At 39.1% G+C, this 72,089-nt stretch overlaps 2 protein-coding genes and 1 pseudogene across 2 annotated transcripts; 2 read left to right on the top strand and 1 right to left on the bottom strand.

The window, feature by feature from the left end:
- Positions 1-7,808: 7,808 nt before the first annotated feature.
- LOC127558688 (protein ABHD11-like) lies at positions 7,809-11,768 on the top strand. The gene is made up of 6 exons (XM_051991929.1): positions 7,809-7,938; positions 8,556-8,691; positions 9,526-9,699; positions 10,151-10,321; positions 10,704-10,885; positions 11,383-11,768. The coding sequence occupies exons 1-6, from the start codon at positions 7,829-7,831 to the stop codon at positions 11,513-11,515; spliced, it is 906 nt and encodes a 301-aa protein (XP_051847889.1). The 5' UTR covers positions 7,809-7,828; the 3' UTR covers positions 11,516-11,768.
- A 43,452-nt stretch (positions 11,769-55,220) lies between these two features.
- On the bottom strand, positions 55,221-55,763 carry LOC127562461 (ADP-ribosylation factor-like protein 6-interacting protein 1; annotated as a pseudogene).
- A 1,801-nt stretch (positions 55,764-57,564) lies between these two features.
- Positions 57,565-61,269, top strand: LOC127561199 (protein ABHD11-like). The gene is made up of 6 exons (XM_051996483.1): positions 57,565-57,574; positions 57,764-57,960; positions 59,449-59,622; positions 60,110-60,280; positions 60,641-60,822; positions 61,074-61,269. The coding sequence occupies exons 1-6, from the start codon at positions 57,565-57,567 to the stop codon at positions 61,267-61,269; spliced, it is 930 nt and encodes a 309-aa protein (XP_051852443.1).
- The last annotated feature ends 10,820 nt before the right edge of the window (positions 61,270-72,089 follow it).

Below are 72,089 nucleotides of genomic sequence, written 5' to 3'. Positions count from 1 at the left end.
GCCCGAGAAACTGAGGCAGGAGAGAGATTAGAGAGTTTTTAATATTTTATTAATGGGAAAGTAAGATTGACTGGACAGGACTCTCGTCTCAAATTATCCAGTGCTGAATGGGAGAATCTCTGACCTTTATGTACTTTTTGGAGACAAAGAAGAGGGAAAGCGCGGGAAAGCCCCTGTCAAGCTAGAAGAGGCCATAAACCCCAAAAAAACCCAGAAACAGGATGTCTGAATACACAGAGATAAAGATGTCAGTGAAATATCTTGGAATATTTTAGAGGGATATAGTAAATTCTTTCTTGTCCCTTGTCTTTAAGTCAAAGAAAAACTTTTTTTTAAACTTCAAGATTCTCAAATAACTGAACCAAATTTCATAAAACTTATAATTGCCCAACAGAGATGACAAATTTTAAGGCATAACTCAGTTACAAATTACCCAATACCTCTAGAAAACACACACCATCTAAGTAGGGAGATACAACCCCAACCTCCCCTAAGGTAAACTACCAGCATTTTGTTTTAATAACTTATATTTTAACTTAAAATCCCGAACACAGCTTTAAATTCCCAATAATATAAAACCACTTTCGGCATCATATTTAAAATAATGAATTTCACCAGATAGCAGTTTCTTTCCCTTAGTCCCACGTGGCCTTACTGCAGGTCAGGACACGTGGGAGGGAAAGGAAAGAAGTCACCGTCTTCACTCTCTCGATCCCATATACTTCCCCGATGTATAGAGTGATTGGGCTCCCAATTGGGATCTGCTAATGGTATTTCTGGTCAGCTGAAACTACTCCTACAGCTGGAGGGTTTCTCCTGTCCCACTCCTTCATAGCTGCACCCCTAATTAGTCCCTCTCCTCTTTTGAGAAGAGAGAATTCAAAATAGACCTAAGTTCTCCTCCCGGCCCGAGGGCCCTTAGAGGGCTAAAGGAATTAAAGCCGTTCTTTCTCTTTCAGGTACAAATTCAGGCTTTGGCACCCCAGTCTTCAATAGTGCCTTCCCCAATATCTTTGTCACCCCAGACAAAAGAACAATTCCTTATCATCTTTTTCTTTTTCCTTGCTTTTTCCTTATATATTTTGGCAGTTTGTTCCAATTACTTAATTTATCTCCCAAGGGACTATCTACTGGTATTTTCTGATCATTTTTCTCATTTCTCTCCGCGAGGGCTGGCTGGGACTGGGCCACACCCATTGAATTTGGATGAAATCTAAATTCCAAAACACCCAAATACGCCAATTGTCACCAATTGACTCCAGTCACCCTAGAAGGCCTAGCCAAGCCTATCCTGTCCAGAGATGCAGAGTTTAAGACTCCAGGCCTCACAGGCTCCTGTCCAAAGACCCCTCCAGAGTTTAAGACTCCAGGCCTCACAGGCTCCTGTCTAGAGACCCCTCCAGAGTTTATGACTCCAGGGCCTCACAGGGGGCTTACCTCTCTGGGGTTGCTGCGCAGCAAATTGCTTGACTGATACCTGTCCTCCACTGACCGGTCGGGATTTCTACCTTTTACTGCAGAGTCTCTCTCCCTTTGCTTTGCTCTTGAGTTTCTCCACTTCGGGCCGACTTTACCTTGGGGAGTAAGGAGAAGCCCTGGACGCTGGCAGGCTGCCTAAATCAGGGCAGGGCGCCACCCCACCAGCATCCCAAGGGTTCACCTACTCACCACAAGTAGTGTAATCCCAGAGCCCCCAAGACTGTGTGGGTCAGAAACCATTAATAAAACAGCTGGATAGATCTCTAGAAGCAAAGCAAAGTTTATACGTTCTCGTGAGAATCAGGCGTCCCACCCACCGAGCAGTCTATCGAAGGGAGGAAGCACTGTAGGGGGCAGGGGCGACGCTTTTAATCCCTAATGCAAATTCCCCTCCCACCACTGACCCTCATCCTTATTGGCTGAGGATCTTACATTCTAAACGCGGGAACTACCCAAGAAATTAAACTTGACCAAGAAGTACATAGTTGCCCATATTTGGCTGAACTTGATCAATAAGTACATAGTTGCCCATATTTGGCTGAGATAGGGAGGATAACAAGAAGGGGGCTTAAGTATGCCCTTAGGAAGATAGCAGGAAGGAGACTTTAAGTATGTCCTTAAGATAGCAGGGAGGAGACTTTAAGTATGCCCTTAGGAGAATAGCAGGGAGGAGACACTTTAAGTATGCCCTTTACTTAATGCTTAAAGTCCTTCAGGCCTACTCAAATTTTGAAATAGATGAAGCCTTACTCGATTTTCACAACTATCTTGAAAGATCTCACCTTATCTCATTCAGTTATTTGGAAAATGGTGATTCAAGGATTTGAATTCCCCTAAAAAGAAGTAAGAAATGTTAAAACCTGGATTATAGACCATAGCCCCAACTCCCCACAAAAACTGGATTTGGGAAAGTGGATTTGAAAAAATCATAAACTTAAGATGACCCAGCAATCCCAACCGCTTTTACAGACCCATGTCTCTTTCTCTGTCAAAAGCCTCCTTGGCATAAGAATAGCAATGGAAACTTCATGCAAGACCCCTGTCTCCCTGCCCTTGTCTTTGAAGTATTTCCTTAAAGATAACAACAGATGCAAAAAATTAGATAAGGAAGCAGACCAACTGCTTGTTTGGATTCTGTCCACCCTGAAGCTCATAAAAGGCCCAATGTCTCTTTTGTTCAGCATCACGCACTCTGGATAAGAATCCGTGCGGTCAGTTTCAATAACTTCTCCATTTAAATGAATAATTCTCTACCCGCCTCCATATCATGACATAAGGCTAGAATGTTCAGTAGGAACTGCCCACCGTATGGCAGCAAGTTCTCTCAGTCATAACTAACTCCTACCGGGTTAGCCCACTTACTAAGCATCACAATGGTCAATGCTTTTAGAAACTAGCCCACTTATTAAGCATCACAGTGACTATTTCATTGGGAACTTAGCCTGCTTTAATGGCAGCTTCCCCCTTGTTAATAGTGAGTTCCACTAGGGAACTTAATCTGTGTCTTTCCCTTTGTTAATCATTAACTCCTTTAAGAACTTAAGTGATAGGTGATGGCGAAGTAGATAGAGCACTGGTCCTGAAGTCAGGAAGACTTGAGTTCAAATCCATCCTCAGATACCTAACACTTCCTGGCTGTGGGACCCTAGACAAGTCACTTAAGCCCAATTGCTTCAGAATAAAAAAGAAAAGCATGTCACCAGAAAATTGGTGTAATAATAAAAATCTTTGATTCTTGATTTGGAGATAATCTAACCCTACAAATTCTTTTGAGATACCTTATGACACTAGCCCACAATCCCATTATATTTTTGGACTTCAATCCACATACCCCAATAACTATGCTTCCATTTATACATGTCCACCTACTTAGGAGAAATAAATCCACAAATATAACCTGTTTCTCTGTTAGATTGAATTCTAGGGGACAAAATCTACTTAGGATGATCATGTAAAAGACAGCAGAAGAATACTTATATTGCTCTCCTACTTATATTGCAGCAGTGATTTTAAAATGGCACCAGATGGAATGATTGAGAAAATGATTGAGAAATAGTTGCAATGTTATCCTTCTTGGTTAAGTCTGTATGAAATGTGGCTGGAACATTAGACAAAGAAGTTGACCAAGGGAACCAACATGACCTTCTGGGTCAGTGACTGGGTACAGTCAGCCTGTACATGTCCTTTGTGAAGACATACCAGAGGAAGATTAGGCCATTTTGGGACCTTTAGTAATTGGAGGCCTGAAGCAAGCAGTACATCGGCCTTACATATCAGAACAGACATCTATTATTGTACAGAAAAAGTGACTTGTTGTGTATACCTCAAAACACTGGAAGCCACAACCAGAGATAAGGATAACTCAGATAAGTACATGGAAAGGAATTTCACTTATTAACAAGAAATGGAAAAAATAATTGAAGTGGGAGATTCCCAGGAAAACAATGGAGGAAAGTTTAATCAGTACATGAGATGGCAAGATATGCTAAAACAAAGTCCACAGATAGTGGGGAAATGAATATGAAATAACTTACCTGAAAAATAGGTCAAAACGAGAGAATTTAAGAATCGTCCAGTTTTCTGAAGACCATGACTAAAGCTCCTGGAAATTATATTTTAAGAAATCATAAAAGAAAGCTGTCCAAATCTGTATAACAGAGGCAAGTATGGCAAGAAACTAAACTACCATTAAATATTGAACTATGACATTCCAAAAGGTAAAAAATTACATTTACAGATGACTTATTCCAAAAAACAACATTATTCTACAAGGGAAGACATCAATTGTTAATAGAATAGAAGGTGTCGGGAATTGAGACAAACCTAGAAAGGTAAATACCCTTGAACAATTGAAGTAACTAAATAGAAATGAAAAGCCTACATTCCCATTGAAGAAAAAGAGAAAATGACCTTTCAGGATCCTAACACCTTCAAGGGTCACAGAGAAGAAAGACAAAAGCAGAGGCCAAGAGGAATTGGCACTGAGAGTTTACCTTGTTGTTTGATGTTTGTTTTTGTTTTGTTGGCTATTAAGAAAGGAGAGGAAATGAAATATAATAGGGGGAAATAATCAAGAGAAGAATATACAAGCATGAAGACAGGGATAGGGTGGGGTGAGAGTCAGACATGTTATGATCAATTTTCATCTGAATTGCAAAGGGTTGAACCAAAAAAAAAGCAATTTTTTTGATAGAAAATTTTGTAGAAATTAAAGAAAATTATAGAATTTTAAATTATAAATTATAGAAATTTCTAGAAATAGATATAGAATATAAAAATTTATAGAATTTTATAGAAATAACAAACTTAGTGTGGAAACATAGGAATGTAAACCTGATTCTTCAAAAAATTCTTTATTAGAAAGGGTTATGGGAAAGCGGAAAGATACAGATGGAAACACAGGTTTTTGTCAACCTTTTTTTTTTCCCCAGAGTTCAGTCTAAGAACTGTTATCCATGGATTTATTTTTCCTAAGTAGACAGACATGTAGACATGGAAGTACAGTTAATGATGAGGTACAGGAATAAGAGGGAGAGATCCCCTCTGGTCAGAGACGCAGGTCCTATGTGAAAGAATTCACAAACCTGAAATCTGTGTGGCAAAAAGGGATTTTTATTGTTCACTAAGAAGAAAACTTTCTTAGCCTGCAAAACTCCTGATTAGGAATTTGGCAGAAATGGATTAACAAAATCTTGATTATATGGGATAAATCTTGGCCTGGAGCTGGGAGCTGTCTGGGCTACTCAACAGAAGACCATCACATAGAGATCTCCAATTGAATAAAATCACTTAACTGAGCCTTTGAACTTTAATTGGGAGTTTGCATGCTTTTGGGGGTCTCCTAAAAGATCTCAGTTTATATCATTAGAAATGAGCTCAAGGTGGCCACAGGCAGCAGAGTCGACAAAAATGGGTGGGAGAAAGGAAGCAATCCAATAGTGGTCTTATCAAGTCACCTCTGGGCTGGGCTGTTTTTTAAAACTGGGGGTTGACATGAATTTCTTGGGGTTCAGGAGTTAAACCCCCAAAATATATTGAGGTTTTGAGCTGGTGTCAAGAGGTGTCTCAAAAGGCTTTGACCATCTCCAAAACAAGTGGCAAAGATCTTATTATGGTGCAGGCAGCAGACTGATTTCCAAAAGGGAGTTTAGCCATTAACAAGGGGGAAACTGCAAGCCATAAAGTGGGGCAAGTTCCTCTTGAACTAGGAACTAGGAACAAGTCTTCTTGAACAAGGGAAATGATGCCAGAAAGAAGGCAAAGATCCTGGAGAACTTGCTGTCATAAGGCAGGCAGTTCCTAATGAACCCAGCAAAATTCCTAAAGAAGTTAGCAAGGAAATGGGGTACAAGCAGATTCTTTTATAGGACCAAAATAACCTTGGGGTTTGATATCATAAATTGGCCTTCAGATTGGACACAGTAACAGTAGGGTCATGATAATTTTGTCCAGGCAAGGAATTCATAAGGAATTAAACCAGTGCTCACTCCAACAAAGGTCCACTTAAGGACAACAAAAAGCCTACTGAAGAACAAGACTCACTTGAGGATTATCAGTGCTTACCTCAGGGAGTGGCTGGGCTACCTGACAGTTTACAGCAATTCAGACTCTCTCCCTATAATTTGGGACCCTTCAATTCTTCTAGTTGGTTATGTGGCTTCGCTGGAAGAGTTCTTAAGTCAATATGTCAATACCACAAAACTACCCATCGGAAAGTACTGCCAGGAGTTCTGATACCCCCAGCTAGAGGAATGCTCAGTTTTATCTCTTGCTGGGTTGGTCTGTCTGGCGTCTTCTGGATCGAAAGGGAGCTTGGGCAAATTAAGGGGATCAGTAAAGTCATTAGTCATTCAATTTTCACATGATGTAAAAAGAAAACATTTAAACAAAAATAAAGAACAATTTAAATAGCTAGAGCATCTAAGGGAAATTTTAGGAAAATCTTGGTCATAGCAACGATCAAGAACTGGGATTCTTAACTAAACAAGGAATCAAATCTCTTTTTTGCATTAAAAAAGAAAAACTTATAGATCTGTCCAAGGTAGAATGAGCTGCCTGCTGCCTGCTGAAAACATAAACTGGATAACCACTTGTCAGGGATGTACAGTAAAGGTTTCTTCCCTGAACAGCATGAATTAGATGGCCCTGCAGACCTCTTTCACTTTTCCACCTCTATGGTTCTGATTCTGTCACTGACCTTGATAGCTGCCCTGTGGAAAGGAGAGAGACAGAGCCATTGAGAGCTCCTGGGAACAAGCAGCCGGTTTGCCTCCTGGCTTCTCACTCACAGCCTATGCCATCTTGGGGTAGTCAGAAAATCGGACCTGGAGGAAACTGCTTAGACAGTTCAGAGCCAAAGTTAAAGAGAAAGGGATGTTCTGAACCCTCACAAAAAGTTTCATGTTTTTGACATTTTAAGTATCAACCTCCTGCTGGGAGCCTCTGGTTTCTGGTTGATGATTTAAGTCTTAGTCAAAGCACTTTTGTTTTAATATTCCTTTTGTGACAAAAGACATAAATAGCTGTCCTATACCTGATTAACTTTGTAGAGTGAATGCCTTTCTGAAAGGAACTTTCACAGTATATGACTCACACCCATGTTTCCTTGAGATTTGGAGTGGAGGCAGAAAAGCCAAAGACAATAAATGGGGGAAAAAAGCCTGTCTCTTCTCTTGAGAGGCTAGGTTTCTTAGGACTGAACCAGGGCCAGGAAATCCCAGAGTTGGGGGTCCCTTAATGGAAAAGAGCATCTCAGACTCCTTGAGACAGCCAGGGCATCCTGGGACTTTTGCATCACTTGCAAACGTTTTCATTTCCAAATTTATTCTCCCTTTCTTCTTCAAAGAATTACTCCAAGAACAACAAAGAAGGGAGAAGGGGGGTGGGGTGCATTCTGTAACACTAGCCAAAACGTCAAACAAATCTGAAAGGAAAGGGATGTTCCACATCCATAATCCCTCACTTCTCCTGTGAAGGTAAAGAGATCTTCTCTTATTTTCCAGGAAAAGGAAAGTGACTACTTGTCCAAAGTCCCACAGCTCATGCTAGAACAGAGTACCCCAGATGATTTCCAAGGGTCCCCCCCATTTCTACCACCCTCTGATCCCACAGAAGGCAGAAGGGCAAAGTCTGGAGTAAGGTGTCAGCTAAACCCACTCTCAGGCTCCAGCACCTGGGACAATGTGGTTCAGTGGAAAGAATAGTGGATTAGCTGATTGGAAGGAGGGAGAGATTTTAAGGCGGCCCCACAGCCAAGGGGTGGGACAAAACAGGGGCAGGGCTCGGGCCACGAGCAGAGCTGAGGTGGAGTACAAGGTGTGGGAGCAGAGGGCAGCTGTGCTCATTCAGCATGTGGGCTCGAAACTGGAGGTACATCTCCTGGGGATCCTCACGCCTCTGGATCTCGCCCATCCGAGGCGTGAGGCGCTCCCTGGCCACCCTGGGGAGCAGTGGACCCAGGTCAGTCCAGAGTCCCCGGGGCCAGCTCTTCTCTCTCCTGCTCCCCTATCCTCCCATCCTCCAATTCCTTCTCCCTTCCCTCTACCTGCACTAATACCTTTTCTTCCCTGACTGCCCCCCTCTTTCTCCAAACTTCTCCCTGGGGTCCTCTCTTAGCCCTTCATCTTTACACTCTCCTCCTTATTGGGCTTTTCTTCCCCCACCTTCTCTCCTTCCCTCCCTCCACTTCTCCCTACATCCCTTTATTTCATCTCTCTCCTCTTTACCCTTCCTTGCCTTTCTTCTTTCCCTTCCCCTCTACAGGTACTGTCCCAGCTCTCCTTTTTCTGTCCCTTCTCCTGTTTTTGCTCCTTCCAAACCTCCGCTCCCTCCTGTCCCCCTTCTTGTGGCTAGCTCCCTCCTCCCTAGCTTCCCCCGACCTCCACTTACCCCTGGGCTGCTTCTCTCCAGACGGTTTACCCCACATCCCAACTGTTCCTCCCGTGGATGGACATACCCATTTCTCCATCAAAGTCCCCTGCGTAGGGGACAGGAGACCCTGCACTCCCTTAGCATCCCATGTTCCTCCATGCCTCCTAATGTGCTCCATCCCTCCTCGTCTCTCCCTCCCTGGCCAGGCCAGTGCCCCTCTCCTACAAGCTGCTGGATGGTCAGGACGCCCTCCCTCCTGTCGTCTTCTTGCACGGGATGTTTAGCAACAAAAACATCTTCCAGGCTGAAGCCAAAACCCTGGCACAGCAGACAGGCAGGAAGGTAATTCTCCGGAATGGGAGAGGGAACGGTCTGTCCGGAGGGAGCAAGGGGGAAAGAGAGGATAGAGGGGGGTGGGCGCCTGAGATGAGAGGGGGCTGGCAAGATGGCCTCGGTCTCCAGCCAGAAGGTATGGTGTGAGGGCACCAGAAAGTCCACACACAAACCCCCAGAAGCAGCGTGGTCCTTCCTCCTGGGGACTTTGGTGCCAGGGCCAGATGATCCCTCGCTGGGCATTTTTGTTCAGCAGTGGGTTGGACCAGATGGTTTCTTCCAACTTGGAGATTCATCGAATCCCTAAATATCTCCGGTACCGACACCTGGGATTCTAGAACGCTGAAACTGTATCGTTTTAGAGGTTTACTGTAGCCCAATAGAAATTTATTTTATAAATAAAATTTCTATTTTATTTATAATGATAAATTTTATAAATAAAATGTATAAAATAAATGGCAGAAATCCCTACTAATGAATAAAGGGAATACTTTCTTTCCTAACATCAGAAAGTAAAAGGAATGGGAAGAAAGCAGAAGTCAAGAAAAGAGGGAATCGTGGACCCAAGAACCAGGCTGCTGAAGGGCCAGCTCTGGCCGGGGAGGGGGGGACAAAGATGGGAGGGGGGAGGATACTTTTCGTTCTGATGCTCTTGTCCTACTGTGGTCCCATCTTTCCCCCTCCTTCCTCTTGTCAAGGACTACTCAGTACCCCTTGCTTCCTGGACACTAGTAATCCTCAGAGGGGCTCCTGGTCCTGCTGGCAATAAGTCAGCCCCCCCAGGGCGGAGAGGGGAGGGAGAAGAATCTGGGAAATTGATAACTCCCGGTGTCTGCCCCCCAGGTATTGATAATGGACGCTCGGAACCACGGAGAGAGTCCCCATAGTCCTGACTGCAGTTACGAGGCCATGAGCGCCGACCTGCAGGCTCTCCTACAAAAGCTAGGACTCGGGCCCTGCGTCCTCATCGGGCACAGCATGGGAGGCAAGACAGCCATGATGGTAGCCCTACAGAAGGTGGGGTGCCCCAGGGCTGAAGGGGGAGAATGCCCAACTTGGCCATAGCCTGTAACCCCATAAGCAACCCCAAGATTCCCCCCAAGTTACCTGTGGAGTTGTGGGTAGAGTGAGGCTGTGAGTGAACACTGGGACTAGAAGCAGAGAATTCCCCGAGGAACTCCAGGAGGTTTATCCTTCTAAATTCTAATGGACTGAAGGGAAGCTGAGGGGGCCTCCCCCCAGCACTGGGGGGTTTCAGGGTTCAGAGTCAAGTTCTTAGAACCTTTCCTCATAAATGTCACCCCTTCTCCAGGGTTAACCCAGAATATGCAGACGGGAAGGATGGTACCAGCCTATGAAATGGGCATCCTTCCCCTCTGGGGATCCGCGCTCCCACTCGTGTCACTGCCGGAACGTGGGAGAGGAGGGCCGGGCTGGAGTTTGTTGTGTGACGGGCTTTCTCCTTCAGCCAGAGCTGGTGGAACGCTTGGTCTCAGTGGACATCAGCCCCTTGGTGACCCCGAACATGCCGGATGTCTTTAAAATCATACGTTTCATGAAGTATCTAAACATCCCTGGAGATCTTTCCCACTCCCAAGCCTTTAAATTCCTCGATGAGTATTTGGAGCCATTTGTCACGGTGACTTTCAGGACTGCCAGGGTTGGGGGTGTGGAGATGGACTCCAGAAGCCACAGAGCAAACAGTGGAGTTTGGAGTCCTCAGGAGAGTGGGGAGGGGGAGGGCAGGGGCTGGAGGGGGCAGCCCAGAAGGTCTCTAAGGAGGGAAGCAGGTGAAAAACAGAAATCCAGCATAAATTCTCTGAAGGCCGCCTTATCTTTCCTTTCCTTTGTATTCCCAGCATCTTATCTTCCTCCCAAGAGGCATTTCCTAAATGTTTGTTGACATGAAGGAGAAAGGGCACAGTAATGAGTTGGACTCTGGTCTGGGATTGGGCTGAGAAGGGTCCCCGGGGAAGGTGGGAGCCCCCGAGGTGGGTCAGCTAGATCCTTGTACCCTCTAGGATTCGAGTATTCGGCAGTATCTATTCAACAGCCTGGTCCGGATCGATGGGCAGTATGTATGGAAAGTCAATGGTGAAAACCTGCAGCAGCAAAAACACCAGCTTCTGGACACTCTCCAGATCCAGGGAGTTTATCCCGGCCACGCACTCTTCCTAAGGGACACCCATTCGCTCTTCCTCCCGTAAGGCGGGCTCCAACTCCGAGTCCTCCATCTTTGCTGAGCCCCAGTTGGACTCCCCAGTCTCAAGGAAGAGGGCAACTGGGGGCTTAGCTATGCTTGGGCTCAGGAGGAGAGGGTTCTTCCAGTCTCTCACCTAGATTTCTTCATGATTCTTATGTCTTTCTAGCTATCTAACCTGCTTTTCATCCTATTCCTTCCCATACCCACTGCTCAACCTCCTTCCTTGTGACTGCCTGTTTCTGACTCTTCCACTCATTTTTTCCTTCTCTCTATTCCCTCTGCCTTCTCAGTGTCTTCATCTCTGTCTCTTTCTCTCTATTTTTGTCTCTGTATGTGTGTCTCTGTCTCTCCTCTCCTTCTCCCTTTGTCCCTTTCCTTTTCCTTCCGATCCTCTCCCACTCTCCCTCTCCCTCTCCCACTTCCCCCCTCTCTACTACCCCCTGCTTTCCTCTTTCCCTCTCTTCAACTCTTTCATTTTTTTCCCCTCTCTTTGACAGGTCAAGTCATTACCCCAAGATCAAGCTCCTGTTCCCTGAAGTCCAGTTCCAGAACATCCCTGATTCTGGCCACATCACCCATATCAAGAAGCCCCAAGAGTTCATGGACAGTATCCTAAGTTTCCTATCCTAGAAGATGTCCCCTCTCCTCACACTCCATTTACAACTTCCAGACACTCAAGAGAGCCACAGACACTTCCTTCACTTGAAATCTTTCTTTAAAAAAAAAAAAAAAACCTTTTTCTAATTCAGAACTGAACACACACCAAACATCTCAGTGGGCAAAGAATAAGAGAAAAAAAGAGAACTGTGAAAATTGTGAACCTCTGTTTTGAAGAGCTTAGGTTGTTTTTAATCACATGATAAAATCACATGTTAATTTCAAATTTATCTTGCTTGTCTTCACTCCCTTCCTTCTGTTCTCTGTCCCGTATTTTTAAAACACTTTCTACTTTTTTTCTTTTTCAGAAAACAATATTTTTATTATGAACTTGACAGATAAAGATGTCTCCGTTTTATTTGAGGTTCTTCCCCTTCCCAGGATTTTCTCTGGCTTAATCTCTTTTCTAAAATGTGATGTCTGCAGTTCCAATTATCTTGTGATCAAAAGAGCCATCCACACCCAGAGAGAGACTGTGGGAACTGAGTGATTCACAACATAGCATTCTCACTCTTTTTGTTGTTTGCCTGCATTTTATTTTCTTCATCATTTTCTTGTCGGTTTTGATTTGATTTTTCTTGTATAAGTAAGAGAGTTGTAAGAGAATTGTATAAATATGTACACATATGTTGGACTTAACATTTATTTTTACCATGTTTAACATATATTGGACTACTTGCTATCTAGGGGAGAGGGTGCGGGGAAGGGGGAGAAATTGGAACACAAGGTTTTGCAAGGGCTAATGTTGCAGAATTATCTTAGGATATGTTTTGAAAAATAAAAATAAAATAAAAGGCGATGTCTGCAACTTTAATATGAGCAGAATGCCCCATTTCAAGGTTCTCATTTCACACATTAAGAACAAAACTATATCAATGAATAAGACTAGTAGGTTGTACAGTGGATAGATCATCAGGCCTGGAGTTCAATCTGGTTTCTAGCCTCACTTACCCTCAATTCCTCAACTGTAAAATGGGCATCATCAATGTGAGGATCAAAAGACTTACTATATTCCAGGTGCTTTATACATATTAAGTAAGCACTGTGTAAATGCTAGCTATGGTTATATTAAGTCAGTGATTTTTTTTTCCCAGTGGGGAGCCAACGCAAGTTTTCTGTGCCCTTCTGAACATCCTTCTGCTCTCTTCTGGCTATGTCTATGTGTTTCAGGGATATTTGTATCTTTCTTTCCTTTTATTTTTCCATCACTACCCAGCTCCAATAAAAGCTCTCTCCACTGTGCCAACTAGCTGCCAAGTAGAAGTCTCACCGTGGCTGTCTCCAGTTCCATAGGGCTTTGCCTGGCACCAATGACTGAACCAAAGTGGAGCCTGAAGGGTAGCTTTGCAAAAGGGCTGCCTCCTCCCCTGCTTCGGATCCACCTGTTGCCCAGCTGCCAAGTTTCTCCTAGGAGAAATGGAAACCAGGAAAAGCAGAAGCTCTGCGAGGGTTGGAAGCCGGTGGGCACCCTGGCATAAAACTGGTAGCCTTCTGCTGAGAGCATCCCTCCCACACACCATGGGACCCTACCTCAGTTTTCTTTCTTTGTCTGCAGCGGCTCAGGCTCTTCTGCCAGCTGGTCCCTACTATATCCCTTCAATTCATGATAACTTTCTTTGGCTTGTGCCCAGCCCGCACTTAGTGTGTACCTGGCGGGCAGTAGGTAGGTGTTTGCTAAATGCTTATTGAATTAATTTGTATTGAACTGAAGTTTCAAAAACTTTTAACCTTCTTGGCCTTTTTCCAAAAATATAGGAAGCTTATGTACTAATGGGGAAAAACACTACAAAGGTGAACCGAAAAGGGAAGGGGGTCAGAACCCCAGCTCTAAGGCCCTTGTTTAAAATGTCAAATACAGGTGAAGTGGATAGAGCGCCAGACCTGACGTCAGGAGGACCTGAGTTCAAATCTGATCTCAGACACTGAACACTTCCTAGCTGTGGTATCCTGGGCAAGTCACTTAACCCCAATTGCCTCAGCAAAAAAACAAACAAATAAATAAAAATGTCAAATGCTGCAGAGAGATTAAAAAAAAAGAGGAGTTGGAAGTTTGGGAGATCTCCGTCATCCACCCCTCGTCAGCTGGCAGGGGTCACCGGGCAGGAAGCAGGACCGACTCATGGGGGATATGTTCAGAATTGAAAGGATTGAACATAGGGACAGGTGAGCCCTTCTTTGGAAAGTCTTCTCTAAATGAAGAAAAGCTTGAGGGAGTTGGAACTGACCCCTACATAGACAAGACTGGTAAGAGACGTTCCTGAAACTGGGGTTTCTACGTTGGGGTGAACCAGGCAAAAGGTCTGACCCTTCCTGGTAGAGCCCCTGGGGCCCATTCCTGCCCTTCTCCTAGCTCTATTCTACTTTAAACTAGATCTGACTCTGGGATCTTTCCTGCCAGCCCCTCTCCCTCTCCCCTGCACACACATGTCCCTGTGAGTCAGCTTTTAGCTGACATTCCTCTCTGTATCTACCTAGTTTTCAAAAGCAAACTTGCAAACAAAAAGCTTGCTTTAATGGGGCAATACCATAATCTCCAGATCATTGTAGGTGAGGAGGCTTGCACTGTAGTCCCTATTAGAGCTTAGGTTAAGGGCCCTGTCTTTTTATATATATATCTTTATATATATATACATATACATATCTTTTTATTTACAAGTTATATGCATGGGTAATTTTTCAGCATGGACAATTGCCAAACCTTTTGTTCCAATTTTTCCCCCCTTCCCCCACCTCCTCCCCAGATGGCAGGATGACCAATACATGTTAAATATGTTGAAGTGTAAGTTAAATACAATATAGATATACATGTCCAAACAGTTATTTTGCTGCTAAGAATCGGATTCTGAAATAGTGGACAATTAGCTTGTGAAGGAAATCAAAAATGCAGGCGGACAAAAATAGAGGGATTGGGGGTTCATACTCATCTCCCAGAGTTCTTTCTCTGGGTGTAGCTGGTTCAGTTCATTACTGTTCTATTGGAACTGATTTGGTTCATCTCATTGTTGAAGAGGGCCCCCGTCCATCAGAATTAATCTTTGTATAATCTTCTTGTTGCCGTGTATAATGATCTCCTGGTTCTGCTCATTTCACTCAGCATCAGTTCGTGTAAGTCTCTCCAGGCCTTTCTGAAATCCTCCTGCTGGTCATTTCTTACCGAACAATAATATTCCATAACATTCATATACCACAATTTATTCAGCCATTCTCCAATTGATGGGCATCCACTCAGTTTCCAGTTTCTGGCCACTACAAAGAGGGCTGCCACAAACATTCATGCACATACAGGTCCCTTTCTAAGGGCCCTGTCTTAATGCTGGCGAATGAAGCTTCTCCAATCTATGGCCATCCTTGTCCCCCCATCCTTGTTACTGGGGCGGGTCAAACTTTGACTCTTTTAGCTCAATCAATCACAAGCATTAGACTAAGTACAAAAAGTTCATTTCTGCAGACACTGAAGTGATGTTGCCAGAGGGGAAATCTGACACATTCTGAGCATCATCGTAAATCAAGGGAAATAAAGAAGGGAGGAAAGATGATTTATTACCTAACAATAAATTATCATTACCTAATGATAATTACCTAATGAAATACCTTATCCTAAAAGTGACTCATGGCTGGCTGATTTTCAACTGAATCTTGGGAACTGAGAGGAAGAATATGATGGTGAGAGCTCAAGCTAATGGCAGGGGAGAATTACTCCGTGCTTCTTGATGAGAACCCTGATAGAGTGAGCTTCGAGATTCCTCTTTCAGACTGGGAACTGGGGTCGGGACCCTCAGAAACCTAATAAGTGCAACTCCCTAGAATTTCTGTAACTATGGGCGCCAGCCCTCCTCAGTGAATGTAAATGAATTGATATTACTTGGTAGAGAATGTGTATGTCTCTTATAACCTATAGGGGAAAAGGAAGGCCTTCTACAAAGATCTCCATCTCAGGTCAGATTATTCCAGGCTGAGCCACAGAGAAGTCTGACTCTGAAATAGGTTTCCCAAACTCTGGTTTGTTATGTCCCCATCCCTGAGAAGAATTCTGGGAATATCTCTTAAAAACAAAACAAAACAAAACAAAAAAAACAGAATGGCTGACATCTAAAGTCTCTTCTAAAAAGGATTAACAGTCTACTAACATTAAGAACCCATCACATGCCAAGTACTAAGATAAATTCTGGAGCATCCCTGTTCTCGTCTCACTTCGCCCTCCGTGTGAGCACTTGCCCTGCGTGAGTTCTCCACAAAATAAAATTTCAGATAAATGATATTCAAACAAAGTGTCCAGCCCATCAGAACTGGGCTCTCTGGAGTAAAGTTTGAGTACTTGGCAGTTCAGCAGGGGAAAGGACCTCAGTGTCCCATATTCTGATTTGGCCGGGGGGTCTTCAGAATCTTTCAAAGCCAGGGCAGCTAGGTGGTGCAAGGAATAGAGCATCAGTCCTGAAGTTCAAATCTGTTCTCAGACACGTAACACTTCCTGGCTGTGTGACCCTGGGCAAGTCACTTAACCCCAATTGCCTCAGCAAAAAAAAAAAAAAAAAAAAGCCAATTCAAACGGAAGTGACTCAGTTTCCTGGAATGGTGCTCACAGATTGTTTGAGGTCAGCACAGCAGCTCTGTGAGGTTTGATAGGCAGCCTAATACTGCTTTTCTCCGCACTTTCCAAATATTAGCTCTAGCAAAGTCTGTATCAACCTCATCATCTCTGTGTATATCCCTGGAAAGTACACTGCCAGGGTCATGAATGCATCCACAAAATTCAACATTTCTCCATTTGCGATAATCAATGGTTCCACGTAAAGACGGTGTCGTGCTAGCTGGGAGACAATCTCCGTTTTCTTGGTGTTAATTGTTGGGCTAAAATTGGCACAGGGGGCAGAGCCATACTCTGTTGCATCTCAGCCTCAGAGGCTGCGCTGAGTACATCTATCTTCACCTCACTCGATTTTGCTTTAATTGAAAAGGGGATGTATTTATGCAAGACTTGTGCTTGAAAATATCTGGTACTTTTTAGCTATTCCCTCAATACCCACCATTAAGAGTAGAGCAGTAAATCTGGGCTGTGGAGTGCTTGGCAGGAATTAAAATATAGGAAGGCTGGAAAGTTGAAAGGGACCAAGTTGGAAAGCCAAATGCCTAAGAAAGGAGCCTATTATTGAATACATTTGGGAAGGGGGAGTTGACATGATCTGATCTGCACTTCAAGAAGATCATTTTGACAATTGTTAGAAGATGGACTGGAGTGGGCAGACTTGAGGCAGGAAGATCAACCAGAAAGTCATAGCATTCCTCTGAGAGCGAAGTGATGAAGACTTTCACTAGGGTGTGACTTAGGGAATGGAATTCCACTTAATTAGAATTAAGAACAACAAAAGGACTGGTGATGTGACTTGTACATGAGAGATGTATTTGTGCTGACTTTCGCAATCAATCCACAAAGGACTGGCAGCCTCCAATGTTTTATCAGTTCCAGGTAAAAGAGGGTGGAGGCCGTTCAGGTCCTCAAACTACGGCCTGGGCCAAATGCGGCAGCTGAGGACGATTATCCCCCTCACCCAGGGCTATGAAGTTTCTTTATTTAAAGGCCCACAAAACAAAGTTTTTGTTTTTACTATAGTTTGGCCCTCCAACAGTCTGAGAGACAGTGAATTGGCCCCCTATTTTAAAAGTTTGAGGACCCCTGTAAAAGTAACAGTGCTTGCTAAGACAGGAAGGAGGTAACCCGTTTTCTTCACTGGTCTGTTTTGGAAGAGGAAAGTTTCTCACCTATTATACTACAGGCTGACCTATAACGTGAAATCGTGGTACGTAACTGATTATTCCAAAAAAGATCTCTGCTAATTACTCAGAAACAGGATTGAGGAAGTCTTGTCTCAACATACTATGAAAGTCCATTCTTCAGCTCTCAGCCCTGGATCTAACAAAGGAGGTTCATTTGTTTTTATGATATCATTTTTCCTCATGCAGCATTTTCTTCTACTACAGGAAATCTCCCAAGTGTCTTATAATAGTTTTAAATTCACTATGCATCCATGAATCCACAGTGATGATGATACAAGGAAAGAGATCTTTCCTTCTAAGAATCACTCATTTCCTAATTGTTGCATGCACAAAGTATAAGTCATCCCCTAAGCTTGAAGAAGCTGGTATCAGGTCCAGAAAAGGAAGACAGCAGATAAAGTTCAGTATTTGATCTACCTTGGAAGACTTCAAACCATGGCACTGTTTCTAGAACCCACTTTAGTTTACCTTCAATTTCAGAGATACTAGATTTTTGTTCAGACAAATGAGAAATTCAGGGTATTGACAAATTTCATCCCTATTGTTTTTTGTATGAACTCTGGCTACCTTCACTAGGACAAATTTCTCAGACGTCTAATTAGACAATGGTCAGACCAGTTAGAGCCAAAAGTCCATAGAAAAACATATTCATATTAATTTGTTATCATCCCCAAACCTATATAGCTTTAATTGCTTCTTACTCTCTCCCTTCTACTCTTAAGACAAGGAAAGCAGATCTACTGTTTCCTTAGCTCATAATTTAACAGACTGTCTTAAAAGCATAAAAAGGGGAAATGTGGAACTCCAAAGATGTAGGGAGCTTCTACTAATATTATAAACCACAAAGCTCATTATTATGAATAGTTGCATCTTGGCTCCCATGGGAATCCAAGCTACAGTCCAAGCTGTTTAAATATTCTTGTCATCACTAATATATCTCTTTTCACTCTGCTGGATACTGTTGTAAAATATTCCAAAATCATATCTGAGAACTGCTTCTCTGTCCTTATATCTCCATGTATGGAACATAGCTTTCTTGATGTTAATAACTTCTATTCTTGCCTCAGCGCCATTGATTTTGCCCCTGTGTTTTATACTAGTTAGAAATCACTTATAATCATAGCCCACTTACCTGACAGAAGAAGCTCTGCGACAGCTCATGTCTCTCCCTACCATGGCTTATAATAACAATGACATTGTATTCCGAATAAAGTTTCTTCCTGACTTCAACCCAAATTTCAATCTGTAATCTTTTTCCATGGTACAGGGAAGTAAGCAGAACTGTTTAAAGTTTTCAAAAGCGTCTAAAGCAGCAGAGAAAAGTGAAATATGATTCATATATTAGACAATTGTGGAATTCTCTCAAAATTCACTATCATCCAAATTTTGTTTTAAGGATATGGAGAAAAAGAGAAGGAAGTTGGATATATTCCTTTGGTAATCTAGTCCTGACATATTTCAGTTCTTGATGATAAAAGCAAACAAATATTTACTTTTTGGCATATGGAAATGGGGGCGGGGAATTGAAAATAGATCCACAACCATTAAAGAAACAGGCATCTGATGGGACTCATAACAGGATCATAGTTCATTTAGAACAATAGGAAAAGTGAGGATGACAACAAAATTTAGGATCATAGCATTAAATGAGCTGGAGAAAGAAATGACAAAACACTTCATGTTTGCCATGCCATTTTTGTACCACCCCCCCAAAAAAACCTCATAAAGAGTCAGATACAACTTAAACAATTCAACAGCAATAGCAGCAGCATAAATTTAGCGCTGGGTGGGATCTCAGACGTCATCTAGCCCAATCTTCAAAATTTATAGTTAGAAAAACTGAGTGCCCCACTCCTTCCCTGAAGTGAAGTGCCCAAAGTCACACAGGGAATAAATACTGGAGGCAAGATACAGAGCAAAGCTCATTAACTCTAAATTCAATTTTTAGAACAGTTATTGCTTACAAAGGAGGATTCAGAAATAGGTTGTGATGTCAAGACAAAAGACATCAATAAAGCTTATTTTAAAAGCTAATTTTTTCCCAAAAAGAGAAAGAGAAGAGAGCCAAGGACAAAACCTTCAAGGACAATTCCATTTATTGGGCAGAAAATGAACTAGAATACACTGGGGGGAGGAGGGTGAATACCTACGTATATATATATATATATATGTAATATATACAGAGAGAGAGAGAGAGTGTGTGTCAAGCAATGTTACATAATTCAGTTTCAATTGATCAATGATGGACAGAAGCAGCTACACCCAAAGAAAGGACACTGGGAGATGAATATAAACTGCTTGCATTTTGGTTTTTCTTCCCGGGTTATTTCTACCTTCTGAATTCAATTCTCCCTGTACAACAAGAGAACTGTTGGGTTCTGCACACATATATTGTATCCAGGATATACTGTAACCTATTCAACATGTAAAGGATTGCTTGCCATCTAGGGGAGGGGGTGGAGGGAGGGAGGAAAAATCGGAACAGAAGTGAGTGCAAGGGATAATGTTGTAAAAATTTACCCTGGCATGAGTTCTATCAATAAAAAGTTATTTAAAAAAAACAAAAGCAATGGCACGGATATCAAAATGTCAAACAAAAGATTAGTTTGACAAGGAACTGGAGTCATTTAGAAGGAGGCTATTAGCAACTTGACAGAGAAGCAGTTTCAGTAGCATGATGGAAGGTGGGAAGTCGTCCTGCAAAGGATTGAGGAATGAGAAAGTGGTAAATTGAGGAAGCAAGACAATCAGTTTGTCTTCATTAATTTTGAAATGTATTTGTCCCCACCTCAAATGATTAGGAAAGCAATATTGCTCAATCATTTTACAGTTACACTAAGTACTATGTTAAAGGGCTTCTCTGAACTTGGAGTCTATTTCATAATACCAGCTTTTCAGTGAACTGCAGACTAAATATTCCTAAAGATGATCATGAGTTAACCTAAAGTATTTGCTGAGCCATCAAGAGAAAGATTAAACTTAAGGGTGTATTTTTATAGGTTCAAAGGATAACAGATTTCAAGCTGGGAAGATTGTAATAAAAGTCGTTTTTCTGGTTTTTTAATAGGAAGAATTGGAGTGATACAAAAACTTTGGATAATCAGTCTATGAAGAAGTATTTATTTAGCCCCTATTATATGGCAGATTCTATGTTAGGAACTGGGATATAAATTAACTTTCCCTACACTCAAGGAAAGAAGCGTAATCACAACTGTTTCACTAAAGCAATTATCACTGAGCAGGTGTCCAGTAATATCAGAGAGATTTACTTCAGCTTCGGGAATAAAGTGGTACTAAGGAACTTGGGACAGTTTTAAATCCAATTTAATCTTGACAGATAATTCTATTATTATTTATCTAACTTCATTTGCAAATTTTGACCAATGACAATCAGATATACCTTTAATAATGTCTTCTTATAACTGAGCCAAATTAATGGAAGGAAAGTTATGACTGAGGTACAAAGACCATGTTTTCATTTTCAATAGGGACATCTAAAGAAATTCTATTAGAGGAGTAATAAATGCTACAAGTTGACCTACACTCAACCTATATCAGAAGGATCACAACCACTCAGTAGAAAAACAAGATAATCTGATATAGAATTAATTAAAATTGTCACTGGTTGTGAAATAAATTCAAAATGAGTTGATTTGAAATACCCACTGCAATTACAATTTCAGCTGACGTGGGAATTTCAGAAAATTTCTTGATTTCTAAAAGTAGAAAGATTAGCTCCAAATTTGGACTCCCTTCTTTTTACTGTGCAATTAAGATAAGGATGAGATTTATCTTATTGGATTAGAGGAGAATTAATGATGTGACAATCCCTAGAACTTTCCTAGTATAGGGGATATAGAGGCATGAAATCTGGAATTGCTTACATCTTGATTATTATTACTAACTGCGCACGTGCTTTTTCTACACATGACCCATGCACTTGGCAAAGATTTTCTATTATGTATTTTGTTAGACACTGCACAAAATTTGTCATTTGGTTTGATCTACATACTGTGGACGTCATATATCAATTAGGAAATCACCGTGAACCAGTGTTAACTTTGCTAACTATATTCACGCTGTAATTTATGTGAAATATGATTTTTGAATATTTATGTCCAATCATCTTGCCTTACTCCAAGTGATTTGCAGGGACTAGAAATTTTTCCCTAATGAGGAGGATATAAGAGTATGAGGAAAAGCCTCTTGTAGACTGAATTTTTCAGATCTTCAGTGGCCATCCTGAGCGGTCCACTTATATTTGTGCATATTAAAAGGTCATCAAGTGATGAGGGCTGATAAGGACAAAAATTTTGCTTTGGTGCCTTTTCTAATCTTACTGGTAACCAAGTGGCAAGAATGAGAGTTTAAAAGCAAAGAAGTAGGTAGGGACTGTAGCTACGTAGTTACCAGTTGCTGATAAGAGAAGAAAGAACTTGGCATCTGGGCTAGGGAACCTGCTGTAGAGACAGGCAGCCTCAGGGCTGGGACTTTACGAGAGGAGAATCAGAGGGACTCCTGCTGGTTCCAGGGTCTGGGTCTTTCTAAAGGCTTGGTAGTAACCTAGGTCAACATATCAGCAGAGCCAGAAGATGGAGAGATGAGGAAGGACAGCCAGTGAAGCAACATCCAACTACAAGACAAATCAGTGAGCTCCTTCTCCAGAATATGGTATAGGGAACATGCAGGTTCCCTCTAGGTTTGCCTCTGTTGAAGTCCTGCTCCAGTAGTGATAAAAGGGTGTCAAACAGAGGCCAGGTGAAAGAATTCCTTATGAAATCTTTAGATTTATTGGTCAGAGAGACATATATATATATGATTCCAATGCTATAAAGCCAATACATAGTATACTCTTTGATATTCCTATATCCTCCCAGTCCTCTGAGATGCAAATGATTAGACCAGGATTTTGGCCACTTCAGAAGAAATGTAAATAATAGTGATACACATCAGAGAAAAATGATCTTACCAATGTTCTCAAGTACATTTCACCCAAATGTCTTTAGCCTCCATTGTGGACTGCATTTCCTGTCCTAAGTTCAAAGCTTTATCTTTGATCTACTATATAGCTGAGTTTGCATTTTGCTTCAGTTGAAAGGATTTTTATTAATTTCTCAAATAAGTCTGTCTCTACTCTTGTTTATTGAAAAGAAATTCAGTGAATCAAGTTAATGTAAGTTTCTAAACCTGAAATGGACTCTCACCTTCTGGCTCTCGACACCTTTCTATTAATGAACTCTATGTCCTTACATTCTTCCCACTGATATGGTATGTATTTATGAAAGAATACATCTTAGATCTATAGGAAAGGTATTTGACTGCCGTCATTCATTCTATGACATTTCAGAAAATACCTGTGCTAAGTGAATGTTGAAAACTATCTTTGGGTGTATTTGGAAAAATAGAATACTATTCTAAAAAGAAAGAAAATACATCTGCTAATGTTGTCCTCTGGCTAGCTAAATATCAGATAAATACAATAGTGGGAATTCACACTATAGTAGTAGACCCACAGAATATTTAGAAATTTGAATAATTAATTTATGAATGTAAACTAAGACAGTAAACCAGTGGAGTTATACATGAGATAGCCTTGGATTAAAAGTATTAACATCTCCCAAAGTCCAGATTCTCCATAATCAGGGTATGATTGCAATATAGAGGGATCTGGACCTGGGTCAAGCTGCAATAGTGGTGTAATCACTGCTTTCTTGGCTCCATTTCAGTTTTAGAATCTGGCTGAGAAGTGAGAAGGAGTTATTTGTTATGGATGTGGTGAAAATAGGAGTAATAAAGAGAAATTCCATGTAAAATCACTGAAAACAATATAAAATACTTTGGAATCTACCTGCCAAGGCAAACCCAGGAACTATACAAACACCATTATAAAACACTTTTCACACAAATAAAGTCAGTTCTAAACAATTGGAAAAATATCAATCACAAATATGCCAAGCTAAGATAATTAAAATGACATTTCTACCTAAATTGATTTACTTATTCAATGCTATACCAAATTACCAAAAATTTATTTTATAGAGATAGAAAAAAATAATAATAATATTCATCTAGAAGAACAGGTCAAGAATATCAAGAGAAATAATTTTAAAATGTGAAGAAAGATGGCCTAGCTATATAAATCTCAAATTGTATTTTAAAACAGTAGTTATCAAAACTATCTGTTACTGGCTAAGAAATAGAATGGTGAATAGAATACTAAATGACCATAGTAATCAAGTGTTTGATAAACCCAAAGACCCAAACTTTGGGAACAAGAACTCACTATTTGACAAAAAAAAACCCTGGCAAAAGCAGGAAACAATATGGCAGAAACTAAGTTTAGACCAACATATTACACTGTATACTAAGAAAAGGTCAAAATGGGTACATGATTTAGGCATAAAGTATGATACCATTAACAAATTAGAAGAGCAAGAAATAATTTACCTGTCAGATCTATGGACAACAGAAGAATTTCTGTCCAAGAGATAGAGGAGCATGACAAAATACAAAATGGACAATTTTGATTATAGTAAATTAAAAAGATTTTACACAAACAAAACCAATGCAACCAAGATTAAAAGGGAAGCAGAAATCTGGGAAATAATTTTATAGCAAATGTCTCTGATAAAAGTCTTATTTCTCAGACATATAGAAAGCTGAATCAAATTTATAAGAATACAAGTCATTCTCCAATTGATAAATAGTCAAAGGATATGAACAGGCAGTTTTTGGAAGAAGAAATCAAAACTCTCTCTCTAGTCATATGAAAAAGTGTTCTAAATCACTATTGATTAGAGAAATGCAAATTAAAGTATTACCTCACACCTGTCAGATTGACTGAAATGACAGAAAAGGAAAGGGACAAATGTTGGAGAGAATGTGGAAAAATTGAGACATTAATGCACTGTTGGTGAAATTGTGAACGGATCCAACCATTCTGAAGAGCAATTTGTAATTATGCCCAAAGGGCTATAAAACTGGACATACCCTTTGACACAGCAGTCTCTCTATTGGGTCTTTATCCCAAAGAAATTTTTTTAAAAAGAAGAAAAAGGACCTATTTGTACAAAAACATTTATAGCAGTTTTTTTTTTTTTAACAGTGGCAAAGAATTGGAAGTTGAGGGGATGTCTATTAATTGAGGAATGGTTGATCAAGTTGTGGTACATGATTGTAATAGAATACTATTGTGGTATAAGAGATGATTAGCAGGACAATTTCAGAAAAACCTGGAAAGACTTGTATGAACTGATGCAAAATGAAGTAAGTAGAACCAAGAGAACATTATAGACAATAATAGCAATATTGTACATTGATCAGCTTGAATATCTTAGATATCCTCAGCAATACAATAATTCAAGACAATTCCAAAGGACTCATGATGAGAAATGCATTTCACCTCCAAAGAAGGAATTGATGGAGTCTTAATTTATGTGATTATGTTGCTTGCCTACAGCTAATCTTTAATTTATCCCTAGAGTCTCTAAAATAATGAAATCAGGACTCTTGTCTTTTAGACATTTCCTCATGCTGGGAGAAATAAGCTCTCCTTTGAACTTTAGAATTCTGGTAATAAACCTCTCTTTACTAAGTCATTTTCTCTAGATTGTAATGACCATGTAGTGACTGGTTCAAAGGATTTTTGCTAGTGAGATTATTCCATTCAATCATAAATCTGCATGTCTTTGGGCTATAGCATACAAACTGAAGTCAGGATAGGGATTGCAAAGATCTTAGAACCTTTATGAGAAAAATGATAATTTCTCTTTTTTTTTTTTTTTAATAATCATTGAATTAGAATTGGAATTTTTTTTCAGAAACCTTTTGTGAAGAATATTGTTAATGGATGAAATTGCCCAAATCACAGGGATACTTGCTTTTCAATCCTGGGTGGGAAACCTTACAAAGAATTTAATTGAAAGTGAATTCTGGCCCACTGTGTTGAATCCCCTTTTCTCTAACTTGCCTTAGGCAGGTACTCTCCGTTAGGGCTTCTTAAACTTTTGCTACTCAAGAACCCTTTTCGACCAAGAAGTTTTTATGCAACCTTGGATATATAAGCATATAAAATAGTTAAACAAATCAAAGATTTACTGGTAATAAATCATTTCATGGTGTCCATAGATGCAATATATTATACACAGCAACGGCAAGATTGTGCCTTGATCAACTGTGAAAGATTTGATCCTTCTCAGCAGTTCAATGATGCAAGGCAATTCCAATATACTTTGGATAGAAAATACCATCTACATCCAAAAAGAGAATTATGGAGATTTGACTGCAAATCTACACATGCTATATTCATGTTTCCCCCTTTTCTGTTTTTTTTTTCCCTTTTGTTCTGATTATTCTCTCCCAACATGATTCATAAAGAAATGTGTATTCTTCAACATCCATACTATATGAGGATCTATTCTGATGGAAGTGGCAATCTTCAGCAATGAGAGAATCCAATTCAGTTCTGATTGATCAGTGATGAATAGAACCAGCTACCCCCAGCGAAAGAACACTGGGAAATGAGTGTGGACTACAACATAGCATTTCTACTCTAGCTGTTATTGTTTGCTCGCATTTTTGTTTTTCTTCCCAGGTTATTTTTACCTTCTTTCTAAATCTGATTTTTCTTGTGCAACAAGAGAACTGTATAAATATGTATACATATATTGTATTTAACATATACTTTAACATGTTTAACATGTATGAGACTGCCTGCCACCTAGGGGAGGAGGTGGAGGGAAAAAGGAGAAAAGTTGGAACAGACAGTTTTGCAATTGTCAGTGCTGACAAATTACCCACATGTATGTTTTGTTAATAAAAAGCTATAATAATAATAATAAAATAATTTCTGGTGAAAAAAATGTGTATTAAAAAAGAATTAATGTACATGTATAACCAGAAAACAAGAAAAAAGAGAAGGGGAGACGCTTTGGTCTACACCTCACACCTCTCAGATTGACTAAGATGACAGAAAAAGATAATGATAAATGTTAGAGGAGATGTGAAATGATCAAATCACTCTGGAGAGCAATTTGGAACTATGCTCAAAGGACAATACATGACTGTAATGGAATATTATTGTTCTATAAGAAATGAGCAAGCTAGTTTCAGAAGAGCTTGGAAAGATCTACATGAACTGATGCTGAGAAAAGTGAGCAGAACCAGGAGCACATTGTATACAGTCACAACAAGACTATGTGATGATCAACTGTGATTGACTTGGTTTTCCTTAACAATGTGGTGTTTCAAGGTGTTTCAAGGATAGAAAATCCAGTCACATCCAGAGAGAGAACTTTGGAGACTGAATATAGATCAAAACATAGTAATTTCATCTTTTTGTTTGTTCATTTTTTTTCTTTCTTGTGGTGGGTTTTTTTTTTTTCACTTTTGGCCTGATTTTTGCTGCACAACATATCAAATATTGGAAATATATTTAAAAGGATATTTAAAAGCTATATCAGATTGCTTGCTGTCTTGGGAAGGGGAAGGTAAGGGAGGGAAGGAGAAAAATTTGGAACACAATGTCTTACAAAAATGAATGTTGATGTATAGGACTGCTTGCCATCTGGGGGAGGAGGTGGAAGGAGGGAGGGGAAAAGTCAGAACAAAAGTGAGTGCAAGGGATAATGTTGTAAAAAATTACCCAGGTATGGGTTCTATCAATAAAATGTTATAATTATTAAAAAAAAGAAAAAAGAAAAAAATGAATGTTGAAAACTATCTTTACATGTATTTGGAAAAATAAAATACTATTGAACAGAAAAAGAATCTTTGGTCTAGATAACAGATAAGTCTCTTTAAATGGTCAGAGTCTAATTCCCCAGGCCCTCATTAAAAGAAGCTCATCTCTCATTATAATAGTCACTCATCTCATTAATTATTAATCATAGTTGATTGCTACAGGAATACCAATTCATGAGTTATCTTTGACATTCAAGACTGTTACTTTTTATTAATTATCCATTAGCAATGATTAATAAAATGATTAGCTACCCAGAAATTATGTTTCTCAAACCTTTTATATGGCACTTTTGAAACCCTTGTGCCAAGTTCACAGAGAAAAAGGAAGAATATAGGGAGCCAGTTACAGAGCCCAGGCTAAGGAAGATCACAAAATTCAGTGTTGGAAAGGAACCTAAAATTAAGGCAGAAATATTCATTCCTAAACAAGATAGGTGTTCTTCTCAATAGAGAAAATGAAAGATACCCCATTTGTTGACTCGCCAGACTCTGCTTATGCTCTTTGTCTTTGACTATACTGAGAATAGTGGTAAAACTTATAGCAGCATGCATTTGTGGATGGTTTACACCTTGATCAATTAACCATATTGCTAGAAGAAAGACTATCCCAGTGAGTCTTGCTGAGATGTGCTCCCACAATGCAAAAAGATAAATCTTCCACAATCTGAATCAATATTTCTCAATTCATACAGGAGAAATGCAATTCATCTGGAGGTAGAGAACACCCAGGAATTACCATTCAGGATAAGAAATAGATTAGGACACAGAGGAGGAAAATTCCTAGATTCCATAAATGCTCTGCCTTACCCCACGAGCTCAAAACAGTACACTCAGGGAAACATTTATTGATAATTCTTTCCATGATTAGGGCTACTCTGAGAGACCTTTGAAATATCACATCAATTCCAAAGCTTTGGTACATCAAGAGATCTTAGCTTAACAGTGCTTCTAACAAATCTGATGGGTTTTTAATTGGCTTGGCACAAACAGCAAATTCTGTGAGACATAGGCAATCTTCCCAACAAAAAAGCCCTCATAAAGATTTAAATCTGGTGTCTTAATTCTGATCATCAGACCTGTGGGAAGCTGAATAAGGAAGTCTCAGTTAGCGTCAATCTCTCCTAGAATTGATCAGAATCCAAGACATCATTCTGTTGAAGCAAATAAATTCAATCATTCAGTGCTGTGTTTAGAGATCAGATCTATTTGAAATATATTTCTGTTTCTTAGTTATCTATTGTATCAGGCTTCTGTCAAAATCTTATATTTAGGGAGCTCTTTGGAGGATGGCTGTCTGGATATAAAAATTTCTGCCAGCCAAGTGTATCAGTTTGACGCAGAAAGTCTGGAACTTACATACCTCATTTAGAAACTCCAAGAAAATGCTAAGCAATGATCCCAGGCTACAAATCAAAGTGTGTTTATCTCACAAAAAAAGGAAAAGCAAACCAAAGATACATTTCAATTATATGATCATGACAACTCAGTACTTCAAGGACTCTAGGATAAGGTTTTAGTTGTAGTTAGATTTAGGATGAGGTTTATTTGTAAATGACAAAGATTCAAAATAAACCATTCTGTAAAAACTAATGCTAAGAGTCAATGTTGGAGAAATTACCCGTGCATATGCTTTGCAAATAAAAAAATAAATTAATAAAATTTTTTTAAAATCTAATGCATAATCTTATCTGATAGATAGATAGAACCTGAAATTAAGGAGACCTGAGTTCAGATTAGCTGAATGATCCTGGGGAAATCACTAAACCTCTGTCAGCCTCAGTTTCCTTATCTGTAAAATGTGGATTTTAGCAGCACTTGTTGACTGCTACTTAATCAACAAGTACTTAGCTCACAAGTCAACAGCACTTTTTATGAAGAAAAATGAGGTAACATTTGTTAAGTGCTTTACAAAACTTAAAGTGCTATGTAAATATTAGCTACTGCTACTATTATTATAAAAATGATTGGCATATTGTAGTGAATGCTAGCACTGAAACAGGGAATTCGTCTTGATCAACAGCTAGTAGCTTAAGTTTTAGGATTAGTTTTTTTCTTTAAAGAAAATATTCTTATTTTTTTTTAACATTTTAATTTATTTTTTTATTTTCAACATTCTTTTTAAATTTCAGGTTCCAAAAATCTCTCCTTCCTCCCACATACTCTGGGAAAGCAAGCAATGTGATATCAATTATACATATACATATGATATCAATCATACAAAACATATTTCCATATTAGACCTATTTTTTAAAAGCAAGAAAAATAAAGTTGGAAAATTACACTTCAATTTGCATTCAGAATTCATCCATTCTCTCTCTAGAGAAGGAAACATTTTTCATCACAAGTTCTTTGGAATTGTCTTGGATCACTATATTGATCAGAGCAGTCAAGTCTTTCACTGTTGATCATCATTATAACAGGACTAGTAATTGTGATCATCATTTAGATTTTAGTATTCTGATTCTTCCAAAAGTCTATAAAAGGGGAAGGACTCAATGAAAAGGACTTCAGATTTGGAACCCATCAGAGTAAGTCTCATGTTTTCTAAGGAAGATGTTGGTATCAATGGGAAAGTTGATACCTTTGGTATATCCAGACCCATTAGCCATTAGAACCAGACCCATGAACCATCTCTGGAAAATCATCATTGCTTGGAGCTAAGCCATTCCTATCGGATTTGTGAGTAGGATACTGCTGACAGGTAACCTGTGTCCAAACACCTTGACTCCCATATAGCTTCTCCTTTCTACAGCTCAACTAAATTCTCTCTTGGATCCATATTTGATTCCCTTTTCTTTCCATAGAAATGCTTCCTCCCTTTAGTGACTGCTTCTCTCTGCCTATGGCAGACTGGATAGTATGTGAACACCTCTGTTCCCTCCTAGATTTGTACTAAATGATTTTAATCTTCTCTAACTGACTCTTTCTAATTTTTGGATCAGTAGCTCCAGTTCTGGACATCATGACCTATGAAAAAGGAGAAAGAACATCGTTTTCCTTTCCTTTCTGCTGACCTCTAAGACAGGTGCAAGGCTGGTGACATACAGCAAACCTTGGGTTTTCTCAAACTCACAAAGTGTTGAGTGACTTCAGATCTACCAGAATTAGTGATTTAAAGGCCTCCAGGGCATATGGCCAGCTTTCAAACAGTCCATCCTACACCACCTATTCCCAATCACAGGCACAGAGACTCACATTTACCATTAATTAAACACTTCATTAATGTCTCACTGCTTCTGCTGTCTTCCCTTTTCCTATCTCAAGGAGACAATAATGCCGAACAACAACTACTCAAAAGAATTTATTCCTCGGGGTAGAACAACCTTGACTAAACACTAGTGAATTGTACAGTTCTGATGCCCCAGGTTTTACATTTACTGGTATTTGAGCAGGTACCATGGCAACCCGCCGATTTATCCTTGGAAGACTCATGAGATGGAGGAGATATAAAGATAGACAATCAACACATCTCTCAGCCAAAGGGTTGGCTAAAAGAAAATTGCCAATTGGCCCTGACTATTAGGAAAGCTGGTACAAACTAATGGCTTGAGTTCATTGTTAACACTACACCACGATGGGTGTCTTGCCGAGAAACCTTGGTGTCTAGGGAGCACATGAGAGTGAACTGATGGAAAGATGATCCATAAAGTTATTTGAGAAATAAGGCAACTCACCTGTTTCCAACTAGTCCCAGATAGTGACACACTGTCAGTATATGGTTTGTTGAATATTGTCCATGTGGTTGTGAATAAAAAAAACAAAATGAATTAAAGTCACTTATTAAGTGCCTACTGTATGCTAAGTACTGTGATAGAAAGAGTATCATGGGATATGATGTTTGACTAGTCCAGGTTAGATGGAATGAATGTAATTAATGTTTGTTATGTTTATGATATGCAATTTTTAGGGACAATAAAATCCCCAACTGTGAGGACATATATAACAGGTGCTTCTACAATAACATTTCACTTGGTGAAAAGCAGAGAAAGATCTCAGGAGTCTTTGCAAGTGGAACAAATTTGGAGACATTGGCAAGCATCCAGGTATGTACCCAGCATACAGATTTCTAGTTTCCTTATTTCCTTGTCATTTGCAAGGGAAATTTCTGCCTACCTTTTGGGGAAGGGCCTAGGGAACAGAGGGCCCCACATCTGGGTCCCAGATACACAGGCATAAAAATTTCCCCTTTCCATGAGCTGTAGGACAAGAAGAAGTTTCTGAAGAAAACTAGGCAGATGTTCTATGTAGGAGTACAAGACTACTTCTTTTCTATTTTCATGTCCACAGTGAATCGAGGCTCCATGTTCTATAAATGTAAAAAGTCATTTGGACTCAGAGATGAAATTCCAGATTTGGAATGAGGGTGGAGTCATAGATTTTATATTTTAATATTTGAGCAAAATTTTATTTTCATTCCATAGTATAAATTCAGATAAGAGTCACTATGAGAAATGTCAGGAACCGGAGAGTTTACAGCCAGGTACCTTCCGGTGCCTGATCATAGTGATTATTGTTGTTGTTCATCCTTTGTTCTCAGAGAGGAAGAGGAAGAAAGCTGAACGTCAGAGAAAGGATACAATGACCAGAAAGCCAGCTTGCTCCTACATTATTGTGGGAGAATGTTTGTTTCTGTTGCTTGTGTTCTGCTATTTTCCTCTTTGTGTCCCGGTCCTCCCATTATCAGGGTCTGCCCATCATCCCCTCCTTGGAGCTGCTGGATTCTTCATATAGCTGCCTGCTGTTGCCAGGCAATGGGTCAACACTCCAGGTGGCAAGAGGGGGAGAAATCAGGAAGACTGGTAGATACATGTCTCTGCCCCTAGATGCTGACTGTGTGTGCTCAGAACCATGGAGAGAAACCACACAGTCATGATTCCAGCTACCTGACTTGTACACGTTTCTTCCAAAGTTAGGACTACTCTGTGACCTTATCGAGCACTGCAATGGAGGGGCAAGAGGGCCATTGTCCTGGCACTGCAGTGGATGCCCAAGGGCACTTTTCTCCATAACCGAACATATCCCCTATTCCCACAATAGGTGGCAGGGACGGCACACTCAGAAAGCAAGTAGATAGGCTGGAAATAGGATAGGGCCATGAGGGAACAATGGGGCTAGAACCAGAGAATTTAGTCCTAGGTAGAACAGAATTTCCTTTATAGTAGTTTCCCTTCTAGATAGATCAGTCTCTGGGTACCCCAGGAGTAACATGCATCTGATTTCAGGGTCAAGTAACCCCAATGACAAACAAAAGCAGGGGAGACTTGAAATGGTCACTCCTTGATATCTAGGTCAGGAATATTCCAACTCAGCTCTGTAGATTGGGTTGCAGCAATATTTCCTCTATATACTCTAGTACCAAGAAGTACTGGGAAGGAGGAGGGAAAAGGTACAAGTGAGTCTTTATAGCAATTCATGCTGGGTTTTCACATTCTGTTTGAGCCAGTGGAATGCCTGATCTCCTTGTACATCAGTCCACAAGGCTCCTAAACATCCATTTCTGTGTATCAACTATGAAGTCTCTCAGCATCCCCAGAAACCTTCTCTTCTTTCAAGTCTTTGAAGTAGGTGAAAAGCAACTCAGACCAGTTATCAGGGTGATTTCTAGGGTCCCAGAGAGCCCAGCTGGGAATATGGAGATGGGCTGCCCATGGCAAAGAGAGTTGGTAGGAATGAGTGAAAAATGGGATTGGGAGGAGCCCCTAGGAGAGAGAATGGAGAGAAGCAAAAATAGTTCATATAAGAGGTGATAAAGCACTGGACTAGGGCAGAGTTGCTGTAAGTGGCAAATAAAGGACATATTTAATAAAGATAGTGAAGCTGGGCTTATACCCCAAAGAGATACTAAAGAAGGGAAAGGGACCTGTATGTGCCAAAATGTTTGTGGCAGCCCTGTTTGTAGTGGCTAGAAGCTGGAAAATGAAAGCATGTCCATCAATTGGAGAATGATTGAGTAAATTGTGGTATATGAACGTTATGGAATATTATTGTTCTGTAAGGAATGACCAGCAGGATGAATACAGTGAGGACTGGTGAGACTTACATGAACTGATACTGAGGGAAATGAGCAGAACCAGGAGATCATTATATACCTCAACAACGATACTGTTTGAGGATGTATTCTGATAGAAGTGGATCTCTTCAATAAAGAGAGCCTTAATTGATCAAGGATGGACAGAAGCAGCTACACCCAAAGAAAGAACACTGGGAAATGAATATAAACTGCTTGCATTTTTGTTTTTCTTCCCGGGTTATTTCTACCTTCTGAATTCAATTCTCCCTGTGCAACAAGAAAACTGTTCGGTTCTGCACACATATATTGTATCTAGGATATACTGCAACCCATTCAACATGTAAAGGACTGCTTGCCATCTGGGGGAAGGAGTGGAGGGAGGGAGGAGAAAAATCGGAACATAAGTGAATGCAAGGGATAATGCTGTAAAAAATTACCCTGGCATGGGTTCTATCAATAAAAAGTTATTAAAAAAAAAAAAAGTAGGGGGGAAATATATTTAAAGTTTTCAAAAGGTCAAGAATCTCATTGGAAATTATAAAAACAAGTGGGAAATAAAGGGGGTCTGGAAGTGTCCAATCTCAAACTATATTATAAAATAATAATTCTCAAAACAATTTGAGGTTGATTTAAAAAAAGAAGAGAGCACTCCGTGGAACAGATCAGTTACATAACATACAGAAGGAAACAAATCTAGTAAGCCTACTAATTGATAAATATAAAGACCCCAGTTACTGCCATAAGGATTTGTCAGTTGACAAACTCTAGTGGGGGGCTATAAAATTGTGTATATTCTTTGACCTAGTGATAATACTATTAGGTCTATATCCAAAAGAGAAATGTTGCCTCCCCATGAAGGTAAGAACTGGCATTCTGTCTGCTTGCATATGTATTCTAACACAAAACACTGGGCCTGGCACATAATAAAAGCTTCATAAATGTTTGTTGACAAGACTTCTCTTAAAAAAAAAAAAAAGAAAAGAAAAGAAATCCAGAAGTACCAATTCCTTCCATTTGTAATTAGGTCTTTATGTGCTTAAGAGGTAATGTTTACCAGAGAATCATTCATAGAGGATTAATGTTTCTCTTACTTCATGTCAATGGTTTTGTAAGATTTATAGACAATTGTGAAATTCAACTTTCAGTTCATTAAAGTACACTGATTAAACTTAAAAAAAAAAAAGAAAAGAAAAGAAAAGAAAAAGAAAGATAGTGAAGATTGGACCAACAGGATTTGGTTACTGAATAGAGCTGTGTGTTGAATAAGTGAGAAGTGTCAAAATTTTCTCCTAGGTTGTGAGGCTGAATGATTAGAAGCCTGGGGATGCCCTTAGCAGAAATAGTGAAGTTAGATGTGGAGATGGGATTCAATAGAAATCATGTCTATTTTAGACATGTTGAACCAAGAAAATTGAATTTAAGAACTGAAATGAGAATTTGTTGAATTTGTAACATCCTTAAGGATGTCCCTATGAGATTCCAAAGGGACATCCAAGTGGAGATGTCGATCCAGTAGTCCATAATTCAGAGAATGAAATCCAAGAGAGAGATTAGGATTGGATAGCCAGATTTGGAAGTCACCTTCATGGAGATGATTGTTGAGTTCATGGGATCTCAATAGGATAACCAAAGCCTTCTTCTTCAATCAATAAGCATTTCTTATTATGGAGCAAAATAAGAGAGAATGGTGGGGGTTGGGAGATAGCAAAAAGTTTTGAAGTTAGGGAAGGGGGGAAGAAAGAGCTCACAATGAATTGCTAATGATCATGCCTAAGTGAAGGAGCAAGTCAATTCTCCGAGAGCCTCCACAACTGTGAACATCTGAAGGCGTTGCAAAGCAACCTTTACTGACACAAATGTTGCTGGTGGACCTGTACTGTCTCAATAAAATAAGAAAAGAGGTCTTCTGATGAGAAAATGAGAAAGAAAGAAGTGGTGGGCAAAGTCAAATAGGACTCATGAATGGCATAAATTTGTATTAAATCTGTTCAATACCATTTCAGAACTTTCTCCTGGAACATTTGGCAACATAAGAAAACGAATAAAGAAGATTAATACTATGCTCCTAAGGCCAAAATCTATAGAGCAGAAATGGTCAAACTTAGGAAGGTGAAAGCTATATATGATAACCAAGGAGCTGGGCCACAGTCAAGTCGAAGTAGCACTGAGCACTTTGAGGTTGCAACAGTTGGCATGCAAGTGATACATGCAACCTTTATCTCACTGATCCAAACTTTTGTACCTCAATTATCTCTCTATGTCTGGAGGCAAGAGCATAAAGTGATCTGAGCCAAGAAGTAAGGGAAGAAGGCCCTTTGCTTCAGGTGGTGCTACTCTACAATGGAATGCTCTCCGGTCCCACACAAGTTCCCACAAGGTACTGCCTAACTGCTGAGGCAACTCTCCTTTGTGTTCTCCGAGGCCGTACCAGACAGTGGAAACAAGGGAAGCACCACGCTCATGAGCTCCTTGGGGAAGTTCTATGCCACTGACCAAGCCAAGATCAACTATCCAACTACCTATACTGCAGCTCCTGAGAGGAACATTCTGTGAAAAGCAATTGCTTATACCTCTTGATCAGATTAGGAAAGTACTTAGATTTCATAATTCTTTTCTTTCTTTTTTTTTTTTTAAAGCCATCAGAGTTAAGTGACTTGGCCAGGATCACAGAATTAGTAAGTGTCTCAGGTCACATTTGAATTCAGATCCTCCTGACTCCAGGGCCCAGGTTTTATCTTCTATGTCACTTAGATGCCCCAGACTGCACATTTTTCAAAACTGTTGTGTTTAGATCAATTCCATTCCTATGGGATGTCTATAATCTAGGAGACAAGTGAGTTCTTAGTCATTTGGGAAGTATTTTATTGTTTCTTGAGGTTTTTTGTTATTCTGTTGTTTATTTATTGAGTTTCTACTAAGAATAAATAGGTCTGTGTACAATATCTAACTATGCTTGTCTGCATGTGTATTCATGGAAACAACAAGTTGATGAAGGAGGCAGGATGTTGCCAGTAGATAGGATTCAAGTTGTCATTGTTTAGTTATTCAGTCATATCCAACTCTTCCCCATCCCATGGACCATACTGTCTATGAAGTTTTCTTACTGGAATAGTGTTGCCATTTCCTTCTCCAGTGGATTAATGCAAGCAAAGGTAAGTGATTTGCCTAGAAACATACAACTATTAAGTATCTAAGGCAGTGGTTCTCAAACTTTTGTTCTTAGCATCTTCATGTTGTTAAAAAACTATCGAGGATCTGTTCAAAGAGTTTTTGTTCACATGGGTTATATTTATAGCTATTTACTATATTAGAAATAAAAAATGATTTGGAATTTATAGACCCTCTGAAAGGGTTTCAAAAACCCCAACAATTCTTTGGACTACACTTTGAGGACCACTGATCTAAGGCCTGATTTGAACTCAGATTTTCCCGACTTCAAGCTCAATATTCTATCTACTGAGCCATCTAAGGATCAAGAGCTGACTTCTAATTGGGTATGTATAGAAACCATAAGATTATAATTAAATGAAGAAATATTAACCAAAACAATTACTATTTGCCAAGTACTAGGGAAACAAATAGAACAAACAGAGATAGCCAGGAAAGAGACTTCCCATTCAAGAAGTGGTAAATGAAGATATTCCCAATCATATAAGGCTGTAAGCAAAATATAAAGAACAGAAATTAGTTCAGGATATTTCAAAAATTTAAAATTTGGCCTGAAAAGAGACTTCTATTTGTACACATTGATTTTTAAGTATTCTTATATTTATCTCATCATATCATCTGTGTTTTGTAATGTTGTGCCAGAGTTCTCGTATTATCCTGACTCAGTTTCCCCAATTATTCTGACTCAGTTTCCCTAATTGTTCTGCCTTAATTTATAATTGTTCTACTCAATCCTGCAAAACTTCCCCTCCCTGTTTATCAGAGTATTTGATAAGGATAAAAGATCTTGTATTTTAGAATATCAGAATGCCTCTCCCCATCCCAAGCTATCAGAATATCAGATACCATCTTATCAAGATGCCTCTTCCCATCTCTGAGGTGTCTCCCCCCATTATGTCATCCCCATTTCCGGTGGCTCACCCCACCCTTTCAGAGTCCAGTTCCGCTCTCAGCATCCTGATTCCGTCTCTGCCTCAGTCTACCCCTTGTGTCTGAGCCACATGTATATATGTCATTGAGAACTCAGATAGTTTGCTGGATTCTTGGAGACTATAGTCTCATTCAGCCCTGGGTCCAAACCATGGATCCATTTGGACTCAGTAAATCTCTCCCTTTCAAATAAATTATTAAATACTCTCTAATCTCTATCTTGTCTCAGTTTCTCCGGCATTACAGTAAGTCACACTATCTTTGGGGCTTAGTCAGCTGACACCTCTTGTCTTCAAAAATAAAGTTTTTTTCTGACCAAATTAGAAGGCAAACAAGAGACAAATACAAAGGAAAAGAATATTTATTCCCAGTTTACAGAAACTAATTAGAGTCCAAATTTATAACTTAAATGTAATTTCTCTGCTTTTTCCAACCAAAATATGGTTTGAATGTTTTTATAAATGCTGAAATGTTTTAGTTAGTTTTGAAATAACTCTCTGTAGAATGTTTTAAGAACAAATTAGAATAGAACTGTGAAAGTTACAGGGAAACAACACTTAGATTTTTTTTTTTTTATCACTCTTGCCCCAGAAAGTGATAGTTTGATTGCTAGTGCAAGGTGGAAGGTAATTTTACTGATTAGAGAATAGGCAACTGAAGCTGATTTGAAAGTGGTATTAGTAATTCCAAAATGGGGGGAAGAGGGGGAAGGGGAGGGAGAAGCAGGTTTGAAGTTTTCAGTTTAAAGTGGTATTTCTATGTTTTCTGCCTTAGGTAACATGAGAAGGGAATCGGAGAATCACAACATATGTATATGAGGGAAAAAATAAAGGAAAGAAAAAATCTGAGCCATCTCCACCCCACTTCATAGCGGAGTTATACTGCTAAGAGATCTTCTTCCAGCTGTTCTACATCTCAAAACCTCAGGTTAGAGAAGGGAAGTAAGTTTGGGCTAAATTTCAAATTTACAATTTGAATTTTTAAGAATTATTTTGCTTCTTTCCCACAGAAAAAGAAACAAATTTAAGGAAGCCACTTGAAAGTAAAATTTAATTTGGCAAAATGCTTCGTGTTAATTTTGTAAATGATATAACGGAACTTGTTATTTGCATAGACCAAGTATTTGTGTGCTCTTTATAACCCCAGAGGCAATCCTCTTGCAATTAATCAGGTGGGGGGGGGAGGGGGATTGTGGAATTGTGTTAAGTTACAAAGGAGAAATTCAATGGAGTGAAGATGGGTTTTATAGTCTGGTATAAGAAAGAGAAGTAAATCAGAATATGAAAGAGAAGAGAGAAAGTTTGAGGAAGTAGGATTTAAAAATGAAAGGGAGTTGGAGAAGTGCCAAGAAAGGTTTAAGAGAGGTTTTTGATCTCTTGAGTTAAGGATATGAGAAATGTTATGTGGTATTCTTTATGAAATGGAAATAACAATAATAAAATTGCAATGGGAAATTTCCAGGTTTCAAAGCAGGGTGGAAATGCAAAGCTATCCACATACAGCCTCTCTCCCTATCTTACTCAGAGTTAAAAAGTCTCAGAGATTGGGGAGAAAGTGGGAGCTAGATTGCAAATGGAAACGGAATTGATTTGGAATTTGGGGGTGTGATTTAAAATGAAATAGAGAAGTTTTGGGGAAATGTAATCTTTGAAATTGAGCTAATTAATAACAATGAGCTCTAACTTTTGGAGTACTGCCAACTAATGACTTTTGGGAGAAAAAAAAAAACTTTTTAAAGTTTTACATGTTACCCCTAGTGATTAAAAATCCAGATTTGATTTGGATGAAATTTTGTCCTGAAACTAAACAGGATAATTGTGGTAAATTGGAACAATTCAAACTGCATTTAATATTTGGCATGAAGATGATCATAAGGAAAGGATTCTAGGAAGATAGTGGAATAGGTCAGAAAATTACAAGCTCTCCAGATTTCCCCCACAAACAAAACAAAATAATGCCTCAAGGTGAATATAGAGAGATTAAAAATAAACAAGAGTTTATAAATAAATAGTGGTCCTCCAGGCACAACCCTAGAAAATCCAAAGAAAACTCCCAGGATGAAGATTTGGCGCCTGTGAACTATAAGCACTCCAGCTAGTGCTGCTGAAAGAGTAGGAGGTGAGACCTAGGGTTAATTGGGTTGGCAGGAACTTTCTTCACCTCCCAGACAGTGTGGGGAATCCAGTGGCTGAGTGGGGAAAATTTGAGGAAATCTCTGCTGATAGATGTCAGGTCCAGCTACGACTACTGAAATACAGCAGTAGGCAAGAAGGAAGCAGTGACTGGGGCAGGGGGGACCTGAAATTGTCCTCCCTGACTTTGTGGGGGAAGCCATGGGGGTGAACTCTGAGAAACTCTCCTCTGGGAGAGATCTGCCTCAGGGAATTAAAATAAGTGGCTTCATTCTATTATCTTGGTGGGACTAGCTGCACCCTTTATAGAGTTGAAAATTAGTCCAGGATCACTCCTATTTAGCTGGAACTTAAGTGATCTTATTCAGCTGGAGATCTACACCTGATATAATTAAGTGGTCCCATTCAGCTGGAGATCTGGGCCTGATATAATTAAGTGGTCCCATTCAGCTGGAGATCTGGGCCTGATATAATTAAGTGGTCCCATTCAGCTGGAGATCTGGGCCTGATATAATTAAGTGGTCCCATTCAGCTGGAGATCTGGGCCTGATATAACTTAAGTGGTCCCATTCATCTGGAGATCTGGACCTGATATAACTTAAGGGGTCCCATTTGGCTGGAGATCTGGACCTGGGGGCAGTGACAACACAGAAGGAATCTCATTCAATAGAAACCCTAATCTCAGATCTTTTATTAAAAAGACAATTTTAAACTCATATCTTTGCAGAAGTCCTAAGTAGAATGCTTTGCCAAGAGACCTCTTCCTTTGGCACAACTGCCTACCAGGACTCCTGCACGCTATGAAGAGACCTTCTTCTCAATGATAACCTTTTATTACTTCTCTGCCAGGACCTTATCACTAAGAAGTCTGCCTTCCTAGCAAAGCTGGCTTCTCAGTGCCAACAGAATAAATTTTCCTTTTGCCATTCAAACTTTTCGGGTTCATGAATTCTTTCATGTTGGACCTTTGTCGACCAGAGAGGGTTCCCACAACACTTTGCACTGCCACTAACCGCATCAGCAGCACACTCCCAGTGAGTGCAAAAGCAGTGGGACAGAGATGCTCTGGATGTAGGCACCTACACGTGAAAAGTGGATGGACATTTATTTGGTTTCCACAGAAAATTAAGTTGGAGAAATGAAACTTAAATTAGAAAACTGAAACCCACAAGAACATCAAAGAATAATCAAGAGTGGAGGTAATCTCTCCCCAAAAGAAAGTAAGCTCCTTGAGGATAGGGACTGACTTTTATAATCAAGTATGATGGCCTAAGATTTGAAAAGAATCTTTTGTAATTTGCCCCTAGCTCTCCTCTTTTAGTTTTCCCCTTCTAGAATAAAAGCTCCTTTGGAGCAGGGACTGGCTTATGTAATGAAGGGTAGATATTCATGTGTAACTTCTGTAACATCAAATGAATGGGAAATCCGGAAGGGACTTGTACTTCAGGATAGGAAATAAAATGCTGCCTTTGGAGTTCCAAAGTTATATCAACTTACCTGAGCACCCATTCTTGCAAGAATGATAAATAAATCTTTTTTGTATTCATCAGTGCATCGGTGTAGTTCTTAGTAAGATATTTTGTTTCTTACATACAGAAAGGCAGAGTTCTTGGTTTCAGTTCCAGGCCAGAGGAGAGACCTGAAGGAGGACCTAAAACAAAAGACAGCATCCTCCATACCCCAGAACTAGAGATGGTTACAATAACAAGATATTATAAATAATTTTTAAATGAGAATAATGGGAATATAGCTTCTAGGGGAAACAGTAGTAAGGCTGTCCCCCACTCCCATACCTTAGAGCAGGGGTCCTAAAACTACGTCCCATGGGCCAGATGCAGCAGCTGAGGATGTTTATCCCCCTCACCCAGGGCTATGAAGGTTCTTTATTTAAAGGCCCACAAACCAAAGTTTTTGTTTTTACTATAGTCCAGCCCTCCAACAGTCCGAGGGACAGAGAACTGGCCCCCATTTAAAAAGTTTGAGGATTCCTGCTTTAGATTGCTTCTGTTCTAACAATCTGTCAATGATTCTAGAGTCTTCTGGCTTTAGAATCAGTGATTCTGAGATCTCCCCAACCTTAGAGTATTATTGTTTTAATATTCAGTCTATCAATGATTCTAAAGTCTCCTGGCCTAGGAAAACCTTAGACTTTAGGGAAGATATATTAGTGATCCTGAGACCCTCTGACCTTAGAGTATTAGTGTTCTGACAATCTGTCTGTCAATGATTCTAAAGTCTTCTAGCTTTAGAATAGTCCTACAAACATTACTAATTGACAGAGAGATAATCTGTTGGTCAGGGATAACCAAGTTCCCGAGACAATGGTGAATAGATCACCCCTCAGACCTACCTGAAAGCCATAAAATTAGCAAATAAGTAATATGAAGCTCTGGTCTAATTGTCCTATAAATCTATTTTTTTACTATTGTTTCTTTGCTAAATTCTTTTAAATTTAGCCCTCTTCAATTGGCATTACAATTACAATAAACTTTGCCCCTTGATTTGGATATGGATTCAAGCCTGCAAATTCTTTTGAGATACTTCATGACATTGATCTGTAACCCCCAGTCTTTTAGGGTCCCTTCTGAACTTCAATAAGAAGGCAAAGGAGAAGAAACCCAATCAGTGAAAGTTACTTTGATTATAAAGAAGACTGAGATTCATCTACAGAGAAGTGTATTGAAGCAAAAAAAAAAAAAAAAAAAAAAAGTCTCTTCTGCCCCAAAGAGTAATGTTAACCAGTTATCTATCCCAAGTTCTATGAGTTCTATGAACTCAAAAATATTTTTTAAATTGAATAAAAAAGCTTGACAATTTTTTAAAAATAAAAACAATCCAAGAAAAACAAGATCATGAAAAAAAAAATTCAGCCAACTGGAAAAGAAAATCCAGAATCTTAAGGAAGAAAATGACTCCTTGAAAAGTAGAATTGGGAAAGGGGAAGCCAGTGAAATTAGACCCAGGAATAGTTAAAAATAAAACATAAAGAATGAAAAAATAGAAGAGAAGATGAAACATCATATAAGAAAAATAACAGATCAGGGCAGCTAGGTGGTACAATGCATATAGAGCACTAGCCCTGAAATCAGGAGGATCTGAGTTCAAATATGACCTCAGATACTTAACACTTCCTAGCTGTGTGACCCCGGGCAAGTCACTTAACCCCAATTGCCTCAGCATCCAAAAAAGAAAGAAAGAAAGAAAGAAAGAAAGAAAGAAAGAAAGAAAGAAAGAAAGAAAGAAAGAAAGAAAGAAAGAAAGAAAGAAAGAAAGAAAGACAACAGATCTGAAAAACATAAGAATAACAAAATCACTTAACAACTTCTAGCAAAAAAATCTTGGTGCAATAATATAAAAAATAATTTTTAAAAATTGTCCTGAAGTGTTAAATAAGTGAGGAAAGGTAAATAAAGTAAATATCAAAAGACTAATTACAAGGGACTCAATAAGCACAAGCTCTTTTCTTTTTATATGTGGAAATGTAAACTGTATGCCTAAAGTTGTCATTAAGTAATTGGGTAGTTTTAGTGCTGAGTATGATATGATTCTAAAAAGCAAAACCAGATAGAAAAAGGCAAAAAGTATAAGTATCTTATATCAATTAGGTATAAAAGAAAGAACTGAATCAGAGGAATTAGATGAGGGAGCAGGATTTGTAATTCTGGAATCCTACTCTTATTAGGAATGGGTTAATTGGGGAGATTGTATGTGCGCATGTGTGTGTACATGCATGTACATATATATTAATAGAAAAGTCTTCTAAATTCAGAAAACAGTAAGAGGTAAAAGGAATAGGGACGGAGAAGAGGATAAAAAGAAGACTTTTTAGAGGGAAACGATCTGGATTAAAGAGAGAACAACATATACATTTATAAAGAAATAAAAGCCTTCTAATTTTAAAAAAGAAATGAGGGTAAAAGAATAGGATGGGGAGTTACACGGGTGTGTAGATTTATGAAAATGGGATAAAAAGAATAACATATATTTGGAAGGCTATAAAAATCTTCAAAATTCAAATAGAAATAAAAGAGGGGGAAAAGGAGAGAGAGGACAAAAAAATGAAATCTTGGTGAGAGATAGGTTAAGTAAATAGGAGGGCAGAGCAACTAAATGGCACAGTGGATAGAGCACTGGCCCTGAAGTCAGGAGGTCCTGAGTTCAAATCTGGCTTCAAATACTTAATACTTTCTAGCTGTGTGACCCTGGGCAAGTCATTTAACCCCAATTGCTTCAGCCAAAAGAAAGAAAGAAAGAAAGAAAAAAGCAATAGGAGAGCAAGTGAGTTGAAGAAAAGCAGAAGACACAGGAGTAGAAAATAAAAGATATGTACAAACATAAAATGAAGGAGTGGAATTTATTAGGTAAAAAAAGCAGAGGTAGTAATGATCTCAGACAAAATTAAAAGTAAAATAGATTTAATCAAATAAAAAATAGGGAAACAACAATACAAGGGAAACTATGCTATATGTCAGTCAAATTAAATTGTCTTAGGCTATCTAGGTGTAGGAAATAATAACTCTGTGGACTTAGAAAAATATGTGATTTAACATAAATAGGACAGTTTGCCATCTGGGGGAGGGAGTGGAAGGAGAGAGGGGAAAAATCGGAACAGAAGTGAGTGCAAGGGATAATGTTGTAAAAAAAATTACCCTGGCATGGGTTCTGTCAATAAAAAGTTATTTTAAAAAAATAGATTCTCTTTAAAAAAAACCAATATGTCAAGATTCAGATTTATGAAGATTTTATCTGTCTTCAGAGAAATAGAACAAACATAGTAAGGTCTTACATAGATTCGTGTGTGTGTGTGTGTGTGTGTGTGTGTGTGTGTGTGTGTGTTTGTGTGTGTAGAGAAAGTTATACTTAATTGTAGCCTTCTTGGGGGGAGGAAAGAAAAGGTGAGAGAATAAAATTAAAAGTATACAGAATAACAAAAGAAAATCTACAAGGAAGCAAAGAAAAGATGACAGCTTTGAACAAAAGTGTAGTATTTATTATATAGGCTTTCTTGAAATTGAAATGTATTGTTTTATATTTTGAATTTTTTCTTATGTTCTGTTGTGTGAATAGCAATTTGTTTTTCTTTTCCTTTTTTGTATTGGGGAGCAAGGGAAAAAGAGAGAGGAAGAGACACAGAGAGAGACAGACCAAGAAAGAGAGAGTGAGAGAGGCAGAGACAAAGACAAAAAGAGAGACACAGATATACAGAGAGACAAAGAGAGACAGAAATATAGAGACAGAGAGAAAGAGAGAGAAAAGATGACAATGCCTGAAAAACTAGAGTTAAAATCCAATCTTAGAAATTTGTTAACTGATTGGCCTTAAGCAAGTTACCTTAACTCTGTTTAGCTCAGTTTCTTAATCTGCAAAATAGAAAAATCATACCATCCATTTTCTAGGATTGGTGTAAGATTCAAAATATACATTGATTGTGGAATAAACACAGCACCTGGAATATGGTAAGCACTATATAAATGTTAATTATTGCTATTACTACTATGATTTTTTAGTCAAATATAATAACCTCGTTCATACTGGATAACTATATTGGTTTTTAAATATGATTAGTATAAAATGCTAAAAGTAATAAAATGAATGATCTTCCACATAAGATATTTGGAAATGCATTTGTCTGAATTGTTATCATTTGACTAGCACTAACTTAGCTTCATGATATTGCATATGTTGTTGTTTTTAAGTTTTCTTATATTGTAATTTAGTTTTGGGAAACTATTGTTATAAGAAATGCTGTTAAGAAGATGATACAATTGTGTCATTGAAAAAAAGTACTCTTTTTAATCTATATACAGTTAGATTATTAATTAAATTATCAGAGGCTATTATTATAATATCAAAACATGAAGTATTTAATTTAAAAAAGAAGAATATTACTTATGCTGTAAAAAAAAAGAAAAGAAAAAAGGAAAGAGAAAAGACATAAAATCTCATTTGTAAATTTGCTAGTTTTCTTGGGTAAGATCACAAAATTGTATTAGCCCTGTGAAAGAACTTGTAAATTGGTTTACCGAGAAAGTAGTATCTTCTCTTCTATTGCTTGTGAAAAGAGGAATGGGGAATTTATAGTCTATAAGTGATTTACGTGATGATTGATGCTTTTTTTAAATTATGAAATTATACTTGGAATAGTATATATCTTGAAGTTATATCTTGAGCCAATTTCATTCTTTAAGATTTCATTTTGTTTTAGGTCTTACTACACAATACCTAAAGAGATAGATATATGTTAGTCTGGTAATTTTCAATAATAAGCCAATATTTGAGAGGGGAGGATGTTGAGTGAACAATCGTATTCTCTAGCTATGTGGAATTCTAAAATGTAATTATTTTCTTAATTTCTAATGATTAATTTCTATACTAGAATGAGTTTAAATTAGAGAAGAAAAGTATAAGTGAATGGGGGGGGAGTATGAGTGTAGGTATTGTGTATACTTTTAAACCTGGTTTTAAAAATATATTGCTAATTGGTATTGCAAAAACATAAGAGAATAATAATAGCTGTGTCTAACCCTAAGCTATAATTAGTAAAATTTTCTTTTTGAAGTAAAATCTCTTGTGGCTGTAATTTGATTTTCTCTTGAGTTTTGAATTCAACTATGAATATTTGAAGTATCATTAAATCAATAATCTGCCATTCAAGGCAAATGACACACATTGTTCAAAGGGAGTGTGATTTGGAAACTGCTATAGGTAGAAGTCTGTCTGGAAAAAGTTGAGAGGAAGACTTTGACAAAATCAAGAATAAGATGCTCTTGACTCAGTTTTCCCATTGTCTCATTTTCTTTTTGAACTGGACTGTTTCTCATCTGATTAATCCTGAGCCTGGCTGTGATACCCTATGAGTATAGTGGAACTCTTGCTGTATATAATTTGTTATATTGTTATAATTCCAAACTGTAACTACAATTCTTATCTGAAACCAAACAAAATTAAAGATTCTTTATCCTTTCATAGCTATGTTGTCATTCTGTGCCTTTAGGCTTAAGCCTGGAGGACCATCCTCAATGATATTATAACCATATTCTCTATTTCTTCCTTTTTTAAGCAAATCTTTCTACCCTTACCAGAGTTATAATTTTTTTTTTAAATAATGAATCTTGTTGCTCCATGCTCCAGCACCTCTGCTCTACTGTAATAGGAGGCAAATATGAAAGATCTAACTCTTTTCAAATTGAATTGATAGACAATTTCATATCCTAATAAAATCAGTAAATGAGTTTGGGGGCTTCCTAACAGTTATATAGTTATATACAGGCCTGGAGTCAGGAAAACTTATCTTCATGAGTACAAATCCAGCTTTAGACATTATTGTGTAATGCTGGGCAAGTCACATTTATCTCATCTGTCAGATGAGCTAGAGAAACAAAAATGGCAAAATACTCCAGTATCTGCCAAGAAAACTCCAAATTGGATCATAAAAAGTCAGCCCAACTGAAACTACTCAACAACAACATTTATATATTTGAGTGTAAGATTAGGTCTTAATTCTTTCAGGGTGATATAGAGGTGACATTCTTTTAAAGAGAAAAGACAAAAATTATTTAAGACAAAGATACAAATTTTTATAATTAAGTAATAAAATTATGTATATGATTGCCTTCCAAATGTTTCTAATGATAAATATAATTTAGTAATAAGTTTTCAACATTGGATTAAGGATTTTATATATAAACTTGCATTGTGATGAGGATGAAATTATTTTCCTATAGATGCATCTATCTTATAATTAATCAAGAAAGAAGATCCAATTTTATGTCAGATGCTCATAGATTATGCTTAAGATTCCAGATGTGTGTCTGGGCCTCTCCCTGCAGGGATTAAATAAATGTTTTCTCTTTGTACCTGATGATGTCTCTGATTAGTTAATTGGATCGGGAACTCATCCCACACAAAGAGAAGATGTTTACAGATATCAGACAACTACATAAGACATCTGAAATCCAAGATGAAGTGTGTTGATTAAATTGCAATTGGGGGTCAGTTATAACATTAAGATATAAAGAAACTTTATTTTAGTCAATATTAATACAGAAGATTTTTTCTCTATAAAGCCTGTTCACTTGACAAATGGGACTTATTGTCCTCAAACTCTGCTTTAGTTTACTGTACTTATATTTTTAGTTACTGATTTTAGTTTATAAGTTTGCTCTAAATTTGCAACAGAAAAGTTTGTTGGTGTGTGCTAATGGTAATTGTGAGAAATGGATGGGTGTTTGTTTTCCATAGTTAGGAAAATAAAATTGGAGGAATGAAACAAGTTAGAAAATTGAAACCTACAAGGACATCAAAAAATAATTAGGGGTGGAGATTTTAGATTTGAACAGGAGCCCTCTGAACTTTGCCTCCATAAGAATGTAAGCTCCTTGGAAACAGGAACTGGCTTTTGTAATCAGGGGATGGTGGTCTGAGATTTGAAAAGAATCCTTTATTCTTTGCCCCATGTCCTCCACAGTTTATCTTCCCCATTAAGAATGTAAGCTCCTCTGGAAAATTAATGGATATCCATCAATTGGAGAATGGTTGAGTAAATTGTGGTATATGAATGTTATGGAATATTATTGTTCTGTAAGAAATGACCAGCAGGATGAATACAGAGAGGCTTGGAGAGACCTACATGAACTGATGCTAAGTGAAATGAGCAGAACCAGAAGATCATCATATACTTCGACAACGATACTGTTTGAGGATGTATTCTGATGGAAGTGGATTTCTTGGACAAAGAGAAGATCTAACTCAGTTTCAACTGATCAAGGATGGACAGAAGCAGCTACACCCAAAGAAAGAACACTGGGAAATGAATATAAACTGCTTGCATTTTTGTCTTTCTTCCCGGGTTATTTTTACCTTCTGAATCCAATTCTCCCTGTGCAACAAGAGAACTGTTCGGTTCTGCACACACGTATTGTATCTAGGATATAGTGTGACATATTTAACTTGTATAGGACTGCTTGCCATCTGGGGACAGGGGTGAAGGGAGGGAGGGGAGAAGTTGGAACAGAAGTGAGTGCAAGGGATAATGTTGTAAAAAAAAAAAAAAATTACCCAGGCATGGGTTCTGTCAATAAAAAGTTATTAAAAAAAAAAAATGTAAGCTCCTTGGAAGCAGGATCTGGCTATAGAATGAGAGGTGGAGATTCACATTGCGTAACTTCTGTAACATCCAATTAATGAGGAAGCAGGGGATGGATTTGTGCTTCAGGATAAGAAATAAAATACTGCCTTTGTGGTTTCGAAGGTGTATCTACTCACCTAGGCAGCCATTCTTACAAGAATGTAAAAGAAATTTTTTCTTGTATTCATCTGTGTCAGTGGAGTTCTTGGTAAGATATTTTGTTTCTTACACATAAAAGCTAGTCCAGGATCCAGACATCATGAGTTGGGCATCCCTATCAAAGCACAAAAAGACTCATTCTGCTCAACAGTCTTATGGAGTCCCCCCACTCATAGACTGTCCAAGATCCTAGGACCACATTGGTAAGTAAAACCCCATTGGTTAATCCAGGAAATGAGTAAGAGAAAAAGTGAGTAGGTTCCACAGCAACCAATCAACTCTGTGCACAGACCAAGGATCAGAATATAGACTATCTAGCATTGCCTTGGTGATTGAGCCATTTTACAGGGGTCTGAGGTCTGAAGTCTGATGGGGAATTTAATGGCACCAAAGGGTAACAGGAGAACCCCTCCGCACATATCTCTAAATAGTCCTAGAAGAGAAAAGATGAGGTGAGATCTTTCAAGACAGTTGTGAAAATCAAGTAAGGTTTCATCTACTTCAGAGTTGGAGCAGGCCTGAAGGATTTTTGAGCATTGAGTCAAGAACATACTTAAGTCCCCTTCCTGCTATCCTCCTATGACATTTCTCCCCATTTCAGTCAAATATGGGCAACTATGTATTTATTGGTGAAGTCCAATTTCTTGGGTAGTTCCCGCATTTAGAATGTAAGATCCTCAGCCAAAGAGGATGAGGGTCAGTGGTGGGAGGGGGTATTTGTGTTAGGGATTAAAAGCATTGACCCTGCCTCCAATGGTGCTTCCTCCCTTCGACTGTCTGATCGATGGGTAGGATGCTCTTCTCTCGAGATCTCTCCAGCTTTTTTTTATTAAATGGTGACCCCTCACCATTTCTGAAGCACACATCAGGAAATCTAAGGATGAGTAAATATTAGTGATCTGAGATCACTGGAGTGTGGAAGAGCTCCACACTGGAGTGCAGAAAGAATCTGCACAGGAATATTTATAAGAAATTCTAGGGGAGAAGGACTAAAGAAGTGGGGTCCCGGAAGAACATTCCTCTAAAGAGGAGGTAAAAATAGGGAAGGAACAACTCTGTACTAGACAGAAAGAAAAGGAATTTAAAAACTGTGTGTGTCTCCATTTTATGTCTTTGTTAGTCTGGCAGGCATCTTAATTTCAAACTACCCTGAAATTTTCTTAAAAGTTAAGCTTTCAAACTTCCCTCTCTAGAGGGAACTGGGCAATGGTCAGGGTTGCTGTGTGTGGGAATGATATGTCCTCTCTAGTTTCTCCAAAGAATGGTAGGTTCTCCAAAATCTCCACCCCATGCCCTAAAGTTAGTCTCAGTTTCTCTCTAGATGGGTTCCTGTACCCCCTACCCGCCAGAGTTCTAAAATTCTTCTCATAGGACTCTATATTCTGAAAAGGGGTGTGGGCTATCTCCAGGTGGCTCGGGGAAATCTTGGGTTATCTGCTTTACACCTCAAAATCTTTCCCCCTTCACTATACGAGCAGTAAAAGACAAGCCATCCACATGGGTTTAGAGAAGAATACAAAGTTTGGGGGAGATAGGTGTCATTGCCCTGTTTCTTCCAAGACCCTATGTGTCTACCTCAGGTCCCAAGTAGCTTATTGCCATTTCCAAGTGTTACAGTTGAGAAAGGGGGACCCCAAAAGTCCCAGACCGGTGTCACAATGTGTCTGAAAAGAATTTGCAGGCTCAAATCCATCTCCTAGTCAAGGGACAAAGATTTTATTGAAAGTAATATAACACTATTGCAAAGTGGACTGAATTCTAAGGGGATCCACTAAAGAAACTGAGGCAAAGAGACACATGTATACAGCTTTTAAATCATAGATATGTTAATCTTATGAGGATAAGGCTAAGGAATAATCCTTAGATTGGGATAGAATGGGAGTTTCCTAGAGCAGATTCCAAAGCCAGAAAGAAGACCTAGGACCACTGATCCATTAGAACAGAAGCCCCAAGTCAGGGGACCCCAAAATCACATTATGTCAAAAGATTTTGGAGAGCCTAGGAAAGGGGAGTTTTTGAGAGGGAAGTTTTCTCACCAAAATGTGACCTAAGCTAATGTGTCAAAATTTAATTTGTATATGATTAAAATTACTTTCAATTGATGCATTTGGGAATAAGAAATATGTGTGTATTAATATTGAAGCATTTTGCTACTAAAAACTTAAATCTGTATTTGATTTTATTTTAAGCCAAAAAAAATAGGGTATTAAAACAAAGTCCTCTGGTAACTTACCTAAAAAGGTCACATGTTTGTATTTCCTAATTATATGAAATATATTTAAGGTACTATGTTGCTTTCTAAATTGTATATTGGGCAATTTATAAAAATTATATGAGCTATGATTTAAAATTTTATGGAAAGTTTTTAAAGGGGGTAATTTAAAAATCAAGGACTAGAAAGATTGATGGTAAAAGCAATTGATAAGATTGAAAGGAATAAGAAGCTTGTATTGGCATTAACAGGAGTCAGATCAACCTCAAGGGCGAAAAGATTTGCATTCTTTATTTATGTTTGCTGAGGTAATTGGGGTTAAGTGACTTGCCCAGGGTCACACAGCTAGGAAGTGTTAAGTATCTGAGGTCACATTTGAACTCAGTTCCTCCTGACTTCAGGACTGGTGCTCTATCCAAAAAGGCCTAGCTGCCCCAAAGATCTGCATTCTTAAGAAGGAAATAGACACTTAACTCTTTCCTCACTCTCAAAAAGTTTGTGTGAATTTGAAACCAACCGAAGAGGTAATTGAGTTTGAATGGAATATCCAGCTAGAATTTAGGGAATCTCACAAACTAAAGTACTGGTTGATTTTAAAATAACTTTTCCAATTGGTGTGTATGCATTAAAATTAGAAACTTAACTGAAAATTACATGAAATTCCTATCCCTTTTTGTGATAGATTATGTTATAAGCTAAAATTTAAGATTATTTGATTATCACTTATGAAAATTGGGAGATTGATAATTATTTAGAGTTAGTCATAATATTTAAAATGAATAATTACTTTATGTAGAAAAAAGCCCACAGCAATTTTAAGGGTAGAAAGACTATTTTCCATCACTGGGTAAATGGATATTTAGTCCAATCATCTGCCTGTTAGTAGATATATATCTTACAATAAATATGTTTATATAAAGTCTTTAAATATTTCAAAATATTTGGGAGACCCAGCTGTTATTTTATTGAAGATGAAGCTTCTTTAGAATAGTTTAGAGAATAGAATTTAATGTCTTCAAGGTTTTTTAGAGAAGTATAATTTATGGAATATTTTGTTATGCCAGTGGGAAGGTCGATTTTATTTAAGTTTATTCCTAATGTGGGAATGACATTCATTTGTACTGTGTATCCTGTAACATAAACATGTTTTCTTATAAATAACTTATTTGATATGAAAAGCTGTTGGCCAATCTCTACAGGCCTCTCTAATCCATCTTATCCAGTCAATCCTTTCTGGATGGCTCTTTCTATCTCGAATTACCCTAATCCCTGCTTGTTAGGTTGGTTTTATTCTGTTTTGCTCAACTATAGCTGCATAGATCAGCTTCCCTAAGCTGAAGATCAGCTTCAGGGGATCTGATCTGACTCAACCTATTAGATGCTTCAATCAGCTCCAGCCTAACATCCCTCCAAAATAGGACCCTGTAGGATGACGCAGCTCAACAGGATGAGCCATTCTCAGCAGGAAGTAGTTTCAGAAGATGAGATCTTGGTCCCATGTCTCAAAAGATTTTCAGCTCCATTGGCTATTCCTTTTACCTTGGCATTAGAAAAAGAAAGACCAAATCAGGAAGAATTATGTCAAGGGCAGTAACTGATGAATTCAAGGCTAGAAATCAAGTTAGTTTTGGATTTGGGTCATTCCTATTCTGGTGGGTAACTATTATTGGATAAATTACACCAGAGAGGCAGCAAAGGGAATGGCAGAGCAGTTAAATTTCCCTAGCAGAATGGCAGGAGAAAATAGAATGAGAGTTCAGGTTATTGAACAACTGTCAGAAGAATTAACAGAGAATTCAGGAATTAATTATCCACGCTATATAAGGAGATCTGTGTAGAGATTAATGGACTTTTATACAGACAGTATTAGCCAAATTTGAGGGGTTAGAAAAGGATATGAAAACCAAATTACTTTTAAAAAGGCGGGGAGTTGTAAGAAATGGATGGGTATTTGGTTTCCATAATTATGAAAATTAAATTGGAGGAATAAAATTTAAATTAGAAAACTGAAAGATACAAGAAGGCTGTGTGTTAGTCAATATTAAGAAGGAACTCTTCCTGTTTTACTTGTCTATAAAGACTATTTTCTTAACAAATGGGCCCTTATTGCCCTCTGTTTTATTATTCTCTTCAGACTTTGCTTTAGTTATTGTATTAAAGTCTGCTCTAAATTTCAAGAGAAAGGTTTGTTAGTATCTACTAGTAGTAATAACGGTAAGAAATGGATGGGTATTTGATTTCCACAGTTATGAAAATTAAATTGGAGAATGAAACAAATTACAAAATTGAAACCCACCAGGACAGGAAAGAATAATCCAGGGTAGAGGTTTAAAATTTGAACAGGGGCCCTCTGAACTTTGCCTCTATAAGAATGTAAGCTCCTTGGGGGCAGGGACAAACTTTTATAATCAGGAGCCCTCCACTGCTAATCTTTCCCTTCTTAGAACATAAGCTCCTTGGGGGCAGGAACCAGCTATGCAAGAGGGGTGGAGATTCATATTATATAACTTCTATAAGACCCAATTAATAGGGACTCAGGGAAGGGATTTGTGCTGCAGAATAGGAGTTAAAAATACTGTTGTGTTTTCAAAGGTGTGTCTATTCACCTAAGTACCCATTCTTATAAGAATATAAAATTAATCTTTCCTGCATTCATCAGTGAGTCAGTGGAGTTTTGGGTAAGATATTTTATTTCTTACATAACTATGTTTAAAAAAATTTACAGAACTAGCTTGATAGATAACTTGTATCTGATAAATAGATGATCCATGGAAGACATGTCTCCCATTGATCAGAGGAAAGAATTAGTACTTTGCCCAGTCTCTGGCATATAGTGAACACACAATAAACACTAATTTGTGTGTGTGTGTGTGTATAATTTTGCTTGTTTTAGCTTATGCATCATTTGTTAATCATTGGAATTATACTGTATTAGGTGTAGCCATTCTTGAATGTCTAGATATTTAGTCCTATTAAAAATAGAGGCCTGGAAATAGGGAGCATCTCAGGTCAGAAGGAAAGTCTAAGTTCCACATTACTAGAGGGGACCAGGTCCCTTTAATAAAGTGCTTTGGCTGGATCAATTTCTTGTTTGCAGGTAATTTTGTCTCCACAATTGATTGATTAAAGCTTTTTGACAAAATCAAGGGGAATGAAAGAAGAGATAAGAGATAAGATTTCAATGGTCAGTGGGAAAAAGACAAAACCACCTAATCCTTATTTTTGCTTCTTAAAATATATATGTCAAAAAAAAAAAAAAAAAAAAAGGACACACTTCTTATAGTAAGTGTATGGTGAAAACAATGGTTTATCAGTATTCATGTAAGATGTGTCAGAGGTTAAATCTTGATGTAATAACTTCTAGGGAAGATAGCAAAGATTTTGAGATCTCCTGACCTTAGTGGGGCTTCTGTTCTAACAATAAATCAGTAATTCTAAATCTTCTGGCTTTGGAATCTGCCTCAGGAAACTCCCACACCCAGTCTAAGAATAGCAATCTATCTGATTCTGAATAGACCTCTCCTCAGATAGATAGAAGATAGATAATCTGCTGGTCAGTGAGAATCAAATTCCTGACATCACTCCTTGGTCCCACTCTATCTGGTCATAAAATTAGCATAAAAATAACATGAAGAACTAGATAAATATGTCTCCTTGCCTCTGTTTCTCTACTAAATTCTCTTGGAATTTAGTCCTCTGTGATGGCGTTACAATTACAATAAACTTTGTCCCTTGACCAGGAAATGGGTCCAAGCATACAAATTCTTTTGAGACACCTCGTGACACCAGTCTGTGACTCCAAACTTTTGGGGTCCCTTTCCCAACCTCAACAATCTTACTGAAAATTTCAAAGAATTATTCTTATTATGGGGCATCTAGGTGGCTAGAGTAAAGAATTAGAATCTGAAAGACCTGGAAACCTCAGTTTCCTAATCAGTAAAAACATGGAAGCTTGACTTTGCTTTAAAGGTCCCTTCTAACTCTAAATTTAAGCTTCCATGATTCTATCATCTTTGAAAAGTAACACTTGTTTCTGAAACTCAAAGGAGAGAGTAATAAAATTGAAACTAAGAAAACTATTGAACTAATTAATAAAAGTAGGAGTTGGTTTTATGGGGGGGAGGAAAAACAAAATAGATAAATCTTTGGTTTATTTGATTAGAAAAAGGAAAGAAAAAAACCAAATTGCCATCATCAAAAATGAAAAGGGTGAACTTACTGTCAATGAAAAAAGAAATTAAAGCCATATTGTCCAATTCTATGCCATGAGGAAGAGGAGCACTTGTTTGCTTCAGAAGGTCTGATGAAATTAAGAACTGCTTTTATCCTTTCCCTGATTGGCGCAGTAATGGCTGCAATTGTCCAAAGCTCTCAATCTTTTCCTTGAAAGTAACTCCACTGTCAATCATAGGCATAAAGTAAATGTGTCATTGATTTTTCTTCCCCTTCTGTTTGAGGAGCTCATGCATCTCCCTTTGGGCCATCCCACTATTCTCCGAAATGTTGGTTTAGTCCAGGAAGTAGCAGTAAGAAGGTCACAATATGGTAGGGGAGGAAACAAGCCACTGAAACAAGAGAAGTGATGGGGGGCCCTGAGACACACTTTAGCTTTTTCTTCCTTATGTGTGAAGAAGCATCTCCAGCAGCCAACTGTTCAGCATCGTGTTGTTACTAGATTGCGGCTAATGTCATGGAATCTTTGCTGTTGCTCAGTAGTCCATTTAGTAGAGCCAAAAATTCTAGGAGGTAAGAATGGGTGCAAGATAGTGAGACAGGCGCCGAAACGTCACAAACCTGAAAACACCAGACAGAACAGATGGATGGAAGTTGTCGATCCAAAGGAACACCAAAAAACAACACCCACGATAACAGGTGGGAACCAGACTCTTTCCCATGAAAGGATTCTATCAGGCACCAGCATCCCTGTTCCTCAGCCTTGCAACTTCCAGGCTGACAGTTTCTGCAGCCAACAAGTGCCCGTACCCCTCCACCAAGACCACCAGAGTGCCCTGGAGTCTCGGGGCAGCAGCAGTGTTGATGTCTACTGAAAGAAACCACTTCCCCAAGGATTATTCCCTGGAGATCCTGATCCTGTCTGTCTTATTTGCACATACTTGCTTCCACGTTGTCTTCCCCTGTGAGCTTCTGGAAGGCAGGAACTCTCTTTGGCTTTTCTTTATATCTTTATATATGTAAAGTACAGTACACAGCACAAAGTAGGTGCTTAATAAATGTTTGATGACTGACTGATCTTTTGCTTGGTTTTTATAGACTTGTTTGTCTGTTTCTGTCAAAGAGAATGATCTTTAGACCAAAAATGATTAGTTGGAAATTGAAGCCCAGCATAAGTATGAACAGAGTAAAAGAACGCCATCTTGGATTAGCTCAAATCACCAGGCTCAGACAGACTAAATCCCAGGGTACACAAAGAACCAAAGGATATGATTGCTCGGAGCACCAAAGATCTTTGAAATTATATGGGTAATGAGAGAAGTGTCACAGAACTCGAGAACAGCAAATGTCACCATATCTTTCAGAAAAGGGATGAGAGTAAAATCTACAAACTGTGGGCCAGTGAGTCGATTTGACTTTGATTCCTAAGAAAACTCCAGAAAGTAGTTTTAAATCTATTTTCTCTATCTTCTACCCCCAATTAAAAAGAAAACAGAAAACAAAAACAAAACTCTGATAGCAAATAATTAAGTATATGTGTACATACATAATAAATACATACATACACATATGTTATATATACATATACATATAATTTTTTTCAAGACACAAATATTCCTTTAGAAGAAGTTCTATATATTGGGCTATATTATGTAACATCATAAGTATTTAATAATTAGAATATTATTGTAATGTTTTTCACATGTGTAGTACCTTTCAAACAAGGATCTCAAAGTATTTTGCAAACACTGGGCAGAATGGAAAACAAGGTTGGCCAAAAAATTGTGGCGTGACCCAAATCTCAATACAAATTAATGGTAAAATGACCAATAGATCAAATCTGCCAACTTCTCCTCCTTATAGGAGCATTCATGCCATCTAAGCATGCTACTAATCTCTTAAATATTGAATTTTGTTTCCCCACAATGGCCCACATAAGATGAAAACTAGATTTTAAGATGTCACTCTTAGGTGGTTAAATCCAAAGAGTTACTAAGCAATATGAAAAACACGTTTAACAACCACATTGTTCCAATTAATCCCTTCTCTTAAAAAGACATTGAAATGAAATCCATTATAAATTGTAAAGTCTTAGCATAAAAATTAATAGTTGATTTAACTGGCTTTAATGCTATTAATTTTTACGCTAAGTTAAATCAACTTTCATCACTACTCAATGACATAATTTTTCACCCACCTCAGATACCCTAAAGTGCTCCCCTTTTCCTGTGTCATCCTAGGATCCCTCAGATGATGGTAGTAGATAAATTTATGTTTAGGGAGGGTAATCTCTAAACTCAGTGGCCCTACCCCTGCTCCATCCCAAGGGCTTTCTGGGATTGAGAAACAAAGGATTAGGGGAAAAGGAGGAGGAAGGAGGGTTTGAGGTGGGGCTCTGTGGGGCAGGTGGATATATACTACCACTGTTCAGTATCGCCCTAATCAAAGACTTGTGGACAAGGACTGAGCAGAGGATGTGGTGTTGGACCAGAACCTGGATTCGCTGTCTCCGAGAGACTGGGATGACCCCAGTGCCTTGCCAGGGTCCGAGCAAGCTCCTCTCAGGCTCCTTTCTGATTCAGGCCATGTGTAGTAGCAATGGTCCAAGGTAAGATAAGAAAAATCTTGATCCCCTCCATCCTGCTCCTCCTAGACTGACCTTGTCTTCCCTGTAGCGTTCCTTGCCCTGGGTCTCATCCCTGCTATCCCAGATCCCTCCTCCCCATAGGCAGACCCAAAGGAATAGGTCAATGAAAGTCTGTGGCAAGGAACTCCCGTCTCCTATTTATCCCTACAGGTGTGCACTCTGAGCCACCTTCCCTACTCCGTTTATCCATCTCTCTCTTCTTCTTGACCAGGACAGTTCCACTCTCCTACAAGCTACTGGAAGGTCACGACAGCCACCCACCCCTGGTCTTCCTACATGGGCTCTTCGGCAGTAAAATCAACTTTGAGTCCGAGGCCAAAGCCCTGGCAGAGCAGACAGGCAGGAAGGTAAGAAAAGAAAATCCCAAATAATAGCAATCGGGTAAAAGCTGAGAAAAGGGACAAAGGTTGTTGCGGGGAGGCGAGTGGTGGTGGGTGGTGAGGAGAAATAAAATGGGGGAAAGAGGGGAGGGAGAGAAGGGGCTGAAATAAGAGCTCTTGTCCAGGAACAGTTGGTCCTTATTCATTGGGCATGATGGGACAGACCCCAAGAAGGGGGATGGGCCACCGTGGAAGGTAGTGAGTCCTCCTTACCCCAGAGGTCTTCAAGTTGAAACTAACTTGGCTTAAAGTTCTTGGGTATGTGCACACAGGATTAGATTGACCTTTCTGGGATTCTAAGAGACCTGCCTATAACACAGGTACCTTCTCGATCCCACAATTACAGCGTTGTTGGGAGCTTTCATCATCCTATTCAGAAGAGCAGAAGCACCTAGTGTGGGCTACCAATGGCGGGGGAGGGATCACACCAGGAGTACCATCCAGAAGACAACAGGCAGCGACAGGGTAGTCAGGGTGTAGAGGCCGGATCATCCATTCTTCACTCCACAGCAGTTCCCATTTGGTGGTTCACCATGATGACATTAAAAATTATTCGATGACGCCAAAAGCAAAAATAATTGTTGGTGAATATTATGAGTCATTGATTAAATTGCCCTGGAGGTTCATAACGGACTTTTTTTTTTGGTTGAAAGGGATTCGCAGAGCAAAAACCATTAGAAATCATTAGGATGGCAGTGAGACAATGAGCACAGAAGAATCAGCTTGGAAGGGGTGGGGGTCTGTTCTTGAATTGTTTCTGTCAAGGATTTTCTTTGGGGTTTTCTTGGCAGATACTGAAGTGGTTGGCCACTTTCTTCTCCAGCTCATTTACAGATGAGGAAACTGAGGCAGCCAAGGTGAAGTGACTTGTCTAGGGTCAGGTAGCTAGGAAGCTAAGAAGCGTCTGAGGCCACATTTGAACTCAGGGAGATGCGTCTTCTTGCCCGGAAGTCCTGGCTATTGTCACTGTTAGGATGCATTTTTGTATCAGATGTTCTTAGCTTCACATGTCCAACTTTGCTTTCGGGTCTTCCCTTTCCCCCAATTCTTCCTTCCGTTTGTCACCATATACCCAGTGCACGGCTTGGGAGTTAGATGCCTCGGTTCTCCTTACTTGTATTCTTGGGTAAGGAGCTGAACTACCTGAGTGAAGTTGGAGCCTGAAGTTCTTTCGATTCCTAAGTCTATGATCCATTAAGAATTGGCACCTGCTGGTGCAGCTAGGTGGCGCAGTGGAGAGAGCACCAGCTCTGAAGTCAGGAGGACCTGAGTTCAAATCCAACCTCAGACACTTAACACTTCCTGGCTATGTGACCCCAGGCAAGTCACTTAACCCCAATTATATCAGGAAAAAAAAAAAAAAGAAAAAGAATTGGAGCCTACTTCTGAAGCTCCAGGCTAGGGAGAAGGGAAGTAGGTAAGGAGACTGACAGTTCAAGTTCCCACCCCCTTCAGGTGCTGACCATAGATGCCCGGAACCACAGGGACAGCCCTTCAGATCCGGATTGCAGCTACGAGGCCATGAGTGCGGACGTGGAAGCTCTCCTGTTAAAACTAGGACTTGCTCCTTGTGTCCTCCTCGGGCACTGCATGGGGGGCAAGACAGCCATGGTCCTGGCACTTCGGAAGGTGAGGATGCCCCACTAAGACCAGGGGACAAAGCATCACCTTACTTCAGGATGGCAGCACTCGATATTTCCAAAATGGGAGCAGTGGGACTGGGGTCAGAGAACTTGGATCTGGTGGGATACAGGAGGGTTCCTTCATACAGTCCACTCACACTCACTCATGCACACATGCACACACTTGCACACACATGCACACAGACACACTCACACTCACACACACACTCACACACACTCACACATACACGCACTCACACACACTCACACCTCTGATAGACTGCGAGAAAAATTGTGGCTACAAACTATTCCCATTAAACAGCCCTCCACAAGAACAGGAGGAGTGACATCCATCACCACAAGACTCTGATATGAGTCATGAATTCTCCATCTTTGACCTCCATGGCCCCTTAACACCCTTTCAGAACCTTGCCCCATTCCCTCTGCCCTAATGCCATCCCTGAGAGGTCACCTGCGGTGGGTTTTCCCCTCAGCCTGAGCTAGTGGAACGCCTAATTCCTTTGGATATCAGCCCAACTGTGACCACAGCCTTCCCAAAAGCCTCGACCTACATAGAAAACATGAAGTCACTAAAGATCCCCAAAGAGCTGTCTTTCTCCAAGGCCCAACAATTAGCTGACGAGCAGCTCAGCCAAAGCATCCAGGTAATTCCCTCTCCTCCTCCCCCAGGGTCCCCGGGGGTGGAAATGAACTGAAGTGGCCCCCAACAGCCCTTTGGGTTTGAGGTCCGCAGGAGTATGGGGGGAAGATGTCGGGGGGAAGTACAAAAAGCAAGTCTTAGATGGAATAAGCGCCTGGGGAAGCGGCAAAAGGTGTCCCAGATGTGGATGTAGGGCAAGATTAGAAAAGGAAGATGTCATCAGAAGCTGGCCTGGGATGGGATGGTAGGGAATGAAGTGGGGTAGCATGGGATGGGATGAGGTGAGGAAAGGGTATACCTGGAGAGTCTGAAAAGGGGAAAGGAGTGAGGGGAGTCCTCAAGCTGAGCCCAGATTCTCCTGCAGAATCCGAGAATTCGGCAATATTTGCTCAACAATCTGATCATGGTCGATGGGCAATACGTGTGGAAGGTCAATAGCGAAGTTCTGAGCCGGCAGGTGGACAACTTAATGGACTTCCCACAAATTCAGGGATCCTACTCTGGCCCCACGCTTTTCCTGAGAGGCGCCAACTCACCTGTGATTCAGTAAGGCAGAGGTCGGGGATGAGGGGGGCAGCCCTAATCTCCCCGATCCTTCTCCCCTGGAGGCCAGTGGAGTTGTCCACTGCCGTGGTTTTGAGCAATGGCGGTTTGTGTTTGGATCTTCCCTTCCACTCTCACCCTCCAAGCTCCCAATCTGTTCTTAAGATTTCTATCACTCATATCCCATGGCTCAATACTCATGCCTCTTTCTGACTCACTTGGATTTTGCCTTTTCTACTCTCTTCTCCCCACAGGCCTCATGACTATCCTGAGATCAAGCGTCTTTTCCCTCAAGCCCAGGTTCTGACTATCCCAAAGGCTGGCCACTGGATCCATGTTGACCAACCCCAAGACTTCCTGACCAGTATCCTGAATTTCCTGTCCTCAAAGTTGTCGTCTTTCCAGACTTCCAACTCTGAGAGCCCTGGAAATCAACCAGACACCATCTAGCTAGTGGAGGGAAATATGAAAAGTTGGGGCTCCCCTGCAAGAGAAAAGGAAAAGCCAGGACTCTGATTTCCATTGCCTTCAGAGTGGACATTTTCTGATTTTAATGAATAAAGCTACTTCCAGCCCCTCTCCCAGCATTAGCTGAATTCTCTTACCTTCAGTGGCTACGGGAAAAAGTGAGAATTGGATCACACCGGGGTCTTAGATCTGGCCAGTCAGTCAAAAAACATTTATTAAATGCCTACTATGTGTCGGGCACGGTGCTAAGTAATGGGGATAAAAATACGATAAAGAAAAACAGCTGGGGCAGCTAGATGGCTAGAGCACTGTCCCTGAACTCAGAAGAACCTGGGAAGGGAGGAAGGAAGGAAGGAGGGAAGAAGGGGAGGGAGGGAGGGAGGAAGAAGGGAGAGAAGAAGGAAGAAGGAAAGTCTGAGCTTATAATCGAACGGGGAGAACAATACACCAAAGCAGGGGGAAAGGTAGCTGTTGTTGCACTCTTTATGGGATGGAATTGGGGGAAGGCAAGGAAAGGATAAGGGAGCAGTCTATGTGTGGCTGGCCTGGGCCCCTTCCTCCCAGGGGCCACTCCCCTCACTCAGCTCTACATCCTCCTGGGGTAGAAAAGGAGAGAGTCTGTCCAGGAGTGGGAGCAGAAAGTCCTGGCCTGTGGGCGTTCTGGAGTGGAGCCGGTGCCCCCTCCTGGCATACAGGTGCACACACACACACACACACACACACACACAGAAGCCCTCAGCCCCTCCCTCTCCTACCTGCCAGGCCCCCACCTCCTCCACCATCACCAGTTTCTCCTTCACCAGCTGCTTCTCCTCGGCTTGGAGTCTGGCCCTGCAGATGCCCAGTTCAGGTTCCTTTGGGGAGGTTGGAGGGGGGGAGGGAGGCTGGGTCTCAACCCCACCCTAGGCCTTAAGACCTAGCACTTGAAAGGGGATGGGGCCAGTCCGCTTGGGGACTAAGCACTAGGGCTACTACAAAAGGGGAGAGGGAAATCTGGACAATATTTCACAAATCCATTCAAATATCTGCTAATAACAACAACAACTAATTTTAAGGTTTGCAAAGTGTTTTAAAATATTATCTCCACAAGAACCCTGGAAGGAACTTGCTGTCATTATTATATCATTGTTATTATTATTGTTGTTGCCATTTTACAGACAAGGTAACAGAGAGACTGTTAAGTGACGTGTCCAGGATTACACAGTTTGTGATTTGAACTCAGCTTTTTCTGCTCCAAGCCCACCCCACTGAATGCTATTTCACCTATTTGGCAGGGCCAGGCCCTTGGATTCGAGGAGTCTTAGGGAGGATCCATTGACTTCTATCTGATCTGGTGAAACTCAGGAAGTTGGAACATACTGTGGATATAGCCAGGATGAAGACGGACTAAGCTGGGTCCTTAAGGCAAGACTCCCCAGGGCCCTCCATGGAAAGCCCTGGCAAAGCAGCTCACGTTTTTAGAATACAATCAGGTTTTGGCTCAAGACTCAGGTCCAATATGGTGCATGGCTATCGCTATGGGTTTCTCCAAACTGGAACTGGGACCCCTACTTTTAGAGGAAAGACATGATCCTCTGAGAAAACCTGGTAGGGGATAAAAGGTTCAGTGTCAGAGACCTTGGACTCCAATCATCCCTCAGCATCTCGATTCCTGTGTAGTCTTGGGCAAGGCGCTTCATTTCACTGGGCCCATATGGCCTAATACACAGAATTCTGGCTCTGGAGTCAGAGGTCCTGAGTTCAAATTCTGACTGCATGTGTAACCTCAGACAAGTACTTCCACTTCCATTTTCTTCATCTGTAAAATAAAGGGATTAAACAGGATGACCTGGAAGGGACCCTCTATCTCTGATGATCTGAATCAATGAGCCTTTGATTGCTTCCTAATAGAATCATTGGGCCCTTTCCTGCCTTCTTCCCACCTTTGCCCCATGTCTGCCTATTATAGGCCCCAGAACTGGTCTTGGACAGGGATGCTAATCCCTGAGCCCCAGATTCTGTTTGGGCCATGAACCCAAACCCAGCTGTTCTTCCCACACCAACTTACCCAACCATTGCTTAGAGCCTGTACACCTTTCTAGGAAAACTTGGAAGCCAAAAGCCTTCAGAATCTCAAAGAAATGAATCTCTCAGGAGCAACACAATTGTTATTGGATAAATTGCTTTGGAGCACAGGGAGATCTAAAGCTTCTGTTATCATAAATGAGGTCAGAAACTAATCTTTGTATCCTGAGTTTGATCACTATACTATCCCAACATTGTTGTCATCCCTCCACTCCCAAAAAACCCAAATCCTGTCCGTGCTTCAAGAGCTAAGGAGCTATTTGTACAGTGAGAACTATCTTGCTCAGAGTATTAAGCCCCTCACAAAATCACCACTCTCATTTGAACTCCAAATATCTCTTGCATAGGCTACGGCGACTTGGAAATCTTTCCCTTCTCCTTCCAATCTCTCCTCAGTGCAACTAGTCACCAGAGTAATCTTTTTAAAGTACACCTGAAAATACCAATCCCTTCTTCTGTAGCTTTCAGGAGGTGCCGTATTGTCTCCAGAATAAAATGCAAACTCTTGTGGTTTCATTTTTAAATTAACAAATAATATGAATAGCTAGCATTTATTTAATAGTTAACTTTAAGTTTTGTAAAGCACTTTACAAATACTCATTTTATGTTATGTTTTCCTTCATATATTCTCCAGTCCAACCAATTGACCTATTTACTGTTCACAGCAGTTAGCATGCCATCTCCCACCTCTAAACCTTTGCAAAAACTGCCTTACAGGTGTAGGTCCCATCAAAGTTCATCTCCTGTGTCATTTTACAAGAAAAGCTTCCTTTCTATTGTTAATGCTTTCTCCCACTTCAAATAAGCCTTCACCTCTAATACAGTACGTAGGACATAATATTTTCCTCCTGAAAATCAGGGAAAAACCTCTTCGACCAATACCCAATTCTGTTGCACAATATTTCATAAAATGAGAGATGGAAGAATTCAATAGCAATAAAAGAACCAAAGTACATGGTTTTCATTTATAGTTTTAGAATTATTAACTAGAGGGAACAATGATAATATGACACACCCTTGGGGAAGGTTTGATTTAATAAAATCTTACTGACTTGAACTAGATCAGATAGATAATAGCAAGTTGAAACAGAAAATAAATTAAGAGATTGTAGCAAGTTGAGACAGAACATAAATTAGGAGGTAGATGGAAAATTTGCTGCTGATCCATTTAGAGTATAACTTAGGTCCCTGGGCTGATGTGATTGATGATCCACTCTGGTGCCTTTTATAATCCCTTGGTTTTGGAGGTTCTAAGTTCTAGGATTCAATAAGAGCAAACACTGTCCTGAATTTCAGAAAACAGAAAAGGATGGAATCCAGAATGAATTTTAAAGAAATGGTTAGTGACTATTTAAAAAAGGAACCTGGGATCACAGACAGCCGACTAATACAACTCCATCCCGAAGAGATCCTGCCAGACTAAGTCAATTTTCCCCACAGATAATATTACTCCTAGACCATTAGACCAAGAAACTGCTCAAGAGAAAGTTGGCCTGCATTTTAACAAAACATTTGATAAAGTATTTCGTGCCATTCTTACGGACAAGAAGGAAAAATAAGGATATAAGTATAGTATATACTTCTAAGTATATACTATAAGTATATAATCAGGACACACACACAAAAAAATAAAACACTCAGTTTGGAAAGAAATGATCCAGGACTCTGGGCTTGGTTCCTTGGCTGTTTAACAAAGGTTTTCTAGACTACTACAATACATCATTAATGAGATAACCGAGTCAGGATCCAAAAATCTATTCCGGTGAAAATTGATAGGAACACATCTAGGTTAAACAAATCAACTTCCAGATGTAAAAGTATGGAAAGATAGAAGTCAGAAAAAATCTGAGAGTCTTAGTAGGCTGCTAACTCAATTTGAGTCAGCAGTGTAATATGGCAGCCAAAAAAACCATTGTGATTATGGGCATCACTTTAAGAGGCATAATAACCAGAACTTGGAAGGTGATAGGACTTCCTGCCTAATTACTGATAAAATTATATCTGGAATTTTTTGTTCAATTATGAGTGCCATGCTATTGGTTTATGGTTTTTTATTATTATCTACTATGTTGTTTGATTTTGTCTTTACTTACAAAAAGTAAATAAAAATAAAAAGTAAAAGTAAAAACAATACATCCCCTCCTTCCTGATCAAATTCTCCGTAATGTTTTTTTTAAGTTAAGTAAAAATATCTAATACCATAACCATAACTGCCAATAAAGACATTCTGTCCTCCCAGTCCCCACCATTTTCTGCTATGAAGATAGAGATATACTTCGCAATATTTTTTCAGGTAGTCCATGTTGATCATAATCTTTTCATGTCATTGTTGTCATAGTGTATGTTGTTTCTTTAATTCTGTTCATTTCAGCTTTCAATCTTTCCATGACTGCATGGAACTTCAGAGTGGGAAGATCTCTACAGAGTTAGAAAAACTAAGAATTAGTATTCTAATTCTCTCTTTGGTCTAGTATTCTTTATCTTCCTAGAATCAAGGACCTAGTCTTAGCAGGGAGAGCTCTTAATCACTGGAGGATTAATACATTAATGGAAGGAGTAACTCAGTTGTAAGTGACTTGGCTAGAACAGGGAGTACCTTTGCCTAGAAAACAGATCTTCCTCAAGATATGCCTATATTACTTTTGTTCCTTCTAAAAAATAATTCAAAACCCATAAATAAAAAGCAGGTGCTTTGATTATTTCATCGCTGCCGAATTCTTTCATCTCTCATTTTAAAATTATTAATCATATATTACTTGAGGGAGAGTTTCCCCAGTTTTAAAGAGGAAAGCACTTAGAAGCTTTCTCTAAGCCAACATCTTATATATTAATCAAATGTGTCTCTGATAGATTTTAGCTAGATCTACAAAGTACATTGTCATCCTTCCACATCTGAATTCTTCACATTCATCATTTCTTATTACATAAGATGTCATTATATTCACATACATTTTTTTTACTTATTCCCTCAATCAAAAGGCACCCACTTTGTTTTTAGTTATTTGGTACCACACAGAATACTTCCATGAATATTATGTGTGTGTAGATATACACAAATATATATATACATACATACATATGGGGAAAAAGAGAGAGAGAGAGAGAGAGAGAGAGAGAGAACAAGAGAAGAAGAGAACAAGGGGGGAGAGAGAGAGAGAGAAGAGAGAGCTCATACCTTTTTCTTTGACTTCTTTGGGAAATATTCTTAACAATGGGATCATAACACCAAAGATGTGTACCGTTTCATCACTTTTTTTTTTTTTTGCATTTTCCCAAGCTTTAACCAACAAAATATTAGTGTACTTATCTTTCCACAGCACTTCCAACATTAAACATTTCTATTTAGGGATAGAGTAGAGGATGGGGGCAGGGAGTCAATTCTACCAAAATGCAAGATATGAGGAGGAACATCAAAGTTGTTTTATTTTGTTGTTCTCTTATTATTAGTGACTTGGAAAAGATCTCCAAATGATCCTTTATATTTCTTTTGAAAACTGTTCCTATCCTTTAACCTTTTATCCACTTAGGAAATATATATAGGTAAGTAATAGACAAGACCTAGAGCAATTCCTTAACGAATATGTGATTAGATATTATAAACAGTTCTCAAAAGAATTACCGACAGTCACATAATAATCATAATAAATAGAAAAATCAAAACAACTTTCATCTTATATCCATGAAATTAGCAATGATCACAAAAGACAGGAAAAGAAAATGTGAGGGGGATTGTGGTAAAAGCAGTTATACTATGACAGAAATTAGGCAAGGACCCACACTTAACACCATATACCAAGATAAGATCAAAATGGGTCCATGACCTAGGCATAAAGAACGAGATTATAAATAAATTAGAGGAACATAGGATAGTTTATCTCTCAGACTTGTGGAGGAGAAAGAAATTTGTGACCAAAGATGAACTAGAGACCATTACCGATCACAAAATAGAAAATTTTGATTATATCAAATTAAAAAGCCTTTGTACAAACAGAACGAATGCAAACAAGATTAGTAGGGAAGCAACAAACTGGGAAAACATCTTTACAATTAAAGATTCTGATAAAGGCCTCATTTCCAAAATATATAGAGAACTGACTCAAATTTATAAGAAATCAAGCCATTCTCCAATTGATAAATGGTCAAAGGATATGAACAGACAATTTTCAGATGAAGAAATTGAAACTATTACCACTCACATGAAAGAGTGTTCCAAATCATTATTGATCAGAGAAATGCAAATTAAGACAACTCTGAGATATCACTACACACCTGTCAGATTGGCTAAGATGACAGGAAAAAATAATGATGAATGTTGGAGGGGATGCGGGAAAACGGGGACACTGATGCATTGTTGGTGGAGTTGTGAACACATCCAGCCATTCTGGAGAGCAATCTGGAATGATGCCCAAAAAGTTATCAAACTGTGCATACCCTTTGATCCAGCAGTGTTTCTATTGGGCTTATACCCCAAAGAGATACTAAAAAAGGGAAAGGGACCTGTATGTGCCAAAATGTTTGTGGCGGCCCTATTTGTAGTGGCTAGAAACTGGAAAATGAATGGATGCCCATCCATTGGAGAATGGCTGGGTAAATTGTGGTATATGAATGTTATGGAATATTATTGCTCTGTAAGGAATGACCAGCAGGATGAATACAGAGAGGCTTGGAGAGACCTACATGGACTGATGCTAAGTGAGATGAGCAGAACCAGGAGATCATTATACACTTCGACAACGATATTGTATGAGGATGTATTCTGATGGAAGTGGATTTCTATGACAAAGAGACCTAACTGAATTTCAATGGATAAATGATAGACAGAAACAGCTACACTCAAAGAAGGAACACTGGGAAATGAATGTGAACTATTTGCATTATTGATATTCTTCCCGAGTTATTTTTACCTTCTGAATCCAATTCTCCCTGTGCAACAGGAGAACTGTTCGGTTCTGCAAATATGTATTGTATCTAGGATATACTGCAACATATTTAACATATATAGGACTGCTTGCCATCTTGGGGGGGGGGGTGGAAGGAGGGAGGGGAAAAAAACAAAACATAAGCGAGTGCAAGGGATAATGTTGTAAAAAAATTATCCTGACATGGATTCTGTCAATACAAAGTTATTATTAAATAAAATAAAATTTAAAAAAAAAGCAGTTATACTAATATACCATTGTTTAAGGTGTAAATTGGTCCAAAAATTCTAGAAATTATTTTGGAATTTGATAGAAAATGTCTAAAATATCCATCCCCATTGACCAAGAAGTCCCACTGTCAAGACAGAGGTCAAAGAGAGAAAATTACATACAAAAACATTCATAGCTCTATTTTTTTTCTAGTAGCAAAGAACTAGACTCAAATTTATAAGAAATCAAGCCATTCTCCAATTGATAAATGGTCAAAGGATATGAACAGACAATTTTCAGATGAAGAAATTGAAACTATTACCACTCACATGAAAGAGTGTTCCAAATCATTATTGATCAGAGAAATGCAAATTAAGACAACTCTGAGATATCACTACACACCTGTCAGATTGGCTAAGATGACAGGAAAAAATAATGATGAATGTTGGAGGGGATGCGGGAAAACGGGGACACTGATGCATTGTTGGTGGAGTTGTGAACACATCCAGCCATTCTGGAGAGCAATCTGGAATGATGCCCAAAAAGTTATCAAACTGTGCATACCCTTTGATCCAGCAGTGTTTCTATTGGGCTTATACCCCAAAGAGATACTAAAAAAGGGAAAGGGACCTGTATGTGCCAAAATGTTTGTGGCGGCCCTATTTGTAGTGGCTAGAAACTGGAAAATGAATGGATGCCCATCCATTGGAGAATGGCTGGGTAAATTGTGGTATATGAATGTTATGGAATATTATTGCTCTGTAAGGAATGACCAGCAGGATGAATACAGAGAGGCTTGGAGAGACCTACATGGACTGATGCTAAGTGAGATGAGCAGAACCAGGAGATCATTATACACTTCGACAACGATATTGTATGAGGATGTATTCTGATGGAAGTGGATTTCTATGACAAAGAGACCTAACTGAATTTCAATGGATAAATGATAGACAGAAACAGCTACACTCAAAGAAGGAACACTGGGAAATGAATGTGAACTATTTGCATTATTGATATTCTTCCCGAGTTATTTTTACCTTCTGAATCCAATTCTCCCTGTGCAACAGGAGAACTGTTCGGTTCTGCAAATATGTATTGTATCTAGGATATACTGCAACATATTTAACATATATAGGACTGCTTGCCATCTTGGGGGGGGGGGTGGAAGGAGGGAGGGAAAAAAACAAAACATAAGCGAGTGCAAGGGATAATGTTGTAAAAAAATTATCCTGACATGGATTCTGTCAATACAAAGTTATTATTAAATAAAATAAAATTTAAAAAAAAAGCAGTTATACTAATATACCATTGTTTAAGGTGTAAATTGGTCCAAAAATTCTAGAAATTATTTTGGAATTTGATAGAAAATGTCTAAAATATCCATCCCCATTGACCAAGAAGTCCCACTGTCAAGACAGAGGTCAAAGAGAGAAAATTACATACAAAAACATTCATAGCTCTATTTTTTTTCTAGTAGCAAAGAACTAGACACAAAGTAGAAACCCACTGATTGAGTGAAAACTAAACAAATTGTGGTCTATGAATGCAACAGAGTATCACTGAGCCAGAAGAAACAATAAATATGAAGAACACAGAGAAACAAGGAAAAATTTATAGGAACCAATGCAAACTGTGGGGAAACAGAATCAAAAAATAAATTACTACAATAATGTAAATTTCTCTCTAATCATAATGCTGTAATTTTTTTTTTTTAAGCAGAGGCCAAATGCATGCTTGACAGGAATCCAAGTGTGGATTCCCTTTTTGTGTATGGGTCAGTAGCAAGGGGGTGCCACAATGCACAGAGCATTGAGCTCTGAATCAAGAAGATTCATCCTTCTGAGTTCAAATTCAACCAGACATTTAGTAGCTAAGTTCCTCTGGGCAAGTCCCTTAACCCTGTTTGCCTCACTTTCCTCAACTGTAAAATGAGCTGGAGAAGGAAAGGGAAAGCTCCTCCAGTATCATTGCCAAAAAACCCCCAAATGGACTCACCAAGAATCAAACATAACTGAATAGCAACAGCAGAGTAAAAGGCTACTGAGCTCCCTTCTGACTCGGAAAGTCTTTGATTTTATGGTGATAATGGCCTTGGGTTGGAATCCCAGGTCTACTGCTTATTATCTATGAAAATAGTAAGTAGTAAATAAAATATGAAAATAATAGATAAACTGCTTGGGTCAGTAGCTTAATTTCTGTGCCTGTTTCCTCAATTATAAAATAAGAGGATTGTACTGGATGGTATCTGGCTTCCCATCTATCTAAATCTATGTTTCTTCATAGGACAAGTTATAAAGAGAAACATTTAGGTATAATGTATGGATGGGCTTTAACAATGAGGAATATTCAAGGAATTGGAAACGGAGTGGATGCCCATCAGTTGGGGAATGACTGAATAAGTTAAAATATATGAAAGTAATGAAATACTAATGTTCTATGAGAAGTGATGAACAGGTTGATTTCAGAAAAGCCTGGGAAGACTTAGATGAACTGATGCTGAGTGAAGTGAGCAGAACCAACAGCAACGAGATTACATTGAGCATACAGAGATGGACTTGGCTCTTTTCAGCAATGTGGTGATTCAAGGCAATTCCAATAGACCTGGAATGGAAAGTGTGTATCACATCCAGAGAAAGAACTGTGGAGCTTAAGTGTGGATCAAAGCAGAGCATTCACATCTTTTTGTTTCTTTCTTTCATTTCCGTGTGTGTTTTTTCTTTTGGTCTGATTTCTTCTTGCACAACATGATAGATATGCAAATATGGAAATGTTTAAAAGGATTGCACATTTTTAACCTATATCATATTGATTACTATCTTCAGAAAAGGGGAGGGAGGGAGGGAGGGAGTGAAAACATTTAGAACACAAAGTCTTACAAAAATGAATGTTGACAACTATTTTTACATGTATTTGGGGAAAAATACTTTAAAAGATAAAATAATTTTAAAAAACTAATGAGGGCTATTCAGAACTGGTATAGACTACATGGCTAAGTAGATAGCCAGATAACCACTTTCAGAATGGTCTGTTCAACTAAGGGTTCTAGCCTGTGAGATCCCTTCCAGCTCTGGGTGTCTACTATTCTGACTGTTAATCCTTGGTCATTGGATTCCTTGCCCTCTTGCCCTTCCCCTGCTCTAAAACTTGATTTACCTCCAGGATTTGCCATTTTTGATTCCAACAGTGGAGTACCATTAGAAGGGGTCAGAAGACTTTAGCCAAGTCACTTAATCTTCCTAGGCCTCAGTTTATTAATTTGTAAAATGAAGGTTTTGAACTGGATGGCCTCTGAAGTTCCTTCCAATTTTAGATTTATGAACTGATAAGCTGTCCCCACCAGATCCACCTAACCTTAACTAAGTTTTCTCCACTGTACAGAAATACTTTTATTTAGCTCTTTTTAACTCTGAGAGAATTGAGAAATACTCTCCCCTCTCCCACATACTCCACCTTTCCAAGTTGTTTTTCTGCTTTACTCAGGCTAAAAATATCTTATTACTCTGTGTAGGTTAGGGAGAAATGTTCATACTTTTGTTCTTGCTATATTTTCAAATTAAATATTTCTTTGTAATTGCTTAAAAATAAATGTGAATTGGTTAAATGGAAGGA

The sequence above is a fragment of the Antechinus flavipes genome, chromosome 4, assembly GCF_016432865.1.
Source record: "Antechinus flavipes isolate AdamAnt ecotype Samford, QLD, Australia chromosome 4, AdamAnt_v2, whole genome shotgun sequence".
NCBI classification, from domain to species: domain Eukaryota; kingdom Metazoa; phylum Chordata; class Mammalia; order Dasyuromorphia; family Dasyuridae; genus Antechinus; species Antechinus flavipes.
The sequence above is the reverse complement of the archived record's forward strand: the minus strand, read 5'-3'. Positions and strand labels throughout refer to the sequence as shown.

Bases quoted from the DNA above. Each gene is read 5' to 3' on its own strand.
- LOC127558688 (XM_051991929.1), top strand. From the start codon at position 7,829: ATGTGGGCTCGAAACTGGAGGTACATCTCCTGGGGATCCTCACGCCTC. The intron at 9,700-10,150 runs GTGGGGTGCCCC...TTTCTCCTTCAG, and splicing joins TGATGGTAGCCCTACAGAAG to CCAGAGCTGGTGGAACGCTT. The intron at 10,886-11,382 runs GTAAGGCGGGCT...TCTCTTTGACAG, and splicing joins ACCCATTCGCTCTTCCTCCC to GTCAAGTCATTACCCCAAGA.
- LOC127561199 (XM_051996483.1), top strand. The intron at 57,961-59,448 runs GTAAGAAAAGAA...CACCCCCTTCAG, and splicing joins CAGAGCAGACAGGCAGGAAG to GTGCTGACCATAGATGCCCG. The intron at 60,281-60,640 runs GTAATTCCCTCT...ATTCTCCTGCAG, and splicing joins AGCTCAGCCAAAGCATCCAG to AATCCGAGAATTCGGCAATA.